Here is a 69,199-nt window from a genome sequence, read left to right on the forward strand (position 1 = left end):
TCGGGGGACCATATGGGATGCTGGGATTAAAACAACAGTCCTTCTGCATGCAAGGCAATTTCTCTGCCTCCATGCTATCTCTCCGCTTTCCCCCCTCCCCCACTGTAAATTCTTGACAATGGGTATTTTCATTATATAGAAAATTTACTACAAAGAAATATTTGCCTTAAAACCTAGTTGACAGCTTGATTCCTACTGATACAAAATTACCATTTTTAATAAGTTTTTCTGAGGTCTAGACAATTGCAGCTAGATGTGTGTTAAAATAGTGAATGATAGCTCCTTAAATACTTTTCTCAGAGAAAATAAAGTCATAAAACTACTAAAATATGAAAGGGCAGAGTATAAAACCAAATTGTATATACTATCTAGATATAATAATGTATCCTTTTTCAAATACTTCAATAAATACGCTCGTATCTCCAAACTATTAATCTCAAAAGTTTACCAAATGTTGGCAACTGTAAAAACTATTAATCCCAAAAGTTTACTAAATTTTGGCAACTGTAAAAAGTAGTTCACAATGATCTTTGAGACCATTAGTGATTTAATTTTAAGCTAATCCAAGTTAAATACTTGTTAATTAATGCCACTTTTACAAAATTTATTTAATAGTATTAGAAGTTGTAGGCAGAATAATAACTGCTTAACTCGTTAATTAATTATACTACAAAAATGTTGACAGCAAAGAATTTGTGGCCAGTCAACCAGATACAGCATGATCATGGATCTCCTACAGAAGTGAATAGAACATGTGTGGGCAGTGTACAATATGAACCCTAGCATACTTTACTCAAAAGGTCTGAAACTGGAGACTCCTTGATCTGTCAGGTCAAAGGTTATTCTGAAAAGTCGTCTCTTTTCTTTCTAAAAAGTATTATTTTTCATGTCTTATATTTCTATTAATCATATTATTAATGTAAAAGGACACTATAATTTGCCACAGGGCCCATTTGAATTGAGAACAGTGCTTGTAAATGGCCTGTAGAATTTCTAGTAGAAGAAAGAAATGATTCAGGGCAAAAAAAAAATGATATCAAAATATTGTATGCTCCATATTTTAAGAGGGCACCATGTTTTTTATTACTAAATGAGAACAAAAGTGAACTAAAAATTTATGAAAATCTACTGTAGCAATCTGTTTAAAATGATTATATAGCCACAGTTCACTGAGGTCTTCCAAAATTTCTTTAAATTCCATATTCCTAACTTTTACAATGATTTCCATTTCAGGTACATAATAAATATTATATAAGTATTTTCCATCAATGGAACTTTGGTAACCTGTAAGAATAAAGATTATTTCTCTAAGAAGATAAAATTACTGTCAACACCCAATAGAAAAGAAAAGATAAGACCATCTTCATGTCTTGTGGTAGCAATAATTTGGCTAGAAACAATAGTAGCCTTAGTGAAATTAGCACAGAGGAACACAAAAGTCAGTTCTTTTAGTTTATATACTGTAGCCCATAAGAGAGAGTCTCAAAAACTAATAAGCATAGGACATTTGTCAGAAAATAACATTTGCACAGAATTGATCCGAATTTTGAAGTCATTTCCCTCCACTCTTCAAGCAATGATACGGTCAGTGATGTAAATTCTCATGCTCTTTGCTATCAAGACACAGCCCTTAGATAGATATGAGTATAAGATTATATGTTCTAGAGTTTGCAAATAAATTTATATTCTTATCACATGTCAGAAAGTGAATCTGTGACTTGACCCACATTGTCACTGGCCTATTGTACTAAAAGGGTTCAAGATTAGAAACAGGTATTGGCAAAATCAATTCTGTAAGTATGGACACTTACATACCTGTCCAAGCCTTAATCTTTCCACATTAACAAGTCTACATCCTGTTCATAATTCTTAAAGCATAGCCTAACAATTTTCATAGGAATAGGCATAAATTATTAAATACCAATTTTGTAAAATGAGCATGTTCTTGTCAAAAACATATATTACTATATCTAGATAGCCAGGTGTATCAAACATTAAGGAAGTCATATAGAAAAATAATTGACTTATTCCTAATGTTAATTGTGTTCCCATTGAAAATAATTGTTCCTAATCTCTTTTGATAAGGCTGGAGAATGAGCTTAAGGAGCTGGAGTAAATCTTTAGCATGTAGAAGTCCCAGGCTTTATCCTTGGCATTGTTTGGTTTTGTAAACACAGCACTAATTGGTGTGGCCCTAAAACAAAACAAAACAGAGAATTGATGGGTACTTTCTGAGATTATAATATAAAACAAAAAGCCATGTGAAATGTATGCAGATTTCTTGCTGTTGTTTTAGGAGTTTATATTAGCAATATAACACCTAACTTCAATAATCATTAACACCCAAATTCAATAATCATTAATTATAGTACTCTGGATGGACATAATATATTATGTACATACAAAGCTTGATTTTCTATGGGCTTTCTTATTCTAAAAGATTTATCAATCAAATGTATTTTTTCTACTTGTAGAAATTGAACACTGATGACAGTCTTTTGATCTATAGGAAATGAAGATCTTGAAAGGTTTTTTGTTATTGTAATAATATTTCATAATATCTTTATTGAAGCATAATGGTTACATACATGTTTGTAGTTGGGTTTTAGTCATAAAAAGTGCACCCCCTTCACCAGTGCAACCTTCCCACCACAAATGTCCCTCATCTTCCTCCTCTACCACTCCCCTATGATGATCAATCAAAGCAGCCAAGTTAGACAACTCACCTTGTTGAAATTGTAGCCCTGAAAATAGAACCTTAACTCTGCTTGGTACTGATCAGTCATTCTGTGTTTTTAATTATTCACATAATGCTTTTTTCCTCTAGACTTCATCATCCAAAGGTGACAGCATAGAGGATGAGTTTCTGAACACCCATACATTTTTTTTCAACAAATTACAAAGCCCAGTATTATATGCACCCTTTGCTGATGCAGAAATAGGTTGTGATACAAAGAGGGCCTGATCAAATATCATAGCAGGGCTGACCATTTACACAAAGACACTCATTCTAGGGACCAGTGCAGCTGGATTTACAGGCATGCCCTAGACAAAGACTCTTCAGCTCAACTTTATGAGTGATGTTTAAACAATCACATAATCAGTTGGCCATTACAGCATCAACTCTTTAAACTGGGTGACCAAAGATTAGTTCCTACCAGTAAACTTTGTAATTGTTACAGATGCAACATAAATGCCTGACTTGTCTTTACCCAAGGTTTTTCAAGAGATAAAAGTAAATTCAGAAACAAAGTTCTATGGAAGTTAACTGAAATATTATAAAGAAACATTGTTGGTATTTTTTAATTTCGTGCCAGATGAAAAAAATGTTACATTTCTCTCCAAGGATCTCAAAATCAGCAAGATAAAGAAAAATAATCCACCCCTCAAAGTCAACAATAGGCCCATTTACTAACTGACACCCTGAGGACTTTGAAGCCACACTTCTCCAACAATCACTGTATTATACCCATAGAATAATGCCAACCTGTTAATGTGGGGTTTGTTCAATCAATTTGGAATTCAAATCAGAGCAAAGAAGAATGCTGACCCACTACCAAGTCACTAAGACTAAACCAAACACAAATAAACAAAGTCTTCTTTCCAAAAAATAGTGAAAGTAGAATTAAGCATTTAATAAAACTTTGGCCATATTCACCACAGTACATGGAATGAAAGTTATTTTCAAAATGAAGAATAACATGATCCAAGTGAGTTTCAAGAAACAAATGTGATTCATAATATTCTTCAGTTCACCATGGCAACCCACTATAGAACAGACTCATCTTTATAAACTCTTTTTTAAACCCATTAGACTTTAAACTTGAAATGCCAATATGATAGAAATGTGCTATAGAGCTTTTTAACAATTTGTACATATTCTAAACAGGTTCTTAACAAACTCATGGATGTGTTTTAGAAAGACTAAAATCTGGAACTGTACAATCCAATATATTTTCTTATTACTAAAATGTGCCATAAATTAGGTTAATCATCTAGAAAGCATTGGTAATTAGAGTCCATCAGTCTTAGTAAACCTAGTAAGAAACATGTTTTAATACACAAAAGTCATTAAAGGATGAAGAAGATCTGAGTGGGGGGGAATGCTTTTGTAATGAAATTCTTTGAACAACTCCCAGAGGTATCATATAATCTCTTGGTCTATCAAAATTTCTTCCTCATTTTCTTTCTCTTTCTCTCTTCTCTTTTCTCTCTTTTTTTTTTTTGAATAATATTTTATTTAAACACCTTGATTACAAACATGATTGTGGTTGGGTTTCAGTCATGTAAAAAACACCCCTCATCACCAGTGCAACATTCCCATCACCAATGTCCCAAATCTCCCTCCTCCCCAACCCACCCCCACCTGTACTCTAGACAGACTTTTTACTTCCCTCATTCATTCACTTTGTTATGATAGTTTTAAGTGTAGTTATTTCTCTAACTGCACTCACCACTCTTTGTGGTGAGCTTCATGAAGTGAGCTGTAACTTCCAGCCCTCCTCTCTTTTGTCTCTAAAAATAGTTGCAAGAGTGTCTTTCATTTTTCTTAAAACCCATTCTGTGTCTTTCTCTCTCTCCCTTTTTTCTTTTTCTCTATTCTCTTCATCTCTTCATTCTCTCCCCTATTCAGTCTCTGTTCCCTTAAATTTGAGAATAGTCATAGCAACACAAAATATAATTAAATGGAATAGAATTACAGAAGATCTTTTAAAGTCCATAATGACTAAATAGAAAATTGTAAATGTCAGACCATAAAGGTGGGACTACCAGCTTGTTAGATTCCATCAGGCAATATTTATTTAGAAGAAGAACCATGATTACCTAGCCAACTCTAGACTTCATGAAAATTTAATCCACTAAATTGAGTTAATAAGAGATAGCATTTATGGAGATAAATCATAAACTTAATAGTTTTTAAAGAATCAGGGAATTTGAGGCTTCACACTCATTGAATGTGAAATATAAATTACTCTGTAAATAACATCTGTAAGGTACAAAGATATAAAGAATTAGAATATAATACTCTCCACACACTTGTAACCAAGACAGAGATACATGATTTTATATAAATTATATTCAAATATTTCTAGTTATATCATTAAGACCAAAATAAAACTCACATGAAGATAACACACAAAATAAAAGGTCTATGTGTTTAGATCAGCAAAAATACATAGCCTAATATGCTTAGTGGTAATATGAATAGATGGAAAAGGACAGCAATATGGGACTTGAATCAAAAACTTCCACGTTTGGACATTATAATTAAATAACATCACTGTCAAAATCTCTTTTTTAATACACTTTGTCAGTCTTTATAAAAAGGAGTTCATACTGCGGGACTACATCTGCATCTGAAATAGGTTTTTCATATCTAAGATTTGAGCTCCTGTTCTCTCAAAACAAGCACCCTCTGCAATCTTCTTCATACCAGTTTGAAAATATTCCTCCTCTTTTTCAGTCAAAGCCAAATCCTCAGGCTCAATCTAAACATCCTATCACACCCTATAAAACATATATCAACAAAATCCTTCTGTGTTAGAGCTTGTGGGATCTGCTTTGAGATAGCAAAACAAGGAGATCATAAACTGACCTTTTTCCGCAACACAGAAAAATTACTTCGACTTACTGAAAATGTTTCTTTAAAAAAAAAATAAAGTTAGACCTCAGGTGATTAGATACCATTCATCCAACCTTGAACCCTGGATACCAGACATAGAAACGGCACAGATCTTCACAACAGCTGCAAGAAACAAATCCCAGCCGGGACAGCCTTAATACTGCAGGGTCAACAACAAGGGCCAGCTCTAACATGATATCCTGACAATGAGGAAAATGCGAACAACCTGACCTTAGAGCAGATTAACCTACCTTACCAGCTAACGACAAGACAAAACCAGAAGTCTTGGCACCCTTTGGTAGGTCCAAAAGCCAAGATCGTGATTTATAGATGACTGGCTGCTAGAACTACGACCAGACGGTATACATCTTGGGACCAATAAAAAAGCCCTAGTTTAGGGTTTGAACTATGACCTGCACAATAACCAGGATCCCCAGTCCCAAAGGTCCGGCAGAGAAAATTGTAACGGAACGGGGCTTTTGGAAGCACAAAGAAAGACGCTATCCTAGGTGCCACCCTAGGTTCAGTGCAAAGACCAAGATCACCAACCACAGAAGATGGATTAAAATGACACTGAGGTAACAGAACCTCTAGAACCACAAAGACTGACTTCATCATAAGTCCCACCTCAGGATCTGTGCAGATACTGAGACCTCTAAACACAGAACAGAAGTCTTCCACACACCAAAAAAAAAAAAAAAACACCACCGGGAGAGTAAAGGTTCCTGAGCAAAGTCTAGAGTTGATCCCATGACAGTATGCTCCAAGGACGGAGAAACCCCATATCTCTTAGGCCAAGTGAATTCCTTTTCGAATGACCCCAATATTTACTGTGCCAGGGCAGGAGGGAAAAAACAAAAATACAAAAAGCACAAAACCTTGGTTATTATATATATATTTTTTACCTCCATTTATTATTGTTATTATTATTTTTATTTACCTATCTATTTTGGTCAATTTCTCTGTTTGGGTGTGAGTACTGAAATTGTCCCCAATCATACTTATATTTTCTCTTCCTTTCTTTTCTTTCGTTATGTGCTATGCCATGTTTCTCATTTCAAGACCATGGCGTGTTTTTTTTTGTTTGTTTTTGTTTGTTTTTTGTTTGTTTTGCTTTTTTGTTTGTTTGTTTGTCTGGTTTTTTTGTGGTGCTTATCGATATAGCTGGAGCCCTCACTGGATATTTGACACTTCTTTTGGTACTGGTGGAGTGTTTCACCTTCTTTTTCTCCATCTCTCAAATCGATGATGAGAGCCTCTAGAAGGATTCCGCCCAGTGTCGGTGTATTAGACCCTTACCCCAGTTTATTACTTTTCTCTTTTTCAAACAAAACCACGCAACTTGAACTAGCTAGTCCTGCCTCCAGTTAGAGGGGGAACTAAGGGAGGCATCAAGACCAAACAGGTGCAAGACTACTAAGTTGTGGGTTAGATACAGAGGGGACCACATATTCCAGCCGCCCTGGGGTGAGGGAAGAGGAAATGGGAGGTAGGACAGAAACGGAGGTGTAGGGAGGACAATTTGGTGATGGGAATCCCCCCTGATTTTATGTAAATATGTACCTAAAATATTATTGTCAACACTATGTAAACCACTATGAGCAAAATAAAAAATAAAAAAATAAAGAAAGAAAGAAAACAACACCGAACTGGGAAGTGATTCCTTCACTCCCAGAAATAAAAGAGAAAGAAACATGAAGCGAATGGAAAAGTTGAGATAAAATCTGATCTAAACCATCTCCAAACTCCTGTCCAATATTCCTAGAACTTCTCTCTGAAGGGTGAAATGTTTGTGCTCTACAATGCACACTCTAACTTAATTACTTTTTTTTAACTTTTATTTATTAATTGATTGTTGGGCCACACCCTGAGGTGCTCAGGGGTTAATCCTGGCTCTGCACTCAGAAATCTCCTCTGACAGTCCTGGGCCCCATATGGATTCCAGTAATCAAACCGGGTACCTCCCTGCTTGGCCACAAGCAAGCAAGCGCCCTATTGCTGTGCTATCTTTCTGGCCCTCTAACTTAACTTTTAAGATCGGAAAATACCTAACTTTGAAAAATAATAGAAATCCAGAAAGGCAATGGAGAGCTGAGAAAGAAATTGAAGCAAGTAATCTGTGTGGAAAAGGGGGTTGGCAATTTATTTTAGGAGTTTTTAAGGCCAAGGAATGTTTGGGATTTATGCTGCCTGCAGTTCCAGTCAGAAAACTCCTGCTCAACCCTTAGGGGAAAACTCATTAACTTTGTTCAGGAACAGCTTTGTTCAACAGCAGCAGAGGCCATAATAAAAGTGAAAGAAATTCATCAGAATCAAATTCCTGTTCCTTAATAAGCTCCTGACAATCACTTTTGTCTGCACAGAGGCCCAAGCCAAGGTTTGGGAAATGACTATTTAATATGGCAACCCAAACAGGGTGGTTAATTTTGACCATATCTCTCTCTCTCTCTCTCTCTGGCTCTCTGGCTCTCTCTCTCTCTCTGGCTTTCTGGCTCTCTCTCTCTCTCTCCCTCCCTCCCTCTCTCTCTCTCTCTCTCTCTCTCTCTCTCTCTCTCTCTCTCTCTCTCTCTCTCTCTCTCCCTCCCTCTCTCTCTCTCCCTCTCTCTCTCTCTTTGGCTCTCTCTGGCTCTTACTCTCTCTCCCCACCCACACACTCTGTTGTATTCAGATCACTCCTGGAAAGCAGGACAGCAAGGCACACATTTCTGTATGGTACTCATACACTATGCCATGGTATTTACTGTGGTTGTGCTCATTTATTTACTACTTGTGCACATTCTGTGGTCCTTACACACTTTTTTTTTTAATGAATCATACTCCCTCAATGCCCAGATAGTTTTCCATACACTTAGTAGCAGCACTGGTGTTTCTAGATAGCAGAGTCACAGAGATTATGCCCAGTGCATTCCTGTTGCACTCTAAGTAAAGCTCATGGCCTTGCATTTTCAAGTTAAGTGTTTTCAGTCCTTGGATCACTCCTCTGAGCACCCAAATTATATCATTTCAATGAAATGATCAAAATTTTATGAAGATACAAATTACTAAATTGACTCATGAAGAAATAGGATACAGTTATAAAAAACAATGAAGTTGGGTTGACTAAAATATTTCCAAGTAGAAACTACAAATAACATATTTTTACTTATGAGCTCTCTTGAGTATTTAAGGAAAAAAATTTAACAATTTAGGATGGAACATTTACCAATTTACACTACAACATTAATATTACTGATAATAAAACTAAACAAAAATAGTGTATAAACAACTTAGATCATCATCCTTCAAGCACAAAATCCTATAAAGAGCATGGTTGGCAACAAGTTGGTAATTTACAAAATAAATTTGTGTTAGAAAACATTGTTTTTATTTTTAATTCCTTAACTCTAATAAAAATATTGATTGAGTTCCTCAGGATAATCTTCTTATTTTAAGATATGCATGCTAAACTGTTTATAGGGGACCACTTATATAAAATGTTGAAAACAGGGGCCGGCGAGGTGGTGCTAGAGGTAAGGTGTCTGCCTTGCAAGCGCTAGCCAAGGAAGGACCGCGGTTTGATCCCCCTGCATCTCATATGGCCCCCCAAGCCAGGGGCAATTCCTGAGTGCTTATTCAGGAGTAACCCCTGAGCATCAAACGGGTGTGGCCCAAAAAAACAAAAAAAAATGTTGAAAACATTTTTATTATTATCAAATGTTGAAATAATCAATAAACAAGTTTGAAATAATAATTAAATGATAAATGCCGATAGTGAAGGAAAGTTATTCCTACCTTTAGGCTATCCTACTTAATATTTTAAATAACACTATGAAAATTACTCTGTTAAAGTTTTTCTTGTCTTATGGCTTTCTTGTTTATTATTTTAAATAAAATTACAGAAGGTTCAAATTACAGGTACTTTTTACTTATAACAATGGATAAAATTTTACAAGGAAAATTTTAAACTGGCCATATCAAATACTTCTGACAACATGTAGTAAATGAACTTAAGCATTGCTGGCTCCCAGTCTTCAAAGTATAACAATTTACTTTGACAAACAGTTGAAAGTGTCTTCAGAGTTAAAATATGTTTTTATTTTTTGAGCCAAAATTTGCATTTCAGGAGCTGGAAAAATGGTATAGCAGGTAAGGTGTTTGACTTGCATGTGGTCAAACAGGGTTTAATTCCCAGAAACCCATATGGTGCCTCAAGCAACTTCAAGAATAATTATAAGTTCATATCCAGGAGTAAGTCCTGAGTACAGTAGAATGTTATAATCCAAAAAAAAAATTGCAAATTGTTTATCCAAGCGACATTGAAATGTTTTAAAATCTACACATAAAATGCTACAGTAACTTTATTAATACTCTCCAATAATTAGAAGCAATAGAATCGTTCATTCTTTCAACTGAGAAAGAAATAAGCATCTTATTTACATCTGTACAATGGAATAATTACCAGTAGTAAGAAAAACAAACTAAATTTAGTCCATTATTTGGATGACCATGCAATGTACTAAATTAACTGGAAAAAAAAAAGCCAGACTCCAAAGTTCTAGAAGACATAACTACATTTATGTGATATTTTACAAAAACAAATTTACAGGAACAAAAAATAGACTGTTGTTAGACTTGGTTAATACTTTGTTAATATAAAGTTAATTGATTATATGGAAAACTATCTTAGAAAAATGAGACTGACTGATCAAAATAGAGGGGCCATAGAGATAGTACTGCAGGTAAAGCATTTGCTTGTATGCATCTAACCTGTATTTGATCACTGAGTCTCCTGAGCCAGTCGGGAATGATTCCTGAGAGCAGAGCCAGGCGTAAGCCCTGAGTAACTCAGAGTTCGGCATAAAAAGAACAACAAAGTACATTGTTATCTAAAAATATCAAACAGCTCCTCCATAAAAGTCCTCTAATGTAATGTTACTCAGAATAAAAAAGCAATTTTATTACAAAGGCTTTGAAGATACTGTTCAGTTTTCTTTCAGCTGTTTAATTTGTTAATCTCATTCTTTTCCAAGGTCAGTTTCAACCATGTTGGACATTGAAAACCTACTAAGCATGTCTCTGCGTCAGAAACTAGATTTTGTGGTTTCTCTGCTCAAGTGGCTTAGATGACTGTCTTTTATGATGTAAGACTTTTATCTGCATAATTTTATCATACTTTGTTTTCTTTTTCTCTGTGTTACTTTTAACTATTCACATATGATTCACTTTGTGTTGTATATTTTGTACAGTTTCTGCTCTGTTTAAAAAAGTTATAGGTTTCCTGAATGGAGTCTATAGTTAATCCCATGACAATACACTCCAAGTGTGGAGAAACTCCATATCTCTTAGGCCAAGTAAATTCCTTTTTGAATGACCCCAATATTTGCTGTGCCTGTACAGGAGGGGGAAAAAAGGCAAAAAGCACAAAACATTTTTCATTTTTATATATTATTTTTTATTTTTATTTTTTTTAACTTTTATTTACCTATCTACTTTTTGTCGATTTCTTTGTTTTGGTGTGGTTATTGAAGTTGTCTCCATTTATATTTTTTTTCCTTCTTTCTTTATGTGCTCTGCCATGCTTTTTATCTCAAGACCATAGCTTCTTTTGTGGTGCTTATCTTTATTGTTGGAGTGCTCACTGGATATTTTATTTGACACTTCTTTTTGTACTGTTGGGGTGTTTCACCTTCTTTTTCCCCTTCGTCTCTCAATGATGATGAGAGCCTAGAAGGATTCCGCCCATTTTCAGCATATTTGATTTTTACCCCAGTTTATTACTTTTCTCTTCTTCAAACAAAACCACATAACTTGAACTATCTAGTCCTGCCTCCCAGTTAGAGGGGGAAATAAGGAAGGTACCAAGACCAAACAGGTGTAAGACTACTAAGTAGTAAACTAGGTACAGAGGGGATCACATATTCTAGCAGCCCCGGGGGTGAGGGAGGAGGATATGGGAGGTAGGATGAGAACAGAGGTGTAGGGAGGACAAATAGGTGATGGGAATCCCCCTGGTTTTATGTAAATATGTACCTAAAATATTATTGTCAACAATATGTAAGCCACTATGATAAAAATAAAAATTATATTAAAAAAGTTTAAAATATTATATAAAAAAAGTTATAGGTTTCTTGAGAATTTATTCACAACTATCAAGTCACATACACATACTAATACAGTAGAAAATATAGTGCTACTAAATATTTGAATAAATGAGTGGCAATATAATAAAAGAGCATTAATTAAACTTTGTATTCCTAATAACTTGTTAACTTTTAATAGCACAATTAAACTCATTTACAAGAGCCAGAGAGAACCCAGGGGTAAAGCACTTGACTTACATACAGTAACACCTAGTTTGATGCCAGGCACCAAAACCTACCAGGAGTATCTCTGAGTACAGAGCCAGAAGTAAGTTTTGAGTGCCATTGGAAATTATATTCATTATTATTATTGAAGAATCAGTCCTTTATTCTAGGTCCATTTTTATAAGAGGCAAATGAAAATTATGTATTAGAAATTATTTTAACATAAGTATCACTATTTCTTTATAAACAAAAGTTCATCTAGTTCCACAAAACCTCATATATGAAAAAGAATAGAAACCCTGTCTAGAGTACAGGTGGGGGCAGGGTGGGAAGGAGGGATATTTGGGACATTGGTGGTGGGAATGTTGCACTGGTGATGGGGTGTCCTTTTATATGACTGAAACCCAACCACAATCATGTTTGTAACCAAAGTGTTTAAATAAAATATCATTAAAAAATAAAGAAATAAATAAAAAAAAGAAAAAGAAAAGAAATATTTGATCTTTGTCTTTTGTGAAGCCTAGCATCTTCTTCTTAACCACCAACTGCCAGAATTTCAGTTCTTTTCCACTTTTAGCCATCCTTGCTTTTTCACCTCCATTGTCTCAGAATATACCACATTTGTCACACCACATTGATTTTTATATCATAAATATCTTAATTTTTAGAACAAACTATAAAGTTTGTTATCTCAGGATTAAGGAAATGTTAAATTATGCTCAATTTCCTACTCTAGCACTAGGCTTGGGAAGTTTAAAAAATATTTACTGATTTGAATATACATTCATTCACTAAGTTGAATATAAATGGGCTTACTGAGTTGAATGTAAATTGAACCTTAAATAGGAAGAATTGACTTTTTGGAAGCTTAGTGGTCTTCCAGGACCTGCCAGAAATAATCCCTAAGCACAGAACCAAGAGTAAGTCTTGAGCACAGTTGAGTGTGGCCCCAAAACAAAAACAAAATTGATTGATATAACAAAAGAAGATTGATATACTTGAAGGCTTAAAAAATGTGTATTTTAATGAAAAATTGTAAGTAGATTATATTGCCCATCTAATACATGTATATTATAGGGTATACATAAGATGGTATATACTCAAAGAATCAGACTAAATATTCTGAAATAAATATCATTATTTAAAGTTTTCAGAGCAATTAAAATTTATTAGATTTATTTTAGATGTGTGTTTCATATATTAAATGAAACTTTCAGAAAGAAAAGACATTGGAAAGTTCTGAATTGGATACAAGTCCAATAAAAAGAAAGATTAGTTTTTAAAGTGTTACATAGGAATTGTTCTTGAGAAAGCAAAGAACAAGCATATGAAAAAACTTCCAAATCACTTCATATTTGGAATAACTTTTTGTAATTAATTTCTATTTTGGCAGATGCTATTTAGATAAAGCTAAATGTTTCAGCTCATCCAAGGGCAAGCATAAAAGAAAAATTTTAAAATGTACCTCCATTATAGTTCAATGTTTTATAGAGCCTTTCTAATTAATTTTTTTACTTACACTGTGAAATAGTTTATAGATTCCTATTTAACAGCCTATTTACTATTTAGAAATTATATTCACATTATATTTCCTATTATAGACCTGTGATGATGTTGATGATGATTTTTACCAATAACTAAAAATGCCTTGAACCTCTCATTTCTAAAGGAATTAATCAAAAAATGTAAGGTACCATGTCACGCCACAGAGATTGGCACACATTACAAAGAATAAGAACAATCAGTGCTGGTGGGGATGTGGAGAGAAAGAAACTCTCATCACTGCTGGTGAAAATGTCATCTAGTCCAGCCTTTATGGAAAATAATATAGAGATTCCTCAAAAGACTGGAAATTGAGCTCCCATATGATCCAATTATTCCACTCTTATGAATATAACATAGGAACACTAAAACATAATTGAAAAATATCTTCCTCACACCTATATTCATTACAACTCTATTTACAGAATCTGGAAACAACCAAGATACCTTCAGCAGATAAAGAAACATTGGTACATATACACAATGGAATATTATGCAGCTGTCAGGAAAGATGAAGTCATGAAATTTTTCTATACATGGGTGTACATGGAAACTATTATGCTGAGTGAAATAATTCAGAAGGAGAGAGGGAGACACAGCATAGTCTCACTCATTTATGTGTTTTAAGAACAATTAATACATTAGAATAATAATGCCAGAGACAATAGAGATGAGAGCTGAAAGGACTATGAACCTCACCACAAAGAGTGATGAGTGTATTTAGAGAATAAACTACACGAACATCTACCATGACAATGTTAATGAGTGAGAGAAGTAGAATGCCTGTCTCAATTACAGGCTTGGGGTGGTAGGAAGGTTGCACTGGTGAAGAGGGCTGTTTATTTTATGACTGAAACCCAACTCCAATTATGTTTGTAATCATGGTGCTTAAATATATTATTTTTAAAAATATATGACCCTACTATAATAGTATTCTAGAATGTATTCTCATAAGTACCTTCTTTTTCTAATCTTTTTTTTTGTTTTTATTTTTTGGGGTCATACTTGGCAGCACTCAGGGGTTACTCTTGGCTCTATGCTCTCTATGCTCAGAAATTGCCCCTGGAAGGCACAAGGGACCATATGGGATGCGGGATTTGAACCACTGACCTTCTGCATGACAGGCAAATGCCTTACCCTCATGCTATCTCTCCAGCCCCCTCATTAGTACCTTCTATGAAGCATCAGTGAACACAACACAATAATCAAGAAGAAATATTGTTTTCTCCTCAAAGAAACCATGATCTGTCATTTCATTAGCTCTTATCTGCTGGAATGACCACTTCTAATTCTGCCTTTTATCAACTCCTGTTGGTCCTGCCATTCAGTTATTTCAATGCATTTCATTATTTCCTTAATTATAACAATCTCTCTCTTCTCTCTCCTCTAACTTATAATATACCTTTTTAATGTTCACCATTTTATAACATAATGTTTGTCTTAATTCTTCTTCACATCCCAACCTCACTTGGTTTTGTTACAACTGACATCAAGCCTATCATAATGTAAAATTTTTCAACATCATGTACTTAATCAATGTACCTTGATTTATAAAGCTTGCCAAATTCTATGAAAGAAAAACAATATGGAATCAAAAATGTTGATCTGCTTAACAATCTAAAGCTAGTCAGGTACTCAAGATATTTTTCAAAGCCTGCTGCAAAGATCGGTAAAAAAAAATAATGGTTCCATGTTTTTAATCTCCCTTAAATCCCTCAAAACACAAATAGTCAGAAAATGTGTTTTTGATTGTTTGGGGACAACACCTGGCAGTGCTCAGGCTTTACTTACGACTTTGTGCTCAGAAATCATTCTTCGCAGGTTCAGGGGACCACCTGGGAAACCAAGGATTGAACTTGGGTCAGCAGCATGCAAGGCAAAAGCCCCACCCATTGTGCAATTGCTTCGATCCCAGCTCAAAGTATTTTTGAAGAACACTTGATTGAGGGAAAGGCATTAATCTGAATTTCATCAGGTTTACCTGGTTAAATATCTTTAAATTTTTAACTGCAACTTAATGATGTAAATAGCATTGTTTTATATTGAGAAGAGTAATACAAAATATCTTAAATTTTTCTAGAACTAAACTGTCATTATTTAAATAAAAACATGCTAAAGTCTAAAAGACAAAAGGTGCAACTCAGCATTGCTATTTAATAAAATGACAAGCAGACATAGGACAGCTTCCAGCCAGAAAATGCAGTTCACTTTATGAGTTTTCAGAACTAAGACCACACTGTGTCAGTGAGTCACTTGACCTATGTTTTCATTAATAGAGCCACCTGTCTAAATTCCAAATGCTTCACATAGGAGTCACACAATGTTTAAAGGTCAATGATCAGGGAGAATCAAATGACAAGTGAATTATGTTTATATCCTTTTTTTTATGCTAGAAATTTCAGAAAACCAATATTTCTAGATAATAGTTGAAAAGCAAATTAAACTTTGCTTCTACTTTCAGAGCCCAGAATGGAGCACAGAGGTAGAGTGCTTGCCTTACATATAAGAGACACTGGATTCAATTTTAGACACTAGCAAAAAAAAAAAAAAAAAAAAAAAAGATAAAAAAGAAAAAGGAAAAAAAGATACTCTCTTCCTACTCTGCAGTCTCTTTCTATTTGATAAATATTTGGAGTAAGTTTACATGTAGATCTAAATATTAAAAAATACAATTTCATTTAAGATACAGTATGTTTTGTGATTCTGTACATAAAATAGTACTTTTTTTGAAAAAAGTAATATACTGAATACCTGCCTTAAAGGGATATACAATTATAAATCAAAAAGGCCAATTTGCATAGAGGCAGTGTTTACTTAAGGCAATTGAAATATTTATTGACTCTTGGTTAAAAGTAGATTGACAATGACATTAAAGAATAAAGTGTAATTTATTTGGTGCTACTTTGTGAATGCTTTTTAACTACAGAATATCTTACAATATCATTTACAATATATTTTAATACACAACTCAAATGTAAAATAACCTACAAAAATCACATGGCTATAAACAATGTACAATGATTAGACTTTTAAAAGAAAGAAAAGTAGCAATTAAGTCAGTTAAGGTGCAGTCACTTTTTCAAATAAAATATTAGCACCAGACCAGATGAAATGATCTAAAACTATGGGTCTTCTTAAACTTCTTAAATAACTAAATATAAACATTTTTCTCAAAGCACAATTATTAATTTGCCAAATCCATTCTACAGCAGTTAACTTTTTTTTGCACTTTTTCCCCATAAGGAAAAAGATGGAAGTAAAAACTTTCACAGAAGATGAAAATCAAACTAATAAACAAATCAAATTAAATGTCCTTCAGCAGTGAGTTCCAACTGATGCAAAAGTAGACATTTCCCGGCGTATGGTGCTAAAAGGTGAGAGCTCCAGCTCTGTAGTGTACTCGTTGTCATTGTCATCGCTGGTCACTGTCGAAGACTTTTGAATACACTCATCACAGCAGCAGCAGCAACACTCCATAAAGGCCCTACTGAAGGGTTTGCAAAGACAGAAAAGGAGGACGGGAGTGACACAGGACTTAAAAAAGAGCAAGAATTGGCTGATGATGTTGAGGAGGTCCATCGTCTGCTGGGAAACTCCTGTGGACATGTAGGCGGTAACAATATTGCAGATATTTTCAGGGATGATGCAAAATCCATATAAAATAGTCAAAGCCACCACTGTACAGTTCATCTGGCTTTCGAGCTGAATCTGTCGCTTATTCCCTCTTGTACAGGCTTTCTCTGCCTTGCGGATTTTCCTTGCAGTCACTAAGGAGCAGGTGATGGTGAAGAGCGTGGGCAAGCAGAAGTAACAGCCAAAGTACCACCAGAGCCTGGCGCTGTCGTAGGTGAGGGCTAACACATAGATGGTGTCGGGCAGATCAGAGGAGATCTTTATAAGGCAGCGTTCTGCAGGAGCTTGGCCATTGAACCCCAAATCTTCCTTGCTCAGCTGGCGGAGAACCACTTCTGGAAGTGCCAAGAGGAGGGCGCCCACCCAGATCACAGCAAGTTTGGCTGTCGTGGAAGAGCAGTTTTCGATCATTTCATAGTACATCTGAACATTGGTGGCGGCGCGGAAACGATCAATGCATAGTGCACAGAGGGTAAAGGTGGTGACCCCCAGAGAAGCAACCTGTGGGAGGAACACAGAATACATTTATTTACTGTAATGACCTGGGAAAGACCAAACAAGCAATAAAAATGGATTAGCAACAGAGAGAGAAAGCCTTAATAGATAACATAAAGTCTCCAAGAATTCAGGCATAGTGTAAATACTTGCCTCCAGGAGATCAACATAGGAATAAAGAGGTCAGCTGAAGTGATAGCACAGTGGTTAGGACATTTGCCTTGCATATGGAAGAGCCGAGTTTGATTCCTGGCATCTCATATGATCCCCCGAATGAGCCAGCAGTGATTTCTGAGCACAAAGCCAGGAATAACCCCTGATCACAGCGTGTGTGGCCCAAAACAAAACAAACAAAAGAAAGATAATTGAATGCATCTAATTTTCACTGTAGAAAGTTATGTTTTTCAGCAAGTAGCACAACTTGACAGCAAGTAGCACATGCAGTAAACACTAATGAGCTGCTTTTTTAGAAACAATAGTAGCATAGATCTCCTACGAGCAAGATTAAGTATTTGTATGTAATTTCCCAATGTATTCCATTAAGGAAGCAATTCTCCAGGAATCAAGCTTAATGAGAAAACAATTCCAAATAGGTTACTATCCCTGCCCTCTCTACATTCTGGGGTTTTCCAGAAGACTTTGACAACATGGGTGAAAGGTTTCAGTAAGTTTTCTTAGTGCTCGCAATCATAGAAATAGGAAACAGCCAAGGTATATGACTGAGCAATTGTTCAAAGATCCCCTTATGAATTGGATTTTCCCAAATAGACACACCACACACACACACACACACACACACACACACACACACACACACACACAGTGATATAGTAGAGAAACTTTGCACTAGGGGATATGGATTTTGATTTTGATATATGGGCAGTGGTCGTGAAGAGAAGAGCCAGAGAGAGGTGCTTGCTTTGCAAGGGGGGCAACTTTTGTTAGAATCCCTAGAACCATATATGCCACATATGGTCCCCCAAGCAGAAGGGCAAGAGCAATTCATTTCTGAGTATCCAAAAGACAAATGAAACAAAAAAGCAAATTAAACCAAAGAAAAGAGAAAGTAAAATCTAACCTGAATCCCAATTTACATTGGACTAGCATCCATATCACGAATGTAGCTCAATAAAACTTTGACTACAATTGCTGCTGGGAAGATAGTATACACTTAGGATAACCTGAGTGCTCATTTTCTGCAGGTCATTGCTCAGACCCTAGCATTTAACCATATATTTGGTTGGCTGAAAATTGCCAAGTGTGCCTCTCAGGGCTCTGAACACTTTTTCAGAGGCTTCCCTCCCTCACATGCAAACAAAAAAACAAACAAAATAAACCAAATGCAAATTTTTAAATCATACCAGGAAATTGGTAGAAATAATGTGGGTTTTAATACCAAGTCTCAGAATAATCCTATAAATCAAACTTCTAGGAAGATAAACTCATAATTAAAGCTCACAAGTGCAATAGATGTTGTGTCATTATAAATGTGCCAAAGGAAAAAAGTTACAAATAAAACATAAAAAGCATATTTATCATTAATTTATTCATCAAAAAATTGTAAACTACTAGATGCTGAAAAATATTAAAAAATAACCATAAAGTATTCAAAAATTAGCCAAATTTCTAATAATTTATTTATAGGAAAATTTTAGATAATAAAATTTTTTGATGTTGATCACATAAAATATTGTACTCAAGAAATAATGTCTCTGATGTGCATATTCTGTATATATGTACAGACATGTAAATAAACCAATAACTTGAAGTTAAGAGTAAAATATTTATATACTAGCCAGATACATCTTAATAGCAAAGCACATGCTTTGCATATAAACAGTTATGGATTCAATCCCTGAACAAAAGTTAAAAATAAATAAACATAAAAATCAGCCAATTCTGGGCCCGGAGAGATAGCACAGCGGTGTTTGCCTTGCAAGCAGCTGATCCAGGACCAAAGGTGGTTGGTTCGAATCCCGGTGTCCCATATGGTCCCCCATGCCTGCCAGGAGCTACTTCTGAGCAGACAGCCAGGAGTAACCCCTGAGCAATGCCGGGTGTGGCCCAAAAACCAAAAAAAAAAAAATCAGCCAATTAATCAAATAAAAAATGTCTAGCTTTTCTCATACCAAGGCTCTTCCAGGAATGTGAATGTGTGCTGCTCCTAATAGAAGCATATTACCACTCAACATTCTTTTAAATATTTATTGAGAATCATGCACACATACACTCTAATGGGAAACAAAATGCACATTCATTGATTATTGATATTGATCTATTGATATTGAGTAGACAAGATTTTCCTAAATAATAAAAAACTTAGAAAAGAAAAAGAGACTATTACTTCTTTCCAGAATGTCATAGTAAATATAAAGGGAACAAGACACAAAGTAAGGACAGCAATCATCTAAGGAATCACAGTTACTAAACTATCTAGAATGAAACTGCAGTAGTTTTCAGTGCAGTCAATATTGACTTATTTAGATAAAAACAATAAATAAAAGATAAGATTGGAGACTGAAAGAATGCCCCCAAGGAGAATGGAATACATTAGGCTGATTCCAGACACCTAGATCTGACTCATTCTCTATGCTGCCAACCAGGGAGATATAAAAGAAGTACAACCATTGAGGAGAAGGTGAGGGGAGAAAAATCTAGAAATTTTCAACTGATTTTTTTAGAATTCAAACAGATCATTTTGACAAGAGGAAAACCATTTGTCAGAACAATTTTAGCTCTCAAAACATTAGTTGTTTATCTACTACATTAAAGCTGTCACTACGCCCAGAACTATGGCAAGTTGCCTGTTGAATTCTGGAAGTTTTAACATTTAATATTGTCATCCCTTTATATATCCTGTATGTTACTAATTCTCTATTAATATTATATACGGTAAATAAGATTATTGTCTCCATAACCCTCCTTATAATTGGTAGTGCAAGTGTAAGGAATGAGTTAGAAAACTTATTGTAGTATATTAAAAGCAGAAATGAAGAAAAACTATGGCTACAAAAGCTTTAGATCAATGCACATCACTGTAACTAGCTGAGCTCATTATCATAACTCTACAAAACCTATGGAAATTTCTTCTAAGTATCAAAACAAGAATAATTTATTAGTCTTAGTTAATAAAGTTATTTTTACATCTAATTATTAACAATTAACTTTAGGGCCCGAAGAGATAGCACAGTGGCGTTTGCCTTGCAAGCAGCCGATCAGGACCAAAGGTGGTTGGTTCGAATCCCGGTGTCCCATATGGTCCCCCGTGCCTCCCAGGAGCTACTTCTGAGCAGACAGCCAGGAGTAATCCCTGAGCACCGCCGGGTGTGACCCAAAAACAAACAAACAAACAAAAAATTAACTTTAAAAGTAATGAGTTGCATTCCTTGTTGGAAATTTTGTATCTGTGTTGAAGATTGAAAAAATTTGTTTTGCACCTATTCTGGAGATTTAATATAATTCAGAAGTGTAAGTCCACAAAACTGTCTTAAGATCAGATTATTGCTTTTTAATGTCAAGGACTGCCAGAGTTGGAATGAAAAATCTGAGAAGTTGACATTTTATGAAGGTCTAAACCAAACACTATTAAGTGAAAATCACTTTTGTTTTGTAGATTTTTGAAAGTTTATATTCATCTATTAATCTTCTTATTCATTTCTGTGTAAGAATATGGAGCAAACACAAATAAGCCTCCAAACTTATTTTTGTTATCAAATAAGACACATACAAAATGCACAAAAGTTCAGCAAAACTTCTGTGCAGACTTCACTAAGGAGATTCTTATACATGTTTCTCTATCACAATATATTATGAGTGAGGTCACTATTTCTGTACTACACAAATTTATGCTTTGGAACTAGCGTGATAGTATAACAAGTAGTATAGCAGCTCATGCTTTGTATGAGCTGAACAGAATTTGTTCTATGGTATCTCATACGGTTCCCTGATCAACAGTAATAGTGATTTCTGAGTGCAAAACCAAGAGTAAGTCCTGAGCACCACTGGATGTGACCCCAAAACTAAGAAAATAAAGTTTGTTCTGTGCATTATTTAAGATAATTAACATTTCTATTAAGAGCTCAGTAGTATAATAATACAAGAGATTAGGAGAGGCAATCTCCAGAGGCTCATAACGTCTACTTATCCAATAGTTATCTATCATTACTTATAAAAGAAGCACAATACAGAAGATAGGAATGTTTCTATTATTATTCTACCTAATTTAAAATCTAGAGGTTCAAGCTCGGCACCAATTATTATAAAATCTAGGATTACAGAGCATTACACCAAAGGAAACACCAAATACATGGGGTAGGCATATATTAAGTTGGGTGTGTTAGATAGTCACTCCCTAGATAATATAAAGTATTCTGAACCTCCACTTTAATTAATTTTTGTATTGCTTTGTCAGGGAAAGAGATGCTTCACATATTCTATGTTTCAATAGGCATGTGTGTATTTATTGTCTCTGCACATGATGCTTCTTGAAATTTGTACTTTCATAATTTCCTACTTTCACTGAAATGTGTAGTGGTGTTCTCTCTGCCTTTGAAGAAGCCCATGTTCTCTCTTGAACATGTTACACTCTACTCTACCCCCACATTCCTCAGAATTCCTAAATACAGACCCAATTTTACTTGTAAAAAGTTGTCAAATTTTAGGTAACATTTATGTTTTTCAATACTTTCATAAATTCGTGTACACTGTGCTTTTATGAAGATATTAAATTCTCAGAAGCTTTAAGATATGTATTTATATATAATATATAATTAATATATAACCTATAATATATTATATTTAGTATATGATATATATTACCTCAAATCTTAACAAATCATATCCTAAAAAATCACAGATTGAAGATTTTGAATATACTTTTTAATAAGTAATAAGAATTCAATGGAAAGATGATAAACCAACCAGGAAGGTCAAATGAACCATAGAAAGATTTGCTGAAGGAGCCTATGAAGAAAATTGACTGTCCATATGCAGACAGCACTTACAACAGTTGCCAACAGCAACCACCTAATGTCAGTTCTAGATATACAAGATTTTATCCTCCTTCTGCTGCCACTGCCAACAGTGCAATTATTTCATGTGCTTTCCTCTAAATTTATTTATGCACTCAGTTTTATAATGGGAAATAGCAAGAAAAGTCTGAAGGTCCTGGGTAGTACTTTGCTAAATTATTTACACAATACTTTAAGACAATACACCTCAAGAATCAAATGATAAAAATATCTGGTTCCCACCTGGTGGACTAAATTTCTGCTTACTCAAATATGAGATATACCCATGTAATTAAAATTGCTAAATGCTTGGGTAGCAGGAAAAGATTTCTATCACAATTTTTAAACATACTTGTTTACATACAACTCATTAGGAATTCTACAAAGATGAATGGTGCAATTACAGGCAATTATAATTATGCATCATGAAGATAGAATCTTCTGCATTTAATGACCATATCTGACTGCTAAAATGAAATATCACTATAAAAATGCTCTTGGGTGTAAAACTGTTAAGATTGGCTTAGATGGGTAGTTCTTTGAAGTAACACCCTGAGAAATGAAATGACTAAGATGCAATTTTTTATTAAGTAAACTGCAATGAGGGAAATAATGGGCATGAACAAAACTAGAATTGTAAATACTTTTAATAGACAAGAACATACATTCTGGAAACTGAGATCAGAGAAAAGTTGAAAGCAACTTGCTTGAGAAAATAAGACATTGAGTCTGAAAGGTACTGATAACAAAAAGTAGTCAAAAGAAAATCAATGATAGTTTCCAACTACTTCCAACTATGGCAATGATAATTGGAACTATCATTCTGGACAAAAACTGGTGCTGAAAGGAAAGAATGAGATACGCATGGTACCTAATTGTTAATCAGTAATAATATTACAACCACAGTGTCTAAAAATAATTAAGGAAGTGAGAGAGAGAAAAAGAAAGAGAGAAGAAAATGTTTGCCACAGAGGAAGGCAGCTGAGAAGGCATAGGGAAGGACAGTTGGAAAACTAGGGACATTAGTGGCAGGAAATGTACTAGTGAAAGAAAGTGTATATTATATGGTTAAAGTTCAATCTTGAATTACTCTACAACTGTGAACAAAAACTTTATTATAAACAACCTAGTAACCACTATGTATAAGTAAAGTCATTTTAGAAAGGAGAATCATAATTAAAAAGGTTGAAGTATCTTTTCCTCAGATGGCAATGTTCTGCTCTTCTTTATGTTACAGTTTCTTTGGCTACTTCTGGTAAATATGCAGTGCAAGCAAGGAAACTTAGGGCAATTTAATTATCTGACATTGCTTCAAAAGCAATGCAGGAAAGAAAGTGTAGGAAAAGTTGAGCCCAGAGCAATCAAGGAGTGCGGGGAGTTGAAAACTTCAGTGTCAACATGTTCTCCCCACTATTTAATTTCTAGTTTAATGCAGACTTCTGGTCATGAATCTGACATGGTAATTAGTGTCATCACAATCACTATAGGACATTATCCCTATCATTCAAAATTATATAAAGAAAAGACTATATAGATACTTGATGAATATGGCTGATCTATGGCTATATGAACTTTTGTTTTATTGCTCAGAAGTTTGCTGTTAATAGAGAAAACATGTTTATGAGAATAAACTACACAGCTATGTCTTCTACCAAGCATTTTGCAAGACATTCTCATATGATTCTCAGTGAGAACATTGATGCGGATGGAGGAGTAAAAGACAAGTAAACTTCTAAACAAAAATTAATTTCATATCAAATTGAATTACAAATTAAGTACAATAAAATGGCAGACATACACTGGCTTTTATAAAATTGGGAAAGTTCTAACCAAAAACATGACAATTATGCACAAGCCTAACTTACACGTTTCCTTAAAAAGGTTCAAGTATATCTATTTATGTGCAGCTCATATATACAAGTAATCCTCCAAACAAGGGCATTACTGTTAAGAGAACCCATTCATTTGGGCGATGAATGACAATCTATTAAAAGTCTGAGGTTTCAGACCTAACAATCAAGCAGGGGAAAAACAGGAGGAACACAGGGGAGAGTTTCCTTTGAAACTCTCAATGACTTGAGTTTGTATGCCTTTGGCTTCCTCTTGAATTTTCCATACTTTTTCCCTCTGCAGCACTTCAGGGCAATTTCCCTATAAAAGATACTCTTTTGATCACCAGCAGGAAAAACATGATCTTCTCAGGGCCACTGTTTATCAGATTACTATGAATAAGATAGACCATTTTCCAAGATTTTCATTTTAGATTGCATACAAATTATATCTTGGCAGTGGTATACCTCCAGTAGAGTTTTAACTGCCCCCCTAAATAATTCAGAGATTTGCCCCCATCCTTTCAGCATATACACATACAGAACTTTTAAATAAGATATGTCTTTTTATGGCCATTATTCCAATGATAGAAAAGGTGCCTCACCTTTGTCAATACTGTGGACATTTAATCTGACATATTTTACATTCAAACCTTTAGGTCATAAATAAATGCCAACAATTCTCAGGCTTTTTCAGCTATGTTATTTCCAGTAATATAGGAAAAAATAATTTGAAGACATAACTGTTACTATTGCCTCATTATCTTACAATATGCCTCTTGACTTAGAGGTAGTAGAATGATCATACTTATTTTTAAAATTAAAACTATCATGTCATTACAAAGTTTGTCTTGATTCTATGTAAATCATTTATTTTTACAACTTCATCTCAACATAAATTGCCTATGAATTGCTATTCTGTTTTCAGTAGCACAGTAAAAGATTTTGTAGTAAAAATAATAACAATTATATTGTCTAAGTGGTAAAATTTAATTATGAATTTGTCAATTAAAATTTGATTCCTGATTAATTTATAATTAATTTAATTATGAATTCACTAATAATCATTGTGTAAAAATGCAATTGAAGGTAACTTAGCTTAATATTAAATCATCTATTGAAAAGACAGGTCTTAATAAATTCAATATTACATTTATTCCTGATAATTAATAATTCATTTCAAAATATAGCATTTTGCCCAAAGTCTACAGTTTCAATCCTTAGTAGTATTATTATGATGTTGCTAGTCAAACTTAAAGTAACCTGGAAACTCTACTGTTTACTTAGATATTCTAATGAATTCCGAAGTGAACAGTAAAGTTTACTTTTATGTTCCAAAATACAAGAAATACATTTTCACCTATTTGCACAATGAATGCCATTTTTTTTGTTAGGTGAAACTCAGCAAAAGAACTCTATATTTGTGTTTAGGTATATAAAGAAACCACATTTCATGACAAAATGCACCTCTTTGGAGGTGCGGGAAGTATTCACTCCTAGTAATGCTCCAGGCTTACTGGCTTTCTGCTCAAGGATCACTCTCGATTGTATTCAGGAGACCATATGGGATGCCAGGGATTGAATCCAGGTCAGCCTTGTGTAAGTCAAGTGCCCTAACAGCTGTCCTATATTTTCAGCCCCAAATTGCTCTCCTTTTTGAAACAAAATTTCATCCTTAGCTGCCTAAATAAAAGACAGTATGGTAATGATATCCAGAGACAAGTGGCAGGACAATCAGTCCATGGGAGGAAACTGGCTACAAAAATTGTAGAGATAGGTCCATTGTGACAATGATAGTTAGAACTGCACATTCTGGACAAGAACTGAGTGCTGAAAGAGAATAAATTGACATGCATTGCACTTCTTTGTTCACAATAGTGCAAACCACAATGTCAAAAAGGAGAGAGAAGGGAGAGAGAGGAGAGAGAGAAAGAGAGAGTGCAAGCAAAATTACTGTTCTAGGCAGGGTTGAGGTATGGGTGGCAAATCAAGGGCATTGGTGGTGGGAAAGGTGCACTGGTAAAAGGTAGTATACATTCTATGCTTAAACCCCAACTGTGAACAATTTAATAACCACAGTGCTTAAATAAAGCAATTATGCTGAAGAAAGGAAAAAAACAGAAAGAAAAGAAAAAAAGAAAAGAAAAGAAGAGAAAAAAAGAAAAGAAAAGAAAAGAAAAGAAAAGAAAAGAAAAGAAAAGAAAATCACTCAGGTCAGAGCAGTACAGCAGCTAAAGTATTTACCTTGTGTGCAGCTAACTGGGTTTGGTCCTCAGCATACCATATTGCCCCCCCCCCATCAGAAGTAATATCTGAGCACAGAGCCAGGAGTAAGCACTGCTGGGTATGACCCCCCCCAAAAAAAACACTCTCCCTTCAATTTTCATAGAAAGACACATATCTAAATCTCACACTTTGCTTTACATAATTTATCAGATATTTTTCTATCTGTAAATATGTTTAAATAAAGAAAAAGGTAAAGGCTGTAAGAGGTAAAGGCAAAGGCAGCAGGTAAAGAAGTGATGAGAGGGAGTAAAAATACTGACGCCTAATACTGTCAGAAACCTAATAAAAATGACTCATCTCAGACAGGGATTGAATTACTGACCTTGGACTTATTAATGCTATGAATTGCATATGTGATGATAGATAAAACTGAAAACACTGTAAACTAAAAAAACTGAGAAAATCCTTTCTCAAGAATATGACTGTGTCTGTGTTTTATGGAAGCTATATAGAAAGTCTCTATACCAACTCTGCAAACAAAAAGCTCTTATATTTGAGACTGCATTCTACTTTGAAATTTTCAGTAAGATCGTCATTATTGGCATGAAGAAGAAGATGCTTATGAGAATATTTAAGGACTAGTCTTGGAAAAAAAGCTTAGTTAATGATGAGGCATTGCCAGGTCAATTTTAGGAAGCAAAATGACAGGAAGATCCTGGAGAATGGAAGCAGAAATGATGCCAGAAACCAAATCACTGCAGAGCAGCTTGCTCAGATGCCTCCTCCCACAGATCACATCCCAGTATGATACTTTCAATGTGTCACTGTTATTTGCAATTGCTGCACATAACAAAAATATTAAATAAGGTGTAATATGTCTATGAAAGCCCATGTAGTATAGAAACAAAGGACAAGGCAAACTTTCACTTACTTGGCTTGAATAGGCTCATAAGCCCTGGTCCACCTTATTTTTGCAGACAAGCATCCTTCCTTTATCATTCTTTGAAGAGTTTGATTGACATTATTGTACATTTTAGTAGCTTTTGGGACATCAAGATATTTTCATTTGATTGTGTGCTTGAGAAATTAGCTGACTTTTTGGTATATTCCATTCTTTATGGGAAAATGGTTTTTTTTCCCCTACTCTATAATAGGATCTAAAGTGTCTCCTTTGTCAGTTTTTCCTCTAGATTCCCTAGATGCAAATTTAACAACAAGTGTCCTTTTGAAAATTTCAGAAGAAAAGGACTTGACTTAATGTACTGTTAATGTACTACTAAATAAAACATTCACTTAAGTAAAATTTTAAAAATTGATTTACTTAATGTCTGAAAGCTAATAAGAACAGATAATTGCAAAGTAAGAAGTACTATATGAGACATTGATACCAGTATTATTTCCAAAGGTTTCAAAAATTGTCCCTTGGGTAAAATCATCATGTCAATTATCTTTATTTGGGGGATAGACTTGGGCCACATCCAGTTGCGCTCAGAACTTATAGCTGGCTCCTTGCTCAGTAAACATTTCCGGTGAAGCTTAGGAAATTATAGATAAAGCCTGGAAGCAAAGCAGGGTTGGGCTTTTGCAAGGCAATTATTATACTACACTATACTATATGTACTATATTATACTATACTATACTATACTATACTATACTATACTATACTATACTAATGTACTATCCTATACTAACTCTGGTTCATCAATTATTATTATGGACTCCATATTCAAGGAAATAGAGAGAAAAACAATGATTAAAAACTTTTATAGTTGCTACTTTTCACCATAATTCTTTGTGCACAGAATTTATGAAAATCAAGAGTATTATTGAAAAAGAAATCAAGCAAAGTTTTCATATAAATTTATCTTCAGTTATAAAGAAGTACAATTGTAGCTGCCATGCTTGAACTTTTGTAACACCTTGCTTAAACCTCTATATAGCATTTAGAGCATTGTTTTATTTTTCTATAACTTTAATAGCTGTAATTCATGTTTTTCAACTCTGAAAGCTTTTTCCCTTTCAGTCTCTTCCTCTTCTATCCTGTCGACTCCCAATAGTATCAAGTGAAGAATACAAGTCCAATAAATGTTTTATGAATGAATGGATAGTGAATAGATGAATGAATGATGACATATATGGAAAAAGACTGCAAAAATAATTAATTATTCAAGTTGTTCTTTTATTGGTTATTAGATGCTACTGTCTCATATATATGCTTAAAATAGAATGGCAACTAGTATCTTTAGAAGGAAAAGAGGGTCACTGTTTCTGTTTTTCTACTTCGCTGACTTTTTGCGGGGGCACACTCTGTGATGATCAGGGGTTACTCCTGGCTATGCACTCAGAAATTGTTCCTGGCTTGGAGGACTAAATAGGGCTCTGGGGGATAGAACCACAGTCCATTCTCGGTCAGCCACATGCAAGGCAAACACTATGACATTGCTCCAGTCCCTTCACTGACTTTTTTAAAGAATGATACTGTTATATTATTATAATCAATAGCTAAGGGAATGACTTAAATTTTACAGTGGAATATTATAAAACTTTTATTTTTCAGCAATATACACGAATGGAATCTAAACTTTGGTTAGTTTTGTTTGCAATTTGGGGGCTACTTCAAGTGACACTCAGAAGCCAACTCTGTACTTAGAGAATTAAGAATTAAGGTACTTCTCCTAGGTGTCAGAATATAGTGAGGAGTATTCAAATCAAGTGGAAGAGGGTAACATTAATTACAGAAGACTGATTACAACAACAGTGATGGAACAGAACTTCTAGAACTGTAGAGAAACTCTATCCTAGACTTCGTCCTATGACTTGTGAAAATACCAAAATCTCCAGTTAGAGGCCTGATTCTATCATCCACAACTGAGCAGAAAGTTTCCTGGCACCATAAAAAAAAAACATTGGGGTGTAAAAATATGTGTGTACAGAGCCTGTAGTTGTCCCCATGACAGTATGCTTCAAGGGCAGAGAAGCCCTATATCTCTTAGGCCCAGGGAATTCCCTTTCTAATGTCCCCAGTCCTTACTATGCCTATGCAAAAATAAAAAATAAATAAATAAAAAACACAAAACCTTGTCACACCAGCCTCCTTCCTTTTTTTTTTCATTCTTGTGGTTATTATTTGGTATATGCTTTTGTTGCTGTTGTTTTGTAGTTGTTCGTTTTGGTTTCTTCGTTTTTTTTTGGGGGGGGGAGAAGGGTGTTTTTATATTTTTCTTCTGTTTTACCTTTCTTCTTTTAAATTGATATTTATAACCTCTAGATGAACTCCCCCCATTGTTTTACTTTTTTCTTTTTGGTTTTAAACAGAACCTATAATTTGAATCATCTTGTTCTGCCTCATGGGGGAAAATGAATGGCACCAGGACCAAAAGGTCATATGAACATTGAGTAGAAATAAAAAAATTATCAGATTTAAACACCAAACCCCAAGCCAATGTCAATAGAACTGATATTAAATCTAAAACAAGCTATACCCAGAGGGAACCAGTTACACTAGCAGTCCAGGGGGCAGAGGAGGAAGATGTAGGATGCATGCTAGGAACAAGGGTAGAGGGAGGACAACACTGGTGGTTCGAATGCCCCTGATTCATTGTCATTATATACCTTAAATATTACTGTGAAATATTCATAATTCACTTTAGTCACAATAAAAATTATTTAAGAAAAAGAATGAAGGTGCTTCAAAAACTATGATCACCTCTAGTGTGATCCAGGCAGTCAGTATCAACTAGAGTTGATATATGTATTTAAAGCACATTAATTTCTCTCCAGATTATATATTCAGAACTCAAATGTGTTTTACAAGAAAGTATTTTATATTTTCCCCTTTTTCTGCTGTAATTATCAGATAAATATTGCTGTTAGAATGAAAATGTAGAAAATCATTAGAAAATGATTGATCAATGGAAAGAAATAAAATATTTGCTAAGCATCATTCTATTTTCTCTGGAGTATTATAACTACCTTTCAAATTGCTCATAAAAAGTGTATCAATTTAGAAGACCATCAGAATACCCCTAAAAGTTAATTTGCAACTTAAGCAAATACGTCATCTCCCTTGATAAATAAATGCACTTTTGATGAATGTAGGGATTCTAAGAGAAATCTGTGTAGAACATATAACTTTGTAGTAATATCACCTTTAGCTTCTAATAGTCCTCTTACATGTCAGCTAATTACCATTTAAGCCATTTATTTTACATTGTTTAAAACAATGTCCTGAAAGTTTTAGGAAAATTTGGCTCTTCATCAGAAAAGATCCTAGGACCAAGACAATACAGCTTGTATGGCATTTGCCTTACATGCTGCTGATCCAGGTTAGATCTCCAGTACCCCATATGGTCATCCAAAATCTACAGGAGTGATACCTGAACACCTGTTCAAACACAGGTTTTCCAAAACAAACAAAACAAAAAACAAACAAACAAAAGCAAAATCGAACATAAAAGATCCTAGACTAGTAACAATTCAACCAGAATTTCTAAATAAATAGACTTACTTGACCCACCTCTTGCCAATTACAAAACAGGTATAGTTGTTATATTCAATGCCTGAATTATTTATTTTGATCACGCAGTCCTCAAACTATGGCCCACGGGCAACATATTGTATTTGTATTTGTTTTGTTTCTTCATTGCAAAATAAGATATATGCAGTGTGCATAAGAATTCGTTCATAAGCTTTGTTTTTACTATTGTCATACTGTCCAATGGTCTGAGGGATAGTGAACTGGCCCCCTGTTTAAAAAGTTTGAGGATCCCTGCTTAGATCATTAAGAAAATGGTGTGTTTTCTAATAAGGACTTAATACAATTCACACCCAAACTCCAACAGAAATCTATCTATGTAGTCCCCAATTTCAGATATAAATTTTTTTCAGAGTGAACATCTGATAAACTAGATTAAAGTATTGTGGCTATTATGATACCTCTGTCCATAGTAACTCCCCTTTTTTCCTAGTCTACTTTCTACCATCTGTCTGTCCTTGATCACAATGAAACATTTTATTATCCACAAAGATATCATAATTATAAAAAGGAGGGAATAAGTTATCAACTTTAAGAGTTCTAAATATATGACCACTCATAGAACTATTAAATATGATGAAACTCACAGTTTAGTTATAGACCCTGCCATATGGATAGTCTCCCTGGCCTTATGTCAACATAATAAGATAAAAAGAATAGTTAAATGCAAATTTCAAAAATCCATTAAATCTGTAAAATAATTGAATACTTTCTTTCTACATAAATCTAATTATTCCCTAAAATCTGTTACTTCCTTTATATAATACCAATACTCAAGTTGTAAGGGGAAAGGGATTGAGAGGGAAAAAAAAACATAGGAGAGAAAAATTTATAAAGATCAATATAAATCAACTGCAAGTGACTGTTTTAAGACTAAAACATAAAGCAAATAATAAATAATTTATTATAAATAATAAATAATTTATTATAAATCAAGGGGGTATGATTAAAAGAAAAGTAGGAATAGGGCCAGAGAGAAAGCACAGTGGGTAGGGAGTTTGCCTTGAACAAGGCACATCAGAGTTGGATCCTCTGCATCCCATCTGTTCTTCTGAGCCCACTAGGAGTAATTCTTGAGCACAGAACCAGGAGTAACCCCTGATTATCAGTGTATCTGGCCTAAAAACAATAAAATAGGAAGAATATCAAACAAATAAATAAATATAGGAAAGTTAAAAAGTGATGTAAAGTATAAGTCTACATAATAAAAAGGGATATAATGTCTAGTGAGTTTTATATATTTGTGGTTAAAAGCAAAAAGACTTGGAAGAGAAGTAGATTTTGAAAAAAGTTGAAATAAATAACTTTAGTAATTTTTTACATTGTCCTTCAATGTCCTAAAACACTAGTTTTAAGTATGTAAAATGTAACATATATCTATTTGATAATTAAAATATAAAATATAGTTCTCTCAGATTATTGAAATTATAAATTTAATATGCTATTTATTATGCATTTTATTTTTAATTTATAAAAAATACAATGAAATTTAAGAACAGAATTATAATTTTCAAACATGTTATGGATTATGTTTAATGAGGTTAATATTTTAACCTTTCTAGTAAACAAAAATGTTCTTTTTAAGATGACAGGGAGGCAGAAATAAAAAGCAAATATTCACTTTACATACTTTTTTCAGACAGACATCATTTGTCTAATAAAGTGAGCATCTATAGCATGTACTGTTACTAAATGGCCTGCTTGCCATTAACTACATCTTTTCTTCTCTATGTGCTTTTTGCTGAGTTTCATATTTTATCTTTAAAATTAGGAAACAGGGGCCAGAGAGATAGTACAGTACTCGGGCATTTGCCTTGTATGCAACCAATCAGGGACAGTCTTGGGTTCGATCCCTGGCATCCCATATGGTTCCTCGAGCCTGCCAGGAGTGATTTCTGAATACAGAGCCAGGAGTAACCCCAGAGCACCACTGGGTGTGATCCAAAAACCAAATAAATAAAAAAAATACAAGTTCAGGATAAAAATAATTAATTAATTAAATAAAAATTAGGAAGCTGGATTAGAATGTGGTCCTGTTCTTTGAAAATTATAAAGCACGAGAGAAGAGCAATAGCATAGTGGGTAGGGTATTTGCCTTTTATGTGGCTGACACAGGTTTGATTCCTGGCATTCCAGATAGTTCCCCAAGAACTTCCAGGAGTAATTTCTAAGTGCAAAAGCAGGATTAATCACTGAGCACAGGGTATGGCCCAAGAATAAATAAATAAAATAAAAAGCAAAGATAATAAAAAGTCCAAAGCTGTGCTAGTGCTGTTAAATTTCCCAACTTAGATTGCTTCCCAAAAAGTGCTTTAGAAATTGAATACTCCATGATCCCAGTTGCGAGCACCATTGGTGGAATCTTTCTCTGAGATCTGCTCTTGACCAAAGGTACCCATTCAGCTCAAAATCATACTTTCTTGGGGCTGAAGTGATATCACAACGGTAGGGCATTTGCCTTGCATGCCGCTGACCTGGGATGGACTCAGGTGCAATCCCCAGCATCCCATATGGTTTCCCAAACTTTCCAAAAGCTATTTCTGAGAGCAGAGAGGAATAATCCCTGTGCACCACTGGGTATGTCTCAAAACAAAAACAGAAACCAAATAAAAAATTATACTCTCTTTCTATAAACAAGTTGTAGTCAATGATGAGTGCATTTCAAGATAATAAATGCTGGAACTTCTTGCCTCAATCAGACAAGACTGCAAGGCTACTCCAGTAACTCTCTTTGGTGTCAGCTGACTGTTCATGGCATCTGCAACTATTTATCTAGGAATATTTTTTTATCATGGATGTTAGAGATATTGACTCCCTCTCAGTTCTCTAACAATGGAAATGCTACCATTGGTACTGGCATAATGACAATATTACAATATATTTACATTGAGCTGTATTTTTATTCTTATATTAGGATAATGGAGATATACTACTTCTAATAACTAAACTCACAAAGCATGCTAATAGAATATACTTATTTCTAAAAGACTATAATTAGGTAAAGCCAGAAATTATTGGGCATGACTAGAGAATTAGTTTTTACACTCAGTAAAAATGTGTAAGAATCTCATTTTTTAAGAAAATAAAGTAAATTTATCTTTTCTTCCACAAAACTTTGATTTTAGAGAAAAAAATTAGTGCTAATAATTAAAAAAAAATTTAAGGGCCAAAGAGGTGGTGCAGTGGTAGGGCATTTGCCTTGTTCACAGCTAACCTAGAATGGACCTCAGTTCAATCTCCCAGCATCCCAGATGGTCCCTCAAGCCAGGAGTGATTTCTGAGTGTATAGCCAGGAATAACCCCTAAGTATCACCAGGTGTGGCCTTCAAAAATATATTTATAAAGATGAAAAGGTATATAGAGCAAAGATTAACAACTGATGTTTAATATTAAGGATTTAAAAAGAAAAAACAAAATATTCCTTAAGAATTAAATTGAGTGCCAGAGCAATAGCACAGCAGGTAGGGCATTTGCCTTGCACATGGACAACGCAAATTTGACCCCTGGCATCCCATACGGTGCCCCAAGCCTGCCAGGAGCAATTTCTGAGTGCAGAGACAGGAGTATCTCATGAGCATCTCTGTGTATGTGGGGGGGGGGGGTCCAAAAAAACACCAACAAAAAGAAAAAAGAGAGAAAAAAGGAAAAGAAAGAGTATTAAATCGAAAAACTGGAATACAAATTAAACCTACAAAATTAGAGAGAAAAGTAAAGCACAAGTTTCTAAAAACACTGAACTCATAAAACAGTTTTTCAAATTCTTTGATCATTTTCTGAATTTGATAAAGATGAATTTTAAAAAAGATTTTTAAGGAAATTCATAACTTTTCCTTATTATTTCTTTTCTCTATGCTCCTTATGGTTTTTCCTTCAACTAATGTTTCTGTGTGTTTAATGCATTTGAGAGAAGACAATTCTTTTCTGATGTGCTTTACTCTCACTTTATTGTTTACTTCATTTTTTTCTGAGATACTCATTTCTTCTGCACTATTTAAACAAAAAGAGATCTTAAACTTACAATTGATCTCAAAAGAGCAATTTGTAAACACATAAATTCTGACATCAATTCATCTATAATTTTAAAAAATAAACTGTGTACCAAATAAATCAAATGTTCCAGAACTACTTGGAGCTTGGCAACAAGAGAAAGTCTGGATCCTAGTAAAGTAGCAACAGCTGATTTAGCAAGCAGAGAATGATTCTGCATCTGCTCCCTGCCAGCATAACAGAGGGTCTTATTTACTATCTCTTGCCTTGGTCCATCTAAGTAAGTACTATTTGCTGTTTACTTTGCTCCCTAACTTTAGCCCTTGAACAATGTTGAACATAATGTCACTGGCCTTGGTGCCAGACAGGATCAGGGGCTCCAGAATATTTACAGTTTCTCTTCTTCAGTTTCCATAAATGAAATGGGCAGTCTGAATGAAGGAAATCAAGGGCCAGCTGGCTAAAAACACAACTGGCAGTAAAGCACTTGGGCCACTTCCAAGACCTGCTGTTTAAAGAGAGACCTTTAAAGAACAAATTCCAGCTATCAGAATAGAGTCTCAGGATACAAGCAACAAGATGAAACAGAAAAAATTTCCCCTGAAAGACTTTTCTCTCAAAGTCTGGAACTTATTACATGTACCTTCTTTTAAGAAGTGTTCTCAACTGAGTCAATCTTAAAATAGTCAATCCCTTATGCCTGTAACAAGCACCAAATATATAGTATATGCTTAAAGAATGTTAACTAAATTCTGTACCATCATGGCAAAAGTCTAATTTTTGCTTAACACCATCCAAACTAAATAAATAAAAGTATTAAGCAAGTGAGAAAGTAAAAGCAAAACAAGAAATGACATACTTAAATAGAATAGTATGGCACACAACCAAAAACATTTAAGCTAAATTGAGAGGTTACAAATATATTATGAAGTCAACTGTTGGATTCCCTTTGATTACTCCAATTTTTATGTTCAATAAAAGTGTGACAAATTCTGTTCCAAAATGTGATAATATTCTAAACAATGATTGGAATATTAGATAAAAGTTTCAGAAGTAATTTAATTCTTTCTAAATTTTGATCATGCCAACCATGGACTGATTGTTTATTAACCATTGAAACTGATCAATGCTAAATTAATCAGAAATGCATATAGCACCCAAAAATACATATAAAACCCTACTCAGAGAGATCTATTTTAAGTAGAAATAATTATATATTAGGAAATCAAGTCATTTTCATAATTAGAGTCAAATAGGTTTGAGAGTGATCAAGCTGATACCTTTCCCTCCCCCCCATATGCACATGAGACTATTGATCCATAGAAATGCATAAATTATTAAGGAGAGATGTGGAGAATGAACCCACAAAAAAGTGAAGGGGTGCAGGCAGAGGCCGCCACAGCAGTTCTATCTGACACATTTCTGAACTTGTCCATAACTTGAGACCCCACCCACTCCCCAACTTATTACCTCGATATAGGGTACAATCTTGCATGAGAAGTCTTCCAGCAGCCACTTCTTAGTCAGCTCATGGAAGATGACGAGTGGAAGGCAGAAGAAGATGATGAGAAAGTCCCAAAAGGCCAGGTTAGCCAAGAGGGAGTTGGAGATGCTCCGCATGTAGTAGTTGTGACATACGATGCACATCACCGCCAGGTTACCAATGATACCGGTACCAAAGATAACCACCGACAGACACATGACTGCATAGGCTCCATATGACTCCTGGGTCAGCGGATAGAATGGGTTCTTCAATCTCAAACGCCTGTTCGTGCTGTTTCCCTGATGGGGACGGCCCAATTCGTGGACTTCTTCCTCCGAAGACCCATTCTGAGCTAAAGCTCGTCCCGGGGGTGCAAATGTGCGCCCGGCTTCATAACCCGCAGGTGCATTGACCGTCTTAACTGGGGGATCATGGTGGGACTGAAGTCTCCCAACTCTCCTGGGCCAATAATAAAGGTCACTAACGCCGGGTTCTGTCCTCACACTCTGCACCTGGCTGTTCCCAGACATGCCAGCGCTTTGGTCCTCCTTCTTGTCCTCTGAAATCTGAAGGTAGAGTTGGAGAGCTGCGGGGTGCACTCTTCCCAAAGCTGCGGGAAACTCCTGACCCCGGGCATCTTTCCACTTCCAGGGGCCAGGAGTCCTAGTTGGTGGTCCTGAGGGCTCAATTGCCGCCGCCGCCACCCCTCTGACGGCGCCGGGGTCACTACCCCTGGCGGCCTGGTGGCCCCATAAGGGCGCAGCGCGCGCCATCGCCTCCTGCCGCTCTTCCCGCGGCCCATGGCTTCGCAGAACATCTCTCGCAGAATAAACCGGTCCCCAAGCGTCCTTGCTGCGGCGCTGGATCCGTGTGGATGAACAGCTTCGCCCTAGACAAGTTTCATTCCTTGTGCCCGGGGCGGCTCCGAGGGCTGAAGCAGCAGAAAACTTGAGCAGCAAGAGTAGCAGCAGCCGTGAGGTGCGGACCAAGGGCACACCCGGTGCCCGCATGATTGGGCGAGGAAGCACCTGTCTGCCGGCTGCTCCGTTGACAACCGACACCTGCTGCCTAAGTTGCCTCTCTCGGAGTTGGACTCATGTCACATACTCACCCGGCGGCGACGGGACTGGAGAGGACGCACGATGGGGGAACGGATCTTTTCTGCACGCGGGGCGGGGAGGGGAACCTTTGCGCTCAAAGGTCCTTCTTCAAGCCGAGCTCTGGGCATTTCTCAGCCAGTTGCAGCCCCCAGCCTGTGCCCCAAGGTTCTCTAGCTGACCTTGAAAAGTTGCAACCAACGCCCCAAGTGCTGGTCAATGTTGCGACCAGGGAGAAGCGCCTGGGCAGCAAGCCACGTCCACCCGCTTTAGGTGGCAACAGTTTCGCTGCCTCTTTCCATCTTCTAGACTCGAATCGACCCAGTTGTCAGCCGAGGTCTTGGCAGAAAAGAAAAAAGAAAATACTAGCTCCTGTCCTTTTTGGTGACAGCGAGCCACAATCCAGCTCCACCCTGTCGCTGCAAAACAGGTTGCCACGCTGATGCGCCCCGGGAAACTCTGGCCCCGCTTAGCTCCGGGGAGTCTCCAGTTCGGCGAGATTCGAACCCCGCCGGTCACTGTCAAAGTTCCTTCTCCTCCAACTCAACTTAGCCAAAGGGGGGCGGCGCGGGCTGCTGGGCGGCGTATCCCCGAGAAGCAGGGCTTGGACGGTGGAGGAGGGGAGAACGGGCGCCGCCTCCCCGGTGCTAGGTGCTGGCGGGCGCCGGAGCTGGTGCAAGCGACCAAGGACGCTGCTAGCCCGGGAAGGAGTGGGTGGGTGCCTGGAACAGCCTCGAGCTAGGCGGTGCACGGCCGGGAAGGGGGTGGCAGCCCGGCCTCTCCCCCAGCTACCCTCCCAGCCGGCGAGACCTAGTGATCTGCTCCTCCTCGCCTCCTCCCCCTCTCCTCTTCCTCCTTGGAAAGAGGCTGTTGGATGGCGAGACGAGACGGGATCCCCTGGTGGTTTACGACTCACTAAACCTACACATGTTTCATTCAAGCCCTTTGTAGCAGGCTTTCAGGGATAGGGGTGGCCAGCAACGAAGAGCTAGGGCGGAGGCGCTGAGCCTGCGCGGCTCGCAGCGGCTGGGGATGGGCGGGACACGTTTGTTCCCCCACATGTCAGGACCAGCCAGACCGGTCCAGAGCCCAGGGGCTCAGTGGAAGGGCAGAGACCTGAGCCCCACCTGGGGGTGGGGAGACTCAGGGACAGGCTTCGGGTTCCCTGGGATTCCCTCAGATTAGATGCTCACCTCCTTAGGTGGACCAGAGAACCCCCCAGAGGAAGAAGGACGGATGCACCGAGGTCATACATCAGCAAATGAGCAGTTCAGGGAGTGGAAGGCAAAGAGAATGCTCTCAGCCTGCACTGATCTCTCCTCATCTGGGGTTGCTTAGAACCCAGAGCACAATGCAAGTTGTTTTGGTTGATGAAATAGTGGGAGGGCAATTGGGCGTGTGTGTGTGTGTGTGTGTGTGTGTGTGTGTGTGTGTGTGTGTGTGTGTGTGTGTGTGTGTGTGTGTGTGTGTGTGTACTCATTGGCCAAACCTTTCTTTTTTTATTTTTAAAATATTTCTGTTGCTTTATAAATTACTTGAAACCTTAGGGTTTTTTTTCTGTGATTGGCCAAGCCTTTCTAATAAAATGAAATGTTGAGAAGTGGCAGGCAAATTGATGAAAGAAGGTGATAAAGAAAGACATATTCACCTTCTGAGATGAAAAGAACATTTAGAGAGATAAGAGAAAATGCAATGAAAAATGATGCCAATCATTGATAGTTAGCTTTGTAGCCTAAAAAATGCCCACATCCTAATACCCTTGAAAACGTTACCTTGTAATGCTAAAGGGACCCTGCAGTTGTATTTTAATTAAGTATCTTGTGCTGGGGAGAATCTTGTGGAAAGGGTTCGTGGGAATCACAAAGATGCCTCTAAGAGCCAGGCAGAAGGATCACAGAGAAGTGGGATTATGAGCCAATGCTGCCAGCTCTCTCTAAAAGATGGAAAAGGCATGGAAACAGCCTTGGCACCTTTTTTAGACTCTGAGCCTTCAAGCTATGTAATAATGTTCTGCTGCTTTAAATCACAAATTGAATAGTAATTTATTGCAGCAGCAAGAATAAACAAATAATCTAATTTATCTGAAAATGTAGACAACAGAAACAATTTTACAGTAATATATATACTGTAATATATGAAAACATTTCCATAAGATTATTATCTTACTGATCCTATTTTAATCAATTATTATACCCACCTTAGGGTGTGACCTGGTGATAGTATATTGGGTTATTATTATTATTATATTGGATTATTATTCGGCTCCCACCCTAGAGTGGTACCTAATTCTTGTCAATAAAAAGCAAGGTTCTGAGGAAAGCTGGGGCTTTTTCTTCAGCCTTATCCACTGAATAACTCTGATATCTCCTGAAGCCTGACTGCCTGTGACTTTTCTACTGGCCGCTATCTGAGCTGGAGGAGAGAGACCTCATCCTCCATCCCAACATCATCCAGCCCCATTCAGGGCTGACCTGCAACATATACTACCAAGAATAGATGAGAGAGATAGCTCTAAGTACAAATCTCATGTCTACTGTGGATCTACAGACCCCCACTTTAATCTTGGGTGCCTCATGGTCTCTTTGTATCACAAGATAGTGTCCTTTTGACCCATGCCACCTCCACACCCTTCACACACCCCAAGAAATAACAAACAATTATTTCATAGAAATCTAAGTAAAGCTATAGGAGTAAATAACTCAAAGCATTTTTTTAACTCAACACAATTATCAAGATCTATCAAAAGAAAATTCTAGCTTATACAAATCCTAAGGAATAAATATGCAGGAATAAATATACATAAAATAACTACTAATAATCTAATTCATTTTGTGAAGTCAAAATAACTTTAATATCAAAATCACAAAATGGAGCCAGAAAGATGTTGGTACAAAGGTTAAGTTACTTGTCTTACATGTTGGAGGCTTTCTTCGTAGAGATCTTGTTAAGTTGCTTGCTCACCAAGTTGTGGGCACCATACCCTAAGCCCTACCACTAATGATTCTCAAGCTCACTACTGTGTATGGTCAAACTTCAAAAAAACAAATTACAAAATTACAAAAAATAACTTACTTATATTAAGCAATTCATTTACATATACTAATTTTCTCAAATGCATAATTTATTAAACAAATATTCTTCTCAAGTTACTTAGGGTAAAGCAGTAAAGGAAAGAAAGGTCCCTCTCACTGAAGTTATATTTTCTTTCTGGAAGTAAGCAATATGTAATTAAACAAATTATTAATATGCTGGATGATATATGACATGAACTAAAAGAAATGGAAAGTGACAGTGGGTGGGAAAATTCCTCTTCTATAAATTTGCCCAGTGGTTATATTTTATAACAACAATGACCCTTAGATTAAGGTTATTTTTGAGTACTTCCAAACATATTCAACAATTTCAAAAAGAAGGCTAAAGAGATAGTATATCCTGTGAAGAGTTTGCCTTGCATATTACTGACCTAAGTTCATTTTCTGGATTTAAACTCCGACATTGTAGTCCTGCTACAAGTGATCCCTTGGTGCAGAGCCAGGACTAAGCCCTGAGCACTACTGGGGTGTACCCAAAATCAAAACTACAATCAACCAAAAGACCCTTCAATAATTCCAAAGAAAATACTGACAAATAGAATTCAACACAATTGTTTTCTTAAATGTGACATATAGTAGGGCTTGAAGGGGGGTTTTAGATAGACCAAAATTGGGAACATCTTAAAATAATTTTGAAATTATTTTATATTTGTAGTTTTATTATTGATTGATTGATTTATATTGAATGATGCCAGACATGAACACAGAGCTTCAAATAAATGAAGCATGTATTTATCAGTGACCTTCATTTATGTCCTAAAATTTAAGGTTTGCAGTAAATTTATAATCATTTCTTTTTTGTTTGTTTGTTTTTTGGGGGGTTCACATGCAATGGCACTCAGAGGTTACTCCTGAGTTTGCACTCAAAAATCACTCCTCACAGGCTCAGGGCACGATATGGGATGCGGTATTCGATCCACTTTCCATATTGGAAAAGTGCTGCATGCAAGGCAAATGCCTTACCTCTGTGTTATCTCTCAGGCCCCACATATAATTATTTCAACATTGCAGATACCTTGGCTAAGTAAAATTTTAATTCACTCTCAAGGCTATCAAAAAGCTAGTATTAGAGAAAAGACTTCATTAATATAGTACATTTTAATTATTAGCTAATAAAACATAAAACATATCAATGTGATCAGAAGTAAATATAGAATGATATTGAATCAGGACTCTAGTTAAAGAACTTACCAATATATTGAGACCAGAAAAACATAAGACTGGAAAAAATAAAATTAGCACTTTTCAAATATATGCCTACATATAAGATTTAAAGCTTATCAACCAACTTTTATAGCCACAAGGCATACCTAGGCAGATCTGAAACTTTTGTAATGACAATAATTAAAAGTCACAAAATTGGGGCCGGGTAGGTGGCACTGGAGGTAAGGTGTCTGCCTTGCAAGCGCTAGCCAAGGAAAGACCGCGGTTCGATCCCCCGGCGTCCCATATGGTCCCCCCAAGCCAGGGGCGATTTCTGAGCACATAGCCAGGAGTAACCCCTGAGCGTCAAACGGGTGTGGCCCAAAAAAAAAAAAAAGTCACAAAATTGAAGTGCAGGAATGTTCAATAGATCAACAAAACATAACAAAATAAAACCGAGAAACATGCTAAACTTCTCCACCTGTTAGAAATTAAAGATTGGTCCATATCTCACACCTTACACAAAAGTCAATTCAAAGTGGATTTACAATTTTGAGATTAGACCCGAATCCATAAAGTTCGCTGAAGAAAATGTAGAAAACTCCAAGACTTAGACATTAAAGAAGTCTTCAATGATAGAATGCCAATGGCAAGGAATATAGAATAAAATCTGAATAAATGTCCTACATCAAACTAAAGTGTTCCTACTTCAAACTAAAAAGTTCTGTCTGACAAGAGAAATATGGGCTAAAATTAGAAGTCAACTAACTTAATGGGGAAAAAATTTTGGACTTAGCAAAAAACCTTTAGATAAAGGTTTGATATTTAAGATATACAAAGTACTCACAAAGGTTAACTCCACAAAACCTAAAAACCCCATCAAATAATGGGGACAGGAAATGAACAGACACTTCTCTGAGGAAGACAAATAGATTGCCAACAGGCAAATGAACATGCTCATCATCACTTATTATTAGGAAAAGTCAAATAAAGACAACAATGAGAAATGATCTATCACCAGTGAGTATGGCACATATTAAAAATACTGGAAATAATTTGTGTTGGCGGGGGTGTGGTGAGAAAAAAACTCTCATATACTACTTATGGGAATGCTGCTTGATGCAACCCCTAAGGAAAATAGTATGGAGAAATCTCAGTAAACACAAAATTGAGCAGCCTTATGACCCAATAAATTCAGTTTTGGGTATGTATCTTCAAGATAGAAAAACATTCATCCAAAAGGATGTATGCATACCACTACTCATTATAGCACTCAGTACAATATCTAAAACCTGGAAACAACTTTGATGTCTAAAAACAGATGAGCGAATCATGAAGATGTGGTACATATATACAATGGAATACTGCATAACTTTTAGGAATGATGGAATCATAAAATTTGCTGCAACATGAATCAAACTAAAAGATATTACTTTAAGTAATGTAAACCAGGAGAAGGATAAATACAAAATGATATCATTTATATGTATTTGTTCAAATAACTACATTAAGAAATATAATGGTTTAAATGAAAGTTGTCTCAAACACCCTTAGCTCAAGAAAGAGGAAGAAAAAAAGAAATTGAGTGGAGATGGAGATATATAAATGTAAAATGATGGGAGTTAAGGTCTAAGTGGTTTCAGGTACATTGGAGGTGTTTAAAAAGGACAGAATTAAATATCCAAGCCAAAACTAACATCAATAAAATCAAGAGAACCAAATTCTAACAATCAAAACTTTAAATGAACGTATTATACTGGTAGGCTGTGGTGCAGTGGTCGCAGTATGCACTCTGGAAACATTGGTGGAGGCAGGTTGACACTGATTTTGGGATTGGCCTTGATAAATTATATGTCTACAACCTATGAAGATCTTTCTAAAATCACAATAGTTGTAATATAATAAAAAATATATCAGTGTGTTTAACCAACAGTTAATCAACTGAGCTACTATGAAAAACTAAAAAATACACAAAGCAAATTTATGGTACAAGTGTATGACTGACAATTGGAAATACTTTCTGAACCATATAAATATGTATATAATCTTGTTCAGTTGTTGCTGCCATATAAGTAAAGATAGTGAGATGATATCATTTATATTTATACACACATTTATAAAATTCTTAAGAGAAAATTTTAAGCCTTTAGCAATCTGTTTCAGTATACTTGAACTTTTCCTCTGTGGCATAAGAATTCATTTGTTAGCGTTAATCTTCGAATTGTTTTATTATTATTTATCAAATAATCACATCTCACAGCAATCTTTGGCATCCTATTTTTGTCCAAATATTTTTATATTTTTTAATATATGAAGTCTTATATATTACACAAGGTTAAAAAGCACCCACATATTAATAACAAATGATAAAGGATGAGACAGGCATTTTATAAATAGATGGAATTTAAATGACCAATAAAAGTTAAAATATTAATTTCACTACTAAAAAATCTAAAATTTATAGTAACAAACTGCTATTTCTCCATTAGGCTATAAAAATGGGAGAAATGAGATTATTTCCTATTTAAAAAAATGGTAATAAATATGATCACTTTATAATATATTCTTATTGAACATGAGACACATTTATTGCAGCAGTTAAAAGGTGCTGGTATTGGGGCTAGTGATGTGGCTCAAAAGTAGAGCACTTGCTAAATTCTAGCACGACCAATAAATAAAAACCCCACAAATGTTGATGATATTTGACCCAGAGCAGAATGATGGATGAGTGCAGATAGAAGGTGTCAATGTAGACTATTATTGGCTGAAAGAAAAGATGAAATCTTGTTCTTTGTGATTAAATGAATGGAACTAGAGTTTATTGAATGGTTTTACCCAGATTGTGATATGAAGAATCAAAACTAGTTAATTTTTAAAGATACCAACAAAAACAATTGCTTTTGTATTTTCACCACAAAACTAGGCTACTGGGGATAGGGCCAGAAAAGAAGAGTCAAGTAAATCGTAGTGGAGGGATATTTGTATGATGATGGTAGATGTGGAATGATATACATCTGAAGATGTGTAATATTTTACTCCTAAAACATAATAAAGACAATGTTCCTTTCATTTTCAAGTGATTATATTTTTAATTTTTGAGTCTGAAATATGATGCTCAATTATAAATAAAATTATGATGCTTATTTATATGATGCTTTAGTATTTCTTTGTTGTGGCTACAAGAAAAATAATTTGTAGAAAAATTAATGGAAACAGTCTATTAATGAATTTAAAAATGAAAATTTAATTATACCATATTTACAAAAAATAAGCTTTACTTACTTGTATCAATAAGGCTGAATCTAAGAAATATAAATATAAGAGTGAATCAAGATTCTTTGTTTTAACTATCCTACCATTTAAGAAACTCACAAGGCAAATGAAAAATTCTGATGAATTAAGCATGACAGATTATCAAACAATAACATATATAAATGAAAATTACATCAACTCCAGAATTTTATTCCAGGCATTAAGTGATGAGAATGGATGGGATATGGCTTCTATTTTAACTTTATCACTCTGTTTCTGTTAAACACTTTCAGATGAGTTGGCTGAGTTAGTTGTGGAAGAAGAAAAAAAATTTGCCAGAATAAGATAAGAAATATTGTGTAAGGTTTGGGTTGCATATGTAAGAAAGCTATTTTCACATTTGTCTTAGTTTAATTTGTAGGAAAGTTTTTACTAATTTCTGCCTCTACCCAGAATGGAGACAAGTCAAAGAAGGAAAATTTCTCTTTGATTCCTTCTCTAGAAACTCTACTTTGATTGACACATGCTTGCTGTAAGGAAAGATGAAGGGTTAGGAATACAGGTTGGAATGTGGTTGAAGAGTCTCTAAAGGAGAAGGGGTTGTTTGTGCTTTTCTGAGGTGTGACCTCTGAAGGAGAGGCCTGATGTTTGTTCAGAATCGGCCTTCCAAAGAGAGTGTTACTTTAGTAAGTGGATTGCTCTGAGCTAGGGTTAATGTAAGTCTCTAAGACCTTTTTTTCAATCCCTTCATTGCTGAGAAGACTAAAAATTGGGGCATTATTCAGAATTTAGTTTTTTTTTCCAGAAATAATCTTTCATCAGAGGAAGATAACAAGAAAAATATTTAATTACAGAGTCAGAGCATCTGGTCTTTATCCTGAGTCACCTTCTTCTAATCATATGAATGCTGTCTTCTCTCCTGGAAGTTTGGCCCTCTTCCATTCCTTGCTGAGATATATCTATGTCTTTAGATATCCATGTGTATCCTCAATATAGCCTCATTTTGCCCCATTGGTTTAAGAATCTGTCTTTAAAGTGGCTTCTCCATTTCTTTTAAACTGATTTATTTCTCAGTTTCAGCTGTCTGATCTCATTATTTAATCAATCCAAGAACTCACTGGACTCAGGAGAAATTTCTTATTTGCTTCTCGTTTTCTCATTCATAAATAGCTCCTTCATTAACCTGACTATAGATTCCTTCCTACTGAGATGGCTGTCACATTCTGACTGGGTGAGTAAAGATTTAGACCATGAAAAAATTTACAAAATGAAAAACACCATTTAGAAAATTCAGCTACTACTGGAACCTGAGACAATGTTAGTCACCTATCTCTTTGAAAATACAATTTTCTTATCTATTAATCAAAGATAGCCAGACATGTTTCAGTTCTTTTCATGAAAGTATTTATGAGGATTAGTAATACACTAAATGGTTTTATAAACTATACATATTTGTTGCTATTTGATTTTAGGATTCAGCTATTTGAATCTACTTGGCACCAAAAACATAAAAGCCTTGAAGAACATTATGTCCTAAAAAATAAAAGTAAAAAGTAGTTGTTCGATTTTAAAAGATAAATTGGGAAGCATTCACAGCAAAAAATAAAAATGTCTTTTTCCTATTTTCCCCAAACCTATTTCATCCTTCATCCATAACTATAATTTTCTTCTAATGAAAATGGTTGCAAATGATGCGATTTCTGTAGCTTTACTTTGGAAATCTAACCCAGAATAGCTGCTGACTAATCACTGTCAGGTTCACATAAGAAGTAATTTATCTATAAACAAACTGATTTTAACATGGACTTTATTTCTGTGTCAGCATTCCACAAGGCGTCTCACATAAAATATTGATTTTTTTATGTACAAAAAAGCATGTAAATTATTACCTGTATTGGCATTTATATACTGTCTATTTCATATCATTTTGTGTTTGGTGTGCTCAAAAGGGCACATTAAAAATAAGAGAAATGATTATTTTAAGTTTTAGGATATATCACAAAAAAGGAGGACATAGTTATATTCATCACCCAATTCCCTTTACAAATAATGTCTTTCTTTTTGGCTTTAGATAATTCAAAAACATTATTTCTTTAATAAAATGTGTAATATACAACCAATAGTTTATTATGTTTTATAATTAAAATGTCTTTCTACACTTTTATGGAAAATTTTGTCCTTAAGTAACTAATTTTTAGTTTTATAAACTATTTTTGACTACTTAAATCCTCATGGCTATAGATAACAATCAGATTAGATTATAGACCAATAGTAATGTTTGGGGTATATAGTAATTCTATGTTATATATACTACATATAGTAATCATATATTACCAGTACAATCTTATGTTAAAATTAAATTTTAGTATTTAAACATTAAAATGAAATAATAGTCATTAAAATATCCCTTTATTTACATAAAAATGTATAGTAGTGGCTTACAAAAATGTTTAGACTTCTACACTATATATGCATAATTAAGACTTAAAATTTTTGTTTTATTTTGGAAGGCCACATCTGGCACTTCACAGAGATCAGTCTTGGTAGTGCTTTGGAGTTCATAGGTGAATTATACTATGGTATGAAACCAGGTCAGCTGCATGTAAAATAAGAAATTATTTGTTTTCTTTTTTTTTTGGGGGGGTCACACCCGGCAGCGCTCAGGGGTTCCTCCTTGGCTCTATGCTCTAACTCAGAAATCATTCCTGGTAGACTCAGGGGACCATATGAGATGCCAGGATTCGAACAACCGTCCTTCTGCATGCAAGGCAAACACCTTACCTCCATGCTATCTCTCCAGCCCCAAACAAGAATTATTTCTAATGATCCAAGACTTTAACTTTATTTTGATTTTGATTATTTTGATTTTGGGGCACAGTTATTCTAAGATTTAGTCCTGGCTCTGCACTCAGGCAGCCATGGGATAACATGAGGTGTTGGGGATGGAACCTGGGTCAGTCGCAGGCAAGCACCCTGTCTACTATATCATCACTCTGACTTTGTCTTTGACTTTTTTATTTAGTGAAAAAACTTGGGAAAAAATAGTAAGAAAAAAGAAAAGAAAAGAAAAAAAGAGAAGTTAAAATAAAGGGGCCAGAGCAATAGCACAGTAGATAGGGCATTTGCCTAGCACTCAGCCAACCCAGGTTGAACAAGAACATTTAATTTTCACAGTACATTTGAATTTACATGTTTTGTAAAATGCACTCTACCTTTTAATGAATTCCATTGAAATAAATGTTATTTAATTGCACTGAGCCAACAACAATATTATAGAACAACACCTTGCAACTGCTTAAATAATATATTTTGCCTTGCACTTATTTATGTTCTAATGTTGTCTTATAATAAAGTAATATAATAAGTAAACATTTTAACAATCATTCAAAGAAATATGATATTGCAAAGGTATATATTTTACTTTTTCAAATTTGAATCCAAGCTTTAAATTGTGTAATAAGATTATTTCTAGGACTTTAAAAGAAATTATACTTGTTTATTGTTACTCCATGTCAGATGAAGTATTATTCTTTAAATCAGCATCAGTTGAGCCAAATTGAAGATAAATAGATCTTTGTTCAAAATAGATGGTCTAATATATTGGAATTTCTAGCAAATTGACTAGACTGTAATTTTTCTATGTGGCATCTTCAAGGAAGACCATACATTAACATATTAAAAGTAAAAAGTTGAGATAGTATTTAAAAAATAATAAACCATTCATTTGGCTCCTTCTGACCCATTACATTGTAGTTCTAACAAAGACATAAATTAAGTGGATGCAGCTAAACAGTAAGTTTACACTTTTAGCAATTATTTTCTTGATTAATTGCTGAAATATTAATGGTGCCAAATTTTATTTAGTGAGAATCATAACTTTACCCTAAACATTATTCAACCAAAAAGGCCAAGATAACATTTTTCTATAATCCAAATTCTGTTTTGTATTCATTTTTTTAAAATTTGTAAATTAAATGTTTCCTCTACTAGAATTAAGTTTTAGAAAGAAAAAATATTTATATATACATATATATTACACATTATATTATATATAATTTATATATAAATTAAATGTTTTCTCTATTAGGATTAAGTTTTAGAAAGAAAAAATGTTTATATACACTGTATATATATGTATATATATACAGTATATATACAGTGTATATATATATGTATATATATATATATATTGGTTTTGGGGCCACACCTGGTGGCATTCAGAGGTTACTCCTGGCACGGTGCTCAGAAATCACTCTTGGCAGGCCCGGGGGACCATATGGGATGCCAGGAATCAAACCCAGGTCTGTCCCGGGTATGTCATATGCAAGGCAAACACTCTACTGCTCTGCTATCTCTCCAGCCCCTATATTTATTATTAATAATATATAGAGAATGTAAGATTGGGTATTACTTGCACAATTCTATTTAATTACATGAAATTTAAGAATGCCAAATTAATAAGATTAGGCCCAAGATGATAAAATTTGTCCATATGAGCTCACTATTTCTTTAGTAGCTATGTTTAGGTTCCCAAATATAGTCACTTCTTAAGTCACAACTGATATTTTGAGAGTTTTATAAGATAATTTACTTGCTTACCCCTTCATAAACTCAGAAGCCTCCTCTTAGTGTGCACCTTAAAATTAAGATTTTCCTTTTCGATAATAAAGTAAATAATCATGTTCCCTGGTATTAGATAAATGACACATATGTGTAATAATAAGTAGGGCCTCTCATAGTAGTCTAATTTCTAATTACCTTTGGTGATTGCAAGTTGTCCCTAATGATGATCCCTTTCAGATATTGTAGTTTCAATGATTCTATGATTCTCATGTAGTTTATGAAAGAAAAGGATATACACTTGCTTTATGATAATATGTCTGCTCATGTATATATACTGGATTTTATAAAATGGTCTTGTTCATTCAATAACTAAATTTGACTGATAAAAAATAAATTGAAAATGAATAATAGGACACATCTCACTACTAAAATATAAAGAAGTTGAGACCAAAGATAGTCCATGCATTTACCCTTAATCATGAAATGCAAATCAAACATGAACTGAAAGTCAAGTATTTTATGAGGGAAGAAATAGAATAGAATGAATTCAAATATATAATTGACTATATTTAATTATTCATAAACTGGGTATAATCCCATCTAACAGAAAAGAACACTGAAGGCTTTTATGGAAGTTTTCACGTAAAGAAGAAGACTTTCACAGAGAGGAGTTTCATATAAATAAACAAAAATTGCTTTTGGTAGGGTCACCTCCCTAAGTGGGCAAAAGTAGTTTCTCCAATACCATTATTTTTTTAGGACAGAATAAACTTTCATTTGTGTATGTATTAAATCTGCATTTGATGGTGTAGCTCTTAGCATATGCAACTAAATTCTGTTTGTATGCCTCTCCTTTTTTAATTAATATTACTTTATTTAAGCACCATAGTTACATAATTGTTTATAATTAAATTTCAGTCATAGAATGTACACTACTCTTCATTAGTGCACTTTTCCTGCCACCAATGTCCCAAGTTTCTCTCCTACTCATCCACCCCTGCCTGATTCTGGAGCAGGCATTATGCTTCTCTCTCTCTCTCTCTCTCTCTCTCTCTCTCTCTCTCTCTCTCTCTCTCTCTCTCTCTCTCTCTCTCTCTCTCTTTCTCTCATCCAGTTCTTGTCCAAAATTAAAAGTTCCAATTATAATTGCCATAGTGAGCCCTTATCTACTCTAACTGCACTCACCACTCGTGGCAAGCTTCGTAACATGGACTGGTCCTCCTGACCCTCATCTCTGTTGTCCCTGGGTTTTATTACCATACTGTTTTATTTTTCTTATATCCCACAAATAAGTGAGATTATTATTACTTCCCAGAGTGGTTTTTGAAGGAATAAATATTAAAATATTTTAAGCGAATTAATTTAATAAATATTGAGGAACTATTGTGAACAGTAAAAACACATGAGACCAGAACCTAGAAAAGGAATCTTTTTAGCTTCATAAAACAGCAAACTACAAGACCCAACATGCCTTGCAACTCCCTCCAGAAATTATGCTGTTTCCCTCACCAGAGGAATGTAAAGTCTTCCAGAGGTTATAAAGGGTATGCTAGCCTTTGATTCATGAAAATGAAAATACATATACGTTCTGCCATGAATGCACTTTTCAGTCAGTTGTCTTTCTATTTTGTTTCCAAATAAACCATATTGTTGTGGGAGGAAATAATTGCTTTTGTTTGAAGTTAATACTATTAATTATGAACAAGACAGGGCATGGTGCTTTCATTGGCATTAAAGAAAAAAAAAGAGATCTTCTGTAAGGTTAATCCGAGTATTCTCTTTGCTTTAGGTAAGCTTTCTCTTTAACAGTGTTGAACCATGAAGTATGCAATAACCTATACAAAAATGTTATGTGAAATCCAATAATAAATTTTACAAATTTCTATGATAGTTTTTTTTTCTGAGATATATGAGAACAGACAAATTATTTTTAAAAAGATAGGCAATAATTAAAGTAGCAAGAAAACTCAGAATTTAGGTTAGATATAATTTTTCCTCAAATTTTCTATTTGAAATCCTGCAGATGCTTTATAGCTTGTGCTATCACCTGTGCATTTAACAAACATCTGACATCTTTTCTCACTGAAAATCTTCAGCAATGCATGGTTGCTAATGACAGCATTTGCTCAGGATCTACCCTGTAGGAGTGCTACAGACTTTGAGGTAGAGCATTTTCTATAACAGCAGATCTGCCATAGTTAATCTGTCAAGTGTGAGTCAGAGGGCATTCTGCTCCCTGAGGATGACAAGAAAACAAATAAAAAATAAACAAAAGACAAACATTTTCACTAAAGGCTTTTGACAAATTAGTGAGTAAAGAACCAAAAGCAAGGATAAAACAAATAGCCCTTCCATCACCTGTCTATTTATATCAATATTTTAAAGAGAAATGCAGTTCTCCCCTTGGATGTCCTAATATTTAATTGCACAAATACCTTAGCTTAAAATTTTGTCAGTGTTCTATGCTTTTCATGCTACTAGAACATTATTTATTTTTTTTCTCCAGATACTTTTAAATCTATGCATAGAGTTACAATGCTGGACACTGGTAGAATGCAATTATAACATGAAACAACAACAAAAAATGTTTTTCTCCCTAATCAACAGGGATAAAGATGCCAAAACAGGTTTATAATTAAGTCTTGACACAGCAAATGTGAAAGGATGGTGGAGAATAATTTGATGGTGAATTAAATGATGTTTAGAATTTATAACTGTACAATATAGCATTTCTAATGCAGAAAGTCAAAAGTCAAATATTATTGATATTATAATATAAAAATATCTAAAGTGGTTATCATTTTTTTTGCTAAAATAATTCTTAAGCGTTCTCAGAAAATAGTATGAAACACTTACTCTGCATGAATCTGATCAGGCTTGATCACCATACCATATGGTCCCCTAGCATTACCAGAACCCTACTGAACAGAAAAGAATAGTTCCTGAGTACCAGCAGTGTGGCCCAAAATTCACTTCCACCTCCCTAAACAATAATTCTTAGAAATCAACTACATTTATGTAAACAGAGATACACATATATAATCTTATTTTAGGTTCACTATTTACAATAATGCTAAAGGTAGGGTTTCAAGAATGCAGCTTTCCAACACTGCACCTTCATCAGATTGTTTGTTTCTATCCAACATTATCTCAGTGCCCAAACCTCATTCACTCTAATCCTCTTTAATATGCTTAGTACAGACCAATTCTTATATTTTGTTGCTTCTTGCCGTTTTCTTACTTTATTACTATTTTCATTGTATTCTACATATAATAAGCATTCTTGTATCGGTGTCTCTCCTTAGACTAAGATGTTAACTGCTTTTAAAAGAAAAGAAAAGATATGTTAAGCAAAATGATTATCTATATTATAAAGCACAATGAAAGGAGAAACTGTGATCAGTTGAAAGACAAAAAGGAAGATCAGGCCGGAGAGATAGCATGGAAATAAGGTGTTTGCCTTGCATGCAGAAGGTCGGTGGTTCAAATCCCGGCATTCCATATGGTCCCCGAGCCTGCCAGGAGCGATTTCTGAGCGTAGAGCCAGGAGTAACCCCTGAGTGCTGCCGGGTGTGACCCAGAAACCAAAAAAAAAGGAGGTCATCATATCTCTAAAATAGTGCCAAGGAGGGTGGTATGGAATGGAGCTGAAGAAAGACAGCTATATTGTATAGGACCTTATTGCAAGGCAAAAGTTTGTCCTCTCTCTGAATATATAAAATCAATTGATTAGTTCACTATGTGTGGGTTTCTCCATGTGGTATTGTTCATGTGTTAGTACATACATGAGTGTGTCTCCCAAATAGGGAAATGGTCTGTTATTTGAGGGCCAGGACATGATCAGGGTTGCTTTTATTTTCTATGTTTCAATCACTTCTCCACTTTACTAACAGATAATTTTGTTAACAGGTTTTTCTGACTGGGGTTAGATACAAAGTAATTTTATATGTAGAGTGTGGAAAACAATATAAAATCACATAAAAATATTAGTGACCAGAGCAATACCATAGCGGTATGTTGTTTGCCTTGCATGCTGAGATGGACTTTGGGTTGATCCTCGGTGTCCCATATTGTCCCCCAAGCTAGGAGCAATTTCTGAATGCATAGCCAGGAGTAACCCTGAACATCACCAGGTGTGACCCCCACAATAGGATAATATTAAAACATTGCACAGAAAATGAAATCATGAATTTTGCATGCTTTCATGTAATGCCGATAACTGGTCTCGGAATATATATGATATAATAGTGAACACTGTAACGTTGACATAATAAGGTTCTTCAGTTGAGATCAGTCAACCTGAATTTTGACTGGGGTGCCAGAAATATGCGTGGTTCTCCTGAGCATTGCCAAGGTTTATCTCTGAGCATAAAACCAAGAATAGTTCCCAAGTACAGTTACATGTGCCCCCTTGCAAAAAATATCACTAATACTTCTTTAGTAAAATTAGCATTTCCTCTAAAACCACATAAATGCATTGGTAATAATATTTGAACATATGTAGTTATTTCAAAGAAAAATGCTGTATAAAATATTATAGGATAACTAATATTGGTTACATTAAAGTGCAAAATGTTCTCTATTTAGAAGGAAGAATTTGGGTTTGTATGTGGTAGTGCTTGGAGAACTACTGGCTCTGAAATCCGGGTAGTGTTTAAGGTGATATATACAGTACTTGGGATCATACTAGGGCTGACCATATGCAAGACAGGTATCCTGCCTGTCTAGTTCAAATTGTTCTTTATGTGAGGAATTTAAAGTATAATAAATGCATAAGGATTAAATATAAAGCTCTCTTATTATAGTACAATAAATTGCAATAATTACAGTAAAAACTCTCCATTGTAAGTAATAATACTTAGTAACAAAAGGAACCCAGCTCAGAGAATATTGTCTTTTTCAATATAATAATTCATTAATAATATCAATAATATTAAGATTACATAATTCCAGCTCTAAGTTGATTGGGTTCCTTTTATGTCCTATGTGCTTTAAATATTTTCATTTTAATCATAGGATGATAATTATTTGTAGGACAAAACCTCATAGAACTTGATGCCCAGGCCTCCTAAAGCTTGATAGTGGGTAATACAACTCACATCATTCCACTGCCAGGCAAACTCTCAGTAAGGTGTTAATGTTGTTTATACTATTTATTTGCACCTACTAAAAGAACAGGCATGTAGCGCAGTCCCAGAACAGCCTATATGACACCAAGATTGAGGCATAAAGAAAACTTTGGAAAACAACAAAGCAAGTTTCTTCCAAGTGATGTGGTTTACATTATTCAGGCAAGTTGACCTAAAGTTGGGAAATCCCATGAAAATTATGATGGAATATGAATACTGACAGAATTGAAGAAGCACATGTTTCTGACTTTTTTGTGTGTTTCTGAATTTTTTTGTGTGTTTTAGCATGAAACCAGTACATATGAAACCCAAATTTTGTATTCATATTTAATTTTTATTTATTTTTTATTTTACTATTTTTACTTTACCAGTTTAAATATTACTGAATTTTAGCATACACATATAATATATGTAATTGTTAATAATTTTACTATCAGAGCTCTAGTATCCAACTTCCACCCAAAAAGATCCCAGTGATTATTGCTAATCCACATTTCCATTACCCTCTGGGATTCACCAGAGGTTGCATTGAGCTTCTTTGATATTCCTGATATTCCTTGTCAGTTCATTGCTTTAGTAATTCATATTCCACATATGAATGAAACCATCCAAAAATCAACTTCCACTTTCTTATGTGTTTTGTGTAGTGATCTCAAGTTGACATCTACTCTGTCCCAAAGCTTTTCTTTTTTTTTTTTTTTTTTTTGGTTTTTGGGTCACACCTGGCAGTGCTCAGGGGTTATTCCTGGCTCCAGGCTCAGAAATTGCTCCTGGCAGGCACAGGGGACCATATGGGGCGCCGGGATTCGAACCGATGACCTCCTGCATGAAAGGCAAACGCCTTACCTCCATGCTATCTCTCCGGCCCCCCAAAGCTTTTCTTAAGGAAACTGTTGTTTTTACATATGAGTAAAGTCCATAATGACCTTAGTTGTTTGCAGATGAAACCTTCTATCTTTGTTATCCACATCATTACCTTTTCATTGTGACAATGTAGATATTGTTGCAGTCATTTAAAAAATGAAAATAGTGTAGTTCTGAGTATTACAGTAACTCACTGAAATTTGCAAGCAAAGATATCAGTGTACTTATTAACCAGGGACATTGTGGAGGTATTTGTTAGAACTGGAAGGTTGTTGGTACAGGTACAATCTACACATTCTGAAGAGAAAATAAAATCAGCTTCATAATTGTCCAACTGTGTGGAAAGGATTTAGACTATTATCACTCGTACATGAAAATAAGTATATGTTTATATTTACCCTCAAACTATAAGCTACATAGATGTGGCAAATCAATATTTTAAGTCACTCATATAAGGCCTGTTTAGTCATAGAAAAGTCATGTAATAAATAATTCAAAATTTTCAAAGTACCTTTTGACCTGAATCATTTCATTACTTAACTGGAGCAAAAAAAAAGACTTGATTTATGGAATGATATAAAGCTGATATATATGAGAGGTATTAAGATTAACATACTCCTTCCACTCTAGTAAAAGGTCAGTAAACAAATGAATATGTTTATTTTTAAATATTGATCTATTTAATGTTTACATGTTCAATATTTATATTTGAATATTTATTTTAAAATATTTATTTTTACATCAGTAGATAAATAATAATAAGGAAACCATTATACATATAAGATATTTTCAAAATAGTGGCTACTATTAACCAAAATTGAAAAATAGGATAAAATTTTTTAGATTAAATGACTAGGGAAATTTTTTGGAAAAGTAACTTTCAATAAAAATCTGACCGGAACTAACTCAATGGTCAGTTGGCTTATATATGTGCACTCTGTACATATTACGTAAACACTCACATATACACCCACAACCACTCACATCCTTTACTTACTGGAGTCTCTTTTATTTTCAAAAAAGCACAGACATAATTTTATTCCTTGTTATAGTGCTTTCATTGAAAAAGAAAGAAGGGGTTAAAAGGGTGATGGAGTGAATAGTTAAAATGAAATACAAAGGCAGAGGGAGAAATCAATCAGCAGCTATAGAAATTTACAGAGGTGATGAGTGGATCTAGGGACATGAGAAAGAGAGAACTGAATAGGTTTAGGCAGGAGATGTGTGTGATAAGGGAAGCGTGTGAATGGATGAAGACAGACACATATTGAACTCAGAAAATAAATGGGTCAGTTGAGCATAAATAGGCAGACTGTAGACAAAGTTTCAAGATGTTGAATGTGAAAAGATCTGGAAAAAGTACTTAGTTAATGGTTCTGAGCTATAGTTACTATGTAGATGTAAACCATAAATACTATCCCTTTGTAATCAAGTTACCTAAAATATAATAATAATGTTAATAATAATAAATATAAATGCTTAGTAAATTTTACTTATTCATTTTTAGAAAATCATATCCTTATTTTTCCACTTAAATGAGTCAAAGAAATTTGTTTAATTTGAAAAGGAAGTAAAACTTTTTACAGGACAGAAACAATTTTATGTCTGTTTTTGTATTTTTGTTTATTTTGTTTGTTTTTGTTTGAGGGGACCACACCTGGTTGCGCACCTGACTCTTCACTCAGAAATTACTCCTGGCTAGCTTGGGCAACCATATATAGAATGCATAGAATCCAACCCACGTTGGATACATGCAAGGAAAACACCTTATCCCATGTGCTATATTGCTCTGGCCTATTTCTTTGTTTCCTTTTAACTCAAGAAATTTAAAAGCAGCTTTTGTCACAAAGAAAAAAAAAAAAAGAAAGAAAAAAGAAAAAGAATTATTATTATTAACAAACTGTTATTCTGCTTTTTTTCCTAATCCTTCACATTCTTTTTCATCACATTTTCTAAATCTGCATATTGATGTATAATTGTATATATTTATCATATAGGTTTTTGCTTCTTTATAATTGTAGATAAAACTGAAGTAATGTATGCTTTCACTTTTTCAATCATGAACATGTGTGAATTAAATTTAACTCCTTGGTGGCTTTCTTTCTTATCTGCATTACACTTTGACTGCATCTGACTATTCTCTAGCCTGAGACCAGTGTCAGAAATAAACATTGTTGTAATGTAGCTCATTAGCGGTAGAGTTAGGACCCAGGTGTCTTTTCACTCTACTGTTTTTCCTCTAGGGTCCCAATTGTCTCCTTAGCAAAAGATCTTAGTTGAAGAACAACTAGGTGTCAATTTGCAATGTTATTATTTGGAATTCATTTCTCTTACTTTTTTGTTCAAATACATATGCTTCCCTCAATTATTTTATGACCGTTAGCAAACTCTGGAAATGTGTTAAATTTCAACAAAAAATCTTATATTTTCAGATGATGTTTTTATTTCTGAGGAAAATATAATAATACAAAAGATTTCATGTATCCTCTCACAGTTACAGATCAAAATAGTTATTGGCTTGCTGAAAGCAAAGGCATATACAGGAAGAAAATGGAGGACAATGATGGTGGGTAAGTTGCAATAGTGGGGGGGTGTGCATTACCCCAATTACAGACATGTTTACAACCACAGTGTTTAAATAAAGAAATTATATACATATTAATATACAATCAATTATATATTTAATATATGTATATATATATGAATGACTGGAATTGATAAATGAAGATCTAGAGTCTATTTTATGGTTTATGATGTGTAATCACATAAAACGAATCCAAAACCATTAAGGTTATAGGAGGAAACATTTCTTTTAAGGAATATAGGGACCTGAGCAATGGCCAATAATAGTGTGTTTGTCTTGCATGCAGCTGACTTAGGATGGACTGCAGTTCGATCCCCCAGCATCCCACAAGGTTGCCCAAGCCAGGAGTGATTTCTGAGCACATAGCCAGAGTAACCCCTGAGTGTCACCAGGTATGGCCCCAAAATCAAAAGTTAAAAAAATTGCCAGCCTTTTAGTTTTAAGATTAGGAAGTCTTAAGGCTGGTGATTAACAAACTCAATCTTTTTATTAGTTAAAATACACTGTTTCATACTTACTTGGCAGGAATAATTCCATGATTATGAAAGTTTTAACCAGAGTGAGGCTTATCCACTGCACTTTAGACATGCTGACCATTAAGATTTCCCCAAATGTGGGAATCTTGCCTGTGATACCACTCAATTTGTGGTAATTGAGGATTTTCCTGCATTCCCGAAGGGTAAAACCCAACAACAACACTGTTTCTATGTTGTTGGTTATGCTTTGATTGAGGAACTAAAACTCATGACAAGCATAGTGTAAATTTAAAAAGAATACAATGAATAGCAAAAGTCTTTGACATTGGAAATGTGTATTTCCCAAAATATGTAGCTGAAACTATTCTTTAAAGTAGACAGAAGGAAGTTCAAAGATCAGGAATTCTTTTTTTTTTTTTAACTAAATTTCCATTTTTTAACATAATTTTTATTTTGATCATAGTGGCTTACATATTGTTGACAATAATATTTTAGGTACATATTTACATAAAATCAGGGGGGATTCCCATCACCGGTTTGTCCTCCCTACTCCTCCATTTTTGTTCTACCTCCCATATCCTCTTCCCTCACCCCCAGAGCTGCTAGAATATGTGGTCCCCTCTGTACCTATCCTATTACTTAGTAGTCTTGCACCTGTTTGGTCCTGATGCCTCCCTTATTTCCCCCTCTAATTGTGAGGCAGGGCTAGGTAGTTCAAGTTATGTGGTTTTGTTTGAAGAGGAGAAAAGTAATAAACTGGGGTAAAAGTCTAATACGCCGAAAATAAGCGGAATTCTTCTAGAGGTTCTCGTCATCGGTTTGAGAGACGAAGGAGAAAAAGAAGGTGAAACACTCTACTACTACAAAAAGAAGTGTCAAATATCTATTAAGGATTCCAACAATAACTCTAAGCACCACAAAAACAAAACAAAACAAACAAACAAACAAAAACGCCATGGTCTTGAGATAAGAAACATGGCAGAGCACATAAAGAGAGAAAAGAAGGGGCCAGAGAGATAGCATGGAGGTAAGGCGTTTGCCTTTCATGCAGGAGGTCATCGGTTCGAATCCCGGCGCCCCATATGGTCCCTCACGCCTGCCAGGAGCAATGACACCGAGGGAACAGAACTTCTACAACCACAAAGACTGACTTCATCATAAGTCCCACCCCTGTAACTGTGCAGATACTGAGATCTCTAGATACAGAGGTCTGACTGTATCACCCAGGACGGAGCAGAAGTCTTCCAAACACCACAAAAGCACCACCGGGAGAGTAAAGGATCATGAACAGAGTCTATAGTTGATCCCATGACAATATACTCCAAGGGCAGAGAAACCCCATATCTCTTAGGCCATGTGAATCCCTTTTCGAATGACCCCAATATTTACTGTGCCTGGGCAGGAGGGAAAAAGAAACACAAAACATTGTTTATTTTTCATATATTATTTTTATCTTCATGTACTATTATTATTATTTTTATTTACCTATCTATTTTTGGTTGATTTCTTTATTTTGGTGTGGTTATTGAAGTTGTTGCCCCCACTTATACTTATCTTTTTTTCTCCTCTTTTTTTTTTTTTTTTTTTTTTTGTGGTTTTTGGGTAACACCCGGCAGTGCTCAGGGGTTATTCCTGGCTCCAGGCTCAAAGATCAGGAATTCTTACTTAAGTTTTAGAACTCTTAAAGTTATGTAAAGGAAAGGATTCAAAATCCAAAGTCCAACTCTGCATTTAGAGTTTCAGCCACAGCCATTTTTGGCAAACTTACCCAGGAATCAAGGCTGCCACAATTTCATAACCTTCATCCTCCATGAAAATATGATCAGAACATAGTTATCAATTATTAATATACACTGCATTTGAGTGCAGTTCCTGGGTTGAAATCTTCCCTTTCAGTTTTGAGTGAACACTGAACGGTCCTCCAAAACCATTTGGAATCTTGAAAACCCCTTACAAATTGGCAGTGTTCTACCTAAGACTAAATTAGATCTCATAATGTTTTTGTAGGTGATACTGCTTAAAATCTGTGAGATATTTTCTTGACTAGATTAGTTTCTCACATCACATTTTCAGAAGAATTAGACCAGAACACTGTGGGAAGTAAGAGGTGTCACATGAGCCTTTCCAAAGGGAATGCCATTGAGAATTCTTGCAGGGTTAGACTGACTATTTTCCATCCCCACCCAAGTAATTAAATTTAATAACACAAAGTTTGCACTGTTGTTTGACTCATTTTATCCCAATATTTATAGCCCTGAATCTGAAAAGCCAAGTTTAACATACAAACAAATATATAATTAAACATCTATTGAAAACTGCATGTATAAACAAGATGTATAATTTACACATAGGCCAGTTTTTCTTAAAATAATTAATTCATATGACCATTTGGGATTAATAGAAATCTGTTTATAATGTATATGTATTTCAAATATGTGATTGTTACACATGAAATTGTGACGGTTAGTTAACATGAAATAATATATTTATGTATAATTTAAAATGGGTTTGACAAATATATGAATGCCAGATGTTAAACTTTAAGACATTATCCTCTAATGCAGTTATATTCGTAAAAATTGCTATATTACCAATAAAGTTGTTAATACAAAAATATGCTACAAACCACTGAAATATCTGCATTAGCTATAGATCAACTATGTTTTAATTAATTTTAAGCCAATTCTTTACTTTTTCTTTATCTTCTGATATAATTGGGTCATACGCAGTGTGCTCTGGGTTTATTTCTGACTGTGGTCAGTGATCACTTTTGTTGGTGCTCTGGGTTACAATCTGGGTCAAATCATGTAAAATATAATGTGATTAGCTATGTACTATTTCTCTATCTCTAAATTTCACTTGCTAATAATAGATAGAAAATAAAATATAAATGTTCAATTTTAGTATGAAAATATTCCTATACTGAAAATCTCTCCTGACAGCTTTCATCACAATGTCTACTTACAAATTACATTCTAGTAAGTAGAGTTTTTAGACATAGTTTTAGACTCAAAGGGAATATATTTCTGTAATTCTTCTGAGATGGAATAAATTTTCTATGTTCATAAATATTTCAGATTCCCAGTCACAATAATATTTAACTTTTGAACCCAGAGGAATAATGCAATGGTCACGAATTCAAATTTTTGGCATCACCATATGCACAATCCTGGCAGTTCTGCTGCATAAACCTTGTAATCTGAAATCCCTTCATCACAAGTAATTTCTGCTTTCTTCTTGGCTCTATTTGTGCAAGCAGTAGGGATGAAAGGCTTACCTATGTGTTTCTATGAGGCTGGAGAGATATTACAGCATGTAGAGTGCTTGTCTTGCACATAGATGATTCAGGTTCAAACCCCAGAGCTACCTATTATTTTCTGATTCCCTAGGAGTAATCCCTGAGCATAGTACCAAGAGTAAGTCCTGAGAACTATCAGCTGTGTCACAAAAACAAATAAAAATGATATACCTACAATAACTAAAAAGGTAAACCCCTCTCCCTCCCCCCGCCCCAGCAAGCACATGATTCTCATCCAAGCTTGCAGTTAAATGCAAATGACCTAAAGATGTGCTGCTCAGGTACTGGGGAGTACCAGAGCCACTGTGGCAGTTCTGCATCTAACAATTCCCAGATACCATGTGGTTCCAGCTATCAAGCTACCATACTATATCTACCATCCCTCATAGTGGATCCTTAATACCTCTTTTCCAAATCTTTTAAAGCAGAACACTTTCCCTTAATGTATTTTATTCAAAATTTTCTTTCTTTGTTTTCTTTATGGACCACCTAGCTGGTGCCCAGGGTTTACTCCCGGGTCAGTCCTCAGAGGTCATTCATGGCGGTGCTTGAGGATCCACTAGTTCAAACCCAGGTTGGCCATGTTCAAGGCAAATGCCCTACCCACTCTTGTAATCTTTCTGGTCCCCCTTAAAAGATTATTTAAAATTTTTTGTTTGTTTGTTTTTGGGCCACACCCGGCGTTGCTCAGGGGTTACTCCTGGATGTCTGCTCAGAAATAGCTCCTGGCAGGCACGGGGGACCATATGGGACACTGGGATTCGAACCAACCACCTTTGGTCCTGGATTGGCTGCTTGCAAGGCAAACGCCGCTGTGCTATCTCTTCGGGCCCTTAAATTATTTTGTTTAAATAATATTTAAGAATGCAGTTGAGGGGTCAATGTGATGGTGCAGCAGTAGGACATTTGCCTTTCACGAGGCTGACCCAAAACCCATATGGTCTCCCATGCCAGGAGCGATTTCTGAGCAAATAGATAGGAGTGACCCATAAGTGTCACTGGGTATGGCCCAAAAACAAAAAAAAAAAAAAAAAAAAAGAAAGATAGAAAGAAATATAGAAAGAAAGATACAGAAAGAAAGAAAGAAAGAAAGAAGAAAGAAGAAAGAAAGAAAGAAAGAAAGAAAGAAAGAAAGAAAGAAAGAAAGAAAGAAAGAAAGAAAGAAAGAAAGAAAGAAAGAAAGAAAGAAAGAAAGAAAGAAAGAAAGAAAGAAAGAAAGAAAGAAAGAAAGAAAGAAAGAAAGAGAGAGAGAGAGAAAGAGAGAGAGAGAAAGAAAGAAAGAAAGAAAGAAAGAAAGAAAGAAAGAAAGAAAGAAAGAAAGAAAGAAAGAAAGAAAGAAAGAAAGAAAGAAAGAAAGAAAGAAAGAAAGAAAGAAAGAAAGAAAGAAAGAAAGAAAGAAAGAAAGAAAGAAAGAAAGAAAGAAAGAAAAGAAGAAAAGAAGAAAAGAAGAAAAGAAAAAGAATGAAGTTGAAATATATAAAGCTAAGTAAATCTGGAGCCAGATATATATCCCAGTGGTTAGGAGCATGTATTGTAAGTAGGATATCATGAGTTTGATCCCTGTTTCCTCCCACATGCATGGAACATGCTCTTAGCTACGATGCCATTTGGAGTTCTTTGAGCAAGAAACAAAAGTGTGTGATTGCTTCCATGCTTCACAATCAAGTATATATAAATTCTGGCTAATATAACAACAGCAACAACATAATAAGGAAGATGCTTTTAAAAAAATGAAAAGCTTTTGAAGCATATATTATTCATGAAAGTTTATTTCACTATTCACAGGAAATTATCCTCTCCTATTTTGTTCCATATTACTGAGAGAAACAATTAGGCTCCCTGTGGATGAGTAATTAGTTCCCCAAAGATTGAAAGTCACTTTTTTTGGAAGATACGCATTAGCATTGTTACAATTCATCTAAAGACACATACATACATTTTAATGTCAAGCTTTCTTTTTCAAGATGTCTATCTGATAAGTACCATGACTATTTCTTTTTTCTGTTCCTCCTCTATTCTACTTAACATTTTCCTTTAGTTTGTTTTAAGTTTTTTTAGCATTTTCATGGTGTGTATTTTTTCATATGTTCTGACATTTATATTTTTGTTTTCTTTTTAGCTCAAGTTATTACTAGCCCTTCAATTTTCCATAATTATAGTCAATTTCCTCCATTTTTGCTTTATAACCTTCATTTTCACTTTATCTTCTTTCCTGTAAAGATGAAATCTCGTCCTTCCATGAAAATTTAATTTTTATGCTAGTATCTTTTGTCTTTGTATTTTTTGCCCTCACAAATATTTTTTAAAATGTAAGATTTAAAATTTTCATTTGCCTTTATAATTGTGTTGGTCATTTTTTTAATTTTGAATAAGATACTCTGTCATTTATATACTTTAGTCAAATAGACCTCCTAATTAACTGCTGTAGAGAAGCAATTATTATCTAAATGATCATATAAAATGTGCTTTACCTGTGAGGCAAATAAAAACTACCTAAAACAAGTCAACTTCCATTTTACCACTATTGTCTGAACATATCATTTTCTGATCACACCTCTATGCTCATTAAAGTCTAGATAGATGTTTGCCTTATGCTTTGTGGCTGTATTACCCTCAGTAACACCATCTGCTCCTATTTCTCTTAGTAATATTCTCTATCCACTCTGAAAAAGTCCTTTTATCTTATCTTTCTCAAAAGTGTCCTTCCTCCTGCCAACTCAGACTTGCATTTTACATACTTTGAATGATCTTCCTAATAGAACAAGCTAGATATAATAGACACCTAGGTAAATGCTTGAAGAAAATCTAAGAGGTAAGCTCCTCGCCTTGCATGCAATCTGCCCTGGTTGAATCCCTGGCACTCCAAAACGGCACTAGGAGTGACCCCTAAGTTGTGACACCCAAACAAAAATTAAATGATACGATACATAATTGCAAAATAGAGTTCAAATCTTATGTAGAAACTGTAGGTTCTGAGTGAGGAGAGAAGCCATTTTGTAAAGACCACATTGCAGGCTTCTGTTCTGAACAGTGAAAGATGCCATTTTGTAAGAACCATATGGTGCAAACCGTAAACTAGGTTTCCTTAAGCCTATTTCCATTAACACTGCCCCCAAGCTACTTGGCCAGACCAGGTAGTCTATCAGGTAAGGACACAAAGAACACAAGGGAGCAATTGAAAGGTACCCCTAGACAATAGCCAATCATTTTAAAGATCATCGGAAAGCTGGAACCTCCCTATATCTCTTCCCTATACAATCCTCTTCATGACTTTGGTTGGGGTTCATCTCCTTCTAGAGATGACCCTGAGTGGTTCGTTTTGGGACTATTGGCAGGTGGATTAAAGTATTCAGTTTTACTCCAATTGTGTGGTCTTGTCTTTCGACTCTGAACTCTAACAGAAACAAGAACATTTGAGAGAAGAGTGACATTAACATTGATAAAATAGTTTCCTGACTGTAGGAAGAAAAGTCTGACTACATTTGAGTTCACTTTGTAAAACCCTCTGAATAAAGATGAATGAGAAAATAGATCTGCTCTTTAGCAGAGGAAAACAAAAAAACTTTTCTCTCCAGAACTTGATCCCTCCACTGAGGATTTAGAACCATTAAAATTTTTTGACCTGAGGCTCTAGTTGAATTTACCAGAACCTTTGTTGTTCAAAGACATTTTGAATTTGCATCCAACTTAATCTCATCCAGCCTTTAGCTAAAAAAAAAAAAAGTAGAACTACAAGGATAAAGAGGCTTTTGTTTGTTGTGAGACCACAGGCAGCCTTGCTCAGGGTTTACTCTTTACTTTGTACTCAAAGATGATTTACAGGCACTATATACAGTGCCAGGATTCAAATCGGAGTCTGCAGCATTCAAGGCAATTGCCTTAATCCCAATACTAAACTTGAAAGACACATTTTACGTTATTTTGTGTTTCGGGGTTTCATTTAACAGTATTAATGGTTTACTTATGGCTCTTGCTCAGTATTATCACTCTTGGAGGAAGTCTGGAGTGTCAGGGACTGAACCCAAAAATTGGTTAGATGCAAGGGACATGTTCTACCTGCCTTTCCAGTTCTAGTACTGTTTTTTCAGACCCTAAGAGACAAATTTTAAAGATAAAAATTCCATGTAAATATTTATAATATAGATTTGCATAGCTGAAAAAGAAACAAGGGACTATATAGGGAAAAGGAAGTGTTTGGTTTTGTTCCTTGGTGTATCTTTAGTTCTTTCTCTTATTATCATCATCCTGATGTGTCTATGATGCTCTGGAGTTTTTCAGGGGCTCCATAACCCATAGCCTCACAGCTCTTCACTTTTTGGTTGTCTTTTGTCAGGTCAAATGGGTGAGAAACATCAAATTCTGTCTTTGCACAGGAGTAGTGAGGTGGTCAAAGAAAAAGTTCCCTAATATCTATTCCATTTTTAAAGTGTTCTTATTCAAGGTGAAAGGTGAAAGAGAAGATTCTCAGAGTGAAAGAGAAAGTTCCCTAATCTCTATTCCTTTCTTTAAGTGTTCTTATTCCCACTTATTATCAAGTGTTCTTATTCTCACCCTTTAGCCATTTTCACTGTCTTTCTGCTGGCTATCCCTCATGTTGGAGAAATTTAAAATAATGAATTGTAAATAGATTACCTGACATGCCTCCCATCCACCTCAAATAAAAAAGATCGTGATAAAATGTCAAGAATTCCTACAGAGAATGCAAAAATAACATACTAGGATATATTCTCAGGATCTTATATTCTAGAAATTTTATGGGTTCTCTTCCCATTTTTTAGCATGAACTTTTGATGAAAAGACTGAATATAAATAGTTGCAATAGCTACTATTTTGCTTTCCATTTTTTTTATTTCTTTATGTCCGATTATAAACAGGTCAAGAGGGAACTAAGTAGGGTGATAATGGAAGGAACATAGTGGACCCACTGAAAATTCCTGAGAATAGACCTAGGATCCACACCCACCTGGGATATACAGAAGATAATTCCTTGAAGCATCCTGCTTTTCTATAGTCCTTTTATATTTTATCTTGCATATCTTATGCCATTGAAGACTGATTACCCATCCCATACTTAAAAGAATATACAAAGAGAAAATTTTCTATTTTTCCTTGACCAGCTTCATTAACCTTCCAATGCTTCCTTTTTCCTTCCTTTATTCAAATTAAGTAAAATTTCCAAGTAAAATTAAGTAAAAATTCCAAGTAAAATTACCATAATATTTCCAACTGTGACTACCTGAGGGCAAGAACCCAAGGTTCACTGTAATACCAATTTACAGTTATGTTTTCTTTCTGACTCCACAAAAGTACTAAGCTTAAAAAACTTTTGATAGTTTTATTGATCATTGCCATTTATTCTATCAATTGCTTTCTAAGTTCACTGGATACTTTCCTAATTATATTTGTCTACATGAGAATGACTTAATACATGACTCATATATTTTTTGCTTGCGAATTCAGTCATCATTCCTATAAGCCAAACTATGAGCAAAATCATCATTCTCTCCCCTACACACATACACACACACACACACACACACACACACACACACACGACTACACACATTTCCAAGGAGCTGAAGTAGTAAAATAGGAAAAGGGGTTGGAATACAAAATTATGAGAATTATAGTTCAACAGATTCACCTAGTGGTGGATCAGGCTATAATGATTCAGAGAAGAGGGCAAGAATATATCTTTAGAAAGAAGACCAATGTTTGCATTCATCAGTACCCAGTTGGGAAATCTGTCAAGTTAGAAAACAGTCATCAAAAGAAAAAAAATTGGTTTTTGGCCACACCCAGTGACTCTCAAGGGTTTCTCCTGGCTATGTGCTCAGAAGTCGTTCCTGGGCTTGGGGACCATATGGGACACCAGGGAATCGAACCGAGGTCAGTCCTAGGTCAGCAGTGTATAAAAGTCAAACACCACTGCTCTGGCCCCACCAAAAAAATTTTTTTGTTGTGTTTTGAAAGAAAACACTTAGGCAGAGATGAACTCTTACAAAATGTGCTTTTAGGGAAAAAAAAAAAACTTACTGAAAGATTTCTGATACATAAGCCACTTTTAATCATTGAACCCAGAAATCTTAACATCTTTTATGAATGCTAAATTCTTAAGTCATGGATTGCTTTATTCATACCTGGAATATTTCCTGCCTGCGATCTTTAAACAGTAATTATGGTCTTTGTTTCCCTAAGATATTGGGAATTGCCAGGAACAAGTCAAAAAGGCAAATGCTTTGTCTTTTCCTAAAGTGCTTTACATGCAAATTTTCCTGCAGTTATCTTACTTGCCAAAGTTATATAAATATCTGGAGTCTCTGTTAGAGAGGGGAAGAAGTTGCAAAATATACTGGATCTTTATTTAAGTCAGCCATGAAACTCAAAATTATATTCTAAAGTTCTTCTTTTACATCCAAATGCGGAAATAATTTGTTTTTAACATTCTTTTTCTGACTAAAAACTAAATAAATTGTTTTTTGTAATTTGGTTTATACTGATCTCAATTCCTGCTTATTTCTGATATATATATATATATATACTGGCTTCCTGGTAACTCCTTACTCATTAAAAAATTAAAGTATGATTATGTTTTTTCCTTATCTTCACTTTTTTTTTAACTTTATTTACTGATTGGTTTTTGGGCCACACCGGCAGTGCTCATGGATCACCCCAGGTTCTGCACTCAGAAATTGCCCCTGATAGGCTGGGGGTCATATGGGATCCCGGGATTCGAATCTGGTCCCTCCCAGGTCAGTCACATGCAAGACAAACACCTCACCTATCTCTCCAGGCCAATTACCTTCATTTTTTTTTTTTTAGAAAACATACAAATCTTACCTAATGCTACAACTACTTTCTTTTGACTTTCTATATCCACTAATCTTGACCTCTACATGTCTCAAATTACCTATTCTCAGATTCCATCTTGGACTTCTTCAGACCCTTACATTTCTCTGCCTTTGAAATATTTAATATTCTACCATATTCACTAATTCTAACTTTCTACCTCTCGCACTCTGTTAATACCTTTAAACATTAAGTTTTACTTTACA

At 35.0% G+C, this 69,199-nt stretch overlaps 1 protein-coding gene across 1 annotated transcript; it reads right to left on the bottom strand.

Moving 5' to 3' along the window:
- Positions 1-16,318: 16,318 nt before the first annotated feature.
- Positions 16,319-38,641, bottom strand: GPR37 (G protein-coupled receptor 37). Its single transcript, XM_049771062.1, has 2 exons — positions 36,634-38,641; positions 16,319-17,583 (listed from the first exon to the last, which is right to left on the bottom strand). The coding sequence occupies exons 1-2, from the start codon at positions 37,654-37,656 to the stop codon at positions 16,765-16,767; spliced, it is 1,842 nt and encodes a 613-aa protein (XP_049627019.1). The 5' UTR covers positions 37,657-38,641; the 3' UTR covers positions 16,319-16,764.
- Between the last annotated feature and the right edge of the window lie 30,558 nt (positions 38,642-69,199).

The sequence above is a fragment of the Suncus etruscus genome, chromosome 1 (genome assembly GCF_024139225.1).
Source record: "Suncus etruscus isolate mSunEtr1 chromosome 1, mSunEtr1.pri.cur, whole genome shotgun sequence".
NCBI classification, from domain to species: Eukaryota; Metazoa; Chordata; class Mammalia; order Eulipotyphla; family Soricidae; genus Suncus; species Suncus etruscus.

What these genes read in the sequence shown, in the direction of transcription:
- GPR37 (XM_049771062.1), bottom strand. Translation starts at nt 37,656, where the DNA reads ATGCGGGCACCGGGTGTGCCCTTGGTCCGCACCTCACGGCTGCTGCTA. An exon ending in AGATTGTACCCTATATCGAG is followed by an intron (nt 17,584 to 36,633) that starts GTAATAAGTTGG and finishes TTCCTCCCACAG; the next exon opens with GTTGCTTCTCTGGGGGTCAC.